The sequence below is a fragment of the Symsagittifera roscoffensis genome, chromosome 6 (genome assembly GCF_963678635.1).
Source record: "Symsagittifera roscoffensis chromosome 6, txSymRosc1.1, whole genome shotgun sequence".
Lineage (NCBI taxonomy): Eukaryota > Metazoa > Xenacoelomorpha > Acoela > Convolutidae > Symsagittifera > Symsagittifera roscoffensis.
Window position 1 is genome coordinate 51109134 of NC_087067.1, and position 72089 is coordinate 51181222.

Below are 72089 nucleotides of genomic sequence, written 5' to 3' on the forward strand. Positions count from 1 at the left end.
ATAATAAATGCACAAATCTAAAATGGCGTTTTCAATCCAAACGAATCTCAGACATTACGACCAAGTTTTAATCGAGTATGTTTGGGAGATCATATATTCCACTTAGGAATTACACGAAAGTTCCGATAATCGATCTCCGTGGTACCCTACAAGTTTCTTCTAGGTTACTCTTAAATTCACTAATTTCAGCATAATGGAGTTTTTTAAGATTATTTTTTTATCCTTGCGATGTTTTGCAATCGGGTACTAGACTTTTTCCCCCGTAAACAACTTTCTTCACACTTTTAGACGATCTCCTCTTCTAAGGGATCTTCACGTTTAGTGAATCTTCTGGTTTCAAGTTGTCATTTCAGGTTGTAGTTATCTTTTCAAGTTTCAGGCTGTAATTATCTTTTCAAGTTTCAGGTTGTAATTATCATTACAAAAAAAACTTCTCGATTTTTTCGGCTTAGTGGTTTTATTCCTGGTTTCTGTCGGTTCATTTTCCGATTTTTCAAACGCCATTTTTTTTTATCTAGTAGGGATTTCATTGGCTTAGTTTTTAAAGCATGGGTTTTATTCCAATTTAAACAATTTTTTCATAACTGAGCTTTGCAAGTTTGTAAATTTACCCTGTATTTTAACAGTTAATTTTTAAACAGTTTCAATTAATGGTATATCGACATAGTCAATTTATTTTTGCGTTATTTCGAGGACAAAAACATTCGTTTAATAGTATGTGTTTTTTTTTTCATTTTCGATGGGTCGTAGAAACTTAAATTTTAAGAAATTTTTTATGACAAAAGTTTTGTTTTCGGCTCAATAGGTTTCGACTTAAAATTAGTCGCCTTTTTTGCCGCTCGGTAATTGTTTTCTATTTTAAGGGTTGTTTATGAACTTCATCTGATACAAATATGACATTTTTTGTATCTGTAATTTTTCAACTTTTGTCAAGTTATTTTTTCAAGTAGTTTTTTAGAATTTTTTTTGGCTTCTGTTTTTTTTTCGTTCACTATTTTGTACCGCAATGTCTTTTTTGCATCGCAAGTATTTCGAAGCTCAGCTTTGCCTCTGTGTCTCACATTGTATTGTCTTGGCATGCTTTTGTTTCAAAACTAGCCTGATTGATTTTGATAAATCTAGTTTCACATTTTCAACTTTTTTTCAATTATTTTTCTGTTTTTGCGACTTTCTTGTTTTGTACTGCAAGTGGTGCGAAGCCCAGCTTCACCTCTGTGTTACCTTTTCTTTTGCGTCATTGCGTTCAACTTATTTTCCAGAATTTTAAAAATATTTGCAGTATCAAAGGCTTTCAAAAGATAAAGAAGCGTACAAGAGGCTTTTCTTTATTTGACAAATAGGCTTCAATATTTTTCCTAAATCAAAATCAAATGGACTATAATTAAAAGGGTTTCAATAAGAAGACATTTTTTTGTGTTTTGGACATGCTTGAGGTTTTTGGGACAGCAAATAATGGGATAAATCGGTTTACTTTCGACTGACGCCCATTTGTATGCTCGGCGATTGAAGCTAGTTGACAGGTCGCCATTCAAACTGCTCTGCTGTCCCCATTAAAAACACTGTTGTAGATGGAGGCAGTAGCTTTCATTTTTGCTCTTTTGTTCTCTATTCTGTGTGAATTACCCGCTTTGTTACTTTACATGCCATTTTTCCAATTTATTTACCACTCTGTCAATTTCAGGTTGAATGCGAAACTGCAGATATTTGGCGCATGTCCTTAAAGACTCTTCGCTTTTTCTACCTTCTTCATACATCAATCAATTACAATTTTTTCAACTTGTTTCCAACATACTTTGCCCTTGGTTCTTACCATTCACACTGCCCGCTAATTATGACGTGACATTTGACGTAATATCTAATCTAACTTGAACTTGACATCGTTTTTGCGTGGTGGGTTATCTTATGTGCGTACATATGCAAATTGAAAAAAAAACGTTCAAGTTATTTGAAGTTGATAAAATTGTAGAGGTATTGCGACAGTTTGATGAGATACTGTATAGTGGACACCCTCAAAAAGCAGACTAATTGAGGAAATGAAAAATATGCATAAGCGAAGTGCAATTGTTTGCCAAACTCTTCTATCCGTTTTCTAATTAGCAACAAGAGTTGCCTTAACATTTTTTCTCGCTAGCAGGAAATTGGCGCTGCATAGGTGCTAATTCTTAACAGACAGCTCTTTCAAATCTGCAGTTTGTCTGGTTGAAAGTTGTAGAATAGTAATTACCATTTGATTCTTGGCCAAGGGGTTGTTTTGTTTTCCGGTTCATTTATCAAGCTCCGCATCGCAGCTTTTCTAATGGCCCCGTATAGTGAAAATGTTTCCTGTCCTTTAAAGCCGACTCACGAGCCTAGGCTATGGATTGGTATACAAGGGGTAATAGCCTGATATTATCCTGGCAGGCAAACGAACCGTTCGTTTATTCAATTCCTTTCCTTAAAGCCAATGAAACGCTAGCATTGTTTCTTTTGCTACCAGCGCCCTTTGTAAGTCATTAATTTTACTGTGCTACTTTTTTTGCCTGCTAATCAATATTCGATTACTTGTGAGGGTATCTAGCTAAAGTCTTTCGCAAATAAAGATTGGCGTCGCTCTAAATTACCATTATTGACTTGGATTAACGAAAACATGTTACTTTCCTAGAGTGACTTGATCTGTTGCTGATTTTATATTAAGTTACTTTTCTCTTATCTTTCCTTAGTTCCTGTCTTCTATATAATTATCAAAACCTAATCTGCTGAAAATGATTTAAAAAAAGCGCAATTTAATTCATTCACTGAGAGTTTTTTGTGATTTGGAAACAGGTGAAGTTTTGGTTGCGCTTATGAAAAAAACATCTGTGAACTGTGAACATCAATATAGTCACGCGTGGTGGCTTACAAACAGTAAAAGTTTGATCAAGAAAAATGATTAAAATCATTCCAATTACTTTAAAAGCTCTAGTTTAAAATTCCTTCTCAAAAGCACTTTTTCTTTTTTACGCTTGAAATGAACTGAGCTAAATGCAATTATGGATAGTTCTTTCACCCTGTGACGACATTTGAGAAGAAAAATGGAGTGAAAATGGTAACAAAGATACTTCGTATGTCTACCCAGTCAAACAGGCTCTGCTGCTTTTTATTTTATTGTTCTGCTACCCTATTAGGACCTGAAATGAACTGCTTTTAATAGCTCGTCCTCAAAATTTCAGCGTAAAAGTTACTCATTATAACTACGCGTGCTCTAATATCTCTCAATCATTCTTACTTGTTTCATATTCCATTTTTAGTCTACTATCGGTTATTTATTTTTTTGTTTCCTCTTGTTTTTTTCCTTGCGATGACACATCTATGACTGTATAGTGTCAAAATGGGCGGGAATGTTGCCAAGTTTTATCGCGCCCTACAAAAAGGCAATGAAGTTCACGCTATGGCCATCTATGTCTCGGCGAGTAAAGAGATGAAAAACTATGACCCGAATCAGTTCTATGGAAAATGTTCACACGGCAACACTCCAATGCATTATGCGGCCAAGTACGCCATGAAAGAACTGCTGGAAAAGTTTCTGTATATCGGATCTATCAGAGGCGACCCAGAGTTTCCTAATTTGGAAGGAAAGAACTGTTTCCACCTCGTGTGTACGCGACTGCCCCGCAACGGAGGGTCTTCGGAACAGACACTGCCAGGAGGAGGAATGGGAGTTAATGCTCTGATAAACGGGACAGTATCCAGTGTGGAAGCTAAGCGAAGGGCAGATTGTCTGGAGATTTTGTTGAACTGGAAGAACCCCACAGATGGATCGCCTCCGGATCTGTTCATGCAGGACCTCCAAGGTATCACTTATTCACATACTTCCACCGTTAGCCTCATTTCGAAAATTTTGCTCCTATTGCAAACGGGGTTTATTTCAGTTTTCATCCATATGATGCATAATTCATACTTATAATAAAATAAAGTGGTTTCGTGTGTGTGTGTGTGTGACCAAACTCCTGTTAGTAATATAATCGTAGGACCGTGAAACTTTACATGCATGTGCATATGAATACGGGGAGTGCTATGGGCGGCTATTTGGTTTTTTAGATTTCGCCTAACTTCTTTTGAAAAGGGGCTGAAAATGGAGTTACGTAATGAATAGTAATGAGGGTTATCGAAGTTTTCGGAATAATTGTAATTGAGATAAACGTTGAACTTCAAATTGATAACATTTTTTGTTGAACATGGTATCATTTTTGACCCTGTGATTAAGAGTCTTTGAAAGTAGTGAATGCTCTTATTTAGGTCGTGGTGATTTTTTGCTTTTTGTATCAGGAAAAAGGTCAAAATGCTTTTATAATTACAGATGTGCATTCATACATATCAATGCATTTATGAATTCACTTAGATATAAACGCACTTTTTGAACTTCATCTGCCGAAAGTTAGATAACTTGCACTCTCCAAATACGAACGTGTAAATGGCGCAAAAAACGTGAACGACTTCTAGTTTCGAAAGTGGATTTTAATTTTGAGATTTCCCAGCGGAACCAACTTCACTTATTGATCCAGTGTTCTCAAGTAGAATTAATTTGATTTTAAAAGTGTCAAATATAATTTTGTCTTGAAGTTTGTCCTGAAGAGATTTAAGGTTTATATTTATTTCTTTAATTTTTGAAAACACTTCAATTCGAATTTCAGTCTTTTTTTCTTTCTTTGCGTTCATGGGATTTTTATCAACTGATTTTTGCCTATGTTCTTTCTTTAACTATTCTTCAAGTGCAGGGGTTGAGTTTTTACAAACTTTAAACTTAGTAATATGCAACAGTAGTTATATTACAACATTTCTCTCTTCAAGGACCAGAAAACTTGAATAGGAAAGTAAAGCTAAGTTGGGTAGTTTGATTTACGAGATTAGGTACCGAGCCACAACTGGCTTTACAGCTAATGTTTATTTAGTATAAACTCATCGTTTCTGAGACTTCTAGCGAAGGTTGAAGGGGAAATGAGTGGAGATTTACCTACATCAATCATTTAACTAATTTAATCGAAACACTATACAAAATGATTTATGATTCGCAAAATAGCTAATCACATAATTTTGTTGTTTTGAGGATGTATCTTTGAATTTAAGACATTTCAAGAAAATAACCACTTGCGAAGAAGTCATGGTGAAGTTAAAAAATGACTCTTTCCCATGATACCAACCCAGGAAATGATAACCTCTCGGATAATTAAAAAAATAATAATAATTTAGTAGAAATATATAAAATAGGAGGCAGGAGGGGGGGTGGCTATAATGGTATAATTGGGAATGCCTGCAACAGACGAATGTGTTATGTGTTGCTGTGTTGTGTGTAGGCAACACAGCATTGCACGTGGCGGTGGTGAGTGGGCTGGTGGACTGTGTGCGTCTGTTGCGCAATGCGGGCGCCCCTCTCCTCTTCGTGGAGAACAAGGACAAGAAGACTGCGTGTGACCTGTGTGAGAAGCAGTCCCATCTCACACACATCGCCAGCTTCCTCGAGTCTGCCATGGTCTTCAACTGCCAACAGGTAGCTGAGCGAAAAGAAAAGAAAATAGTAATAATAATAGTCATAATATTATAAATTTAAAAAACAGTACTAATAATCATAATAATAATAATCACGAGATTAATTTATTAGTAGATTATATTTTCCTTGTTTTTTGTCTAACTTTTTTTCTTTGTAGCTTGAAACCTTTATTCGCCCTTAATAGTTTCGATAAATGTTTTATAGACTTACTTAATTTTTTGGGGTAGTTTGAAGAGCAAAAATGGATTATTCATTTCAAAACCAATTCAGAATGGTTGTTGTATAAAAGTGGTACAAAAATTTCAAAACAAGTGCTTAAAAAATTTTCATGACAGCATTTTCTTACGATTTGTCTTTTGTTTTTGGCTAACTGGGCTTAACTTTTTTTCGACGTATTTATTTCCGATCTATTTTTTATTCCGTAGCTTGCAGTGATACGCTTGCGTTGTTTCGCAAGTGATGCGAAGCTCCGTTTCGCCTCTGTGTAAATTGATCAAATTGTGTTGGAAGGATTCGCAAGTTGTGTGTGTTGCTGAGATCAGTGCGCTCAGAACAGAAATCTCCGACTACGAGAGAAAGGGTCACGGAAGTGCAAATGAACCCGAATGCGAAGATGACAACGAAGAGGAAAACCGAACGAGAGTGAACAACCTTAGAAAAAAGCACAACTCGTCAATTTCTTCTTCTATTTGCGAGTCATCGACGTCAACAGTATCGATGAATGGCGAATCATTGGCGCCTAATAGAAAAGAACAGCAGAAACAGCTGCAGAGTTGCTGGACTAAATGCAGTTTCACACTGGAACAGATCGCGAGATTGAGACAGACTATATTGGAGGACACCGCCAACGAGTTGAGAATATCGCTAGATGTGAGTTGCTAACTTATTATGTTCTCAATGCAAACATTTTACTCGAAATACAAAAAGTTCAATTTGAAATCACTGCAAGGATAGCCGGTGGCTGTGCTAGTAGCACAAAATGTTACCACCATGGAATTTAATTAACATGGTACATAATTTTCAAAAAGTGTTATTTTTTCCTTCCGAAGTTAGTAACCGTTTTCTTGAATTTCATAATAGTGCATTGAAATTAGATAAATTAGCGAACTATGATTTTAAAAATCGTACTAAAAGAATTGAACGTCTGTGGTGTGGTTCATCGGAATAAATTTCCAAACCCTACTGATGATCACTAGAAATAAATCGGATAAAAATTAATCGCAGTTATGACTGGAATATATCACTCAAACACATCCGACGATTATTTGCGGTACCTAAAACACTAGTGTATAACAATACACTCTGTGTCAAAATTCTTTCCTATCCGTGGGGGTGGCCGGAACTATAAAAGCTATGAATCAATATTGTTAATCAAATCCATCAAGTAAATGACCAAACTAAATAAAAATTCGGTTAGAATTTAGCATGCGTTTTGTTAAGTAACGAAGTAGTAATATCCTTTAGGAACCAAGAGGTAACTTCATGTATTAGTAGTATAAGACTTAATTATCTTGAGGGGAATGTGTAAGCCTTCTTTTAGTAAAGTGTTCGTGTTTGTTGTTCAGGAGGCCGAACTGCTCTTAATGCGAAGCTGGTGGTTGAAGGACTTGGCAGTGAGCACTTACACGGACATGGCGGAGAAGCTGAGTGTGCGGGGGTCTGTTGGTCAGAGGAGCAACAGTTCCAGCCTCCCCTCCCCCCTCCCGTTCCCCTCCTCCTCCTCGTCCTCCTCTTACCCTTATCCATATCAGTACCAATACCAGGTAAACTTAATCAAAACTTAATTGGCCCATTTTTTGTTGCCAATTTTTTTGCGTATTGACGTATTTCGTTCTTTTGTGCCTAGCAATTTAAGTAATGCTGTCTGAATTTTTAAATACTTCTTGAAAATAATTCGAAATTCTAAATTCATAGAGTATAAAGAGTGAATTAGTTATTCATTCATAGCTCCTACGCCCTGCCTCTTTTCTTTCAATAGAATTTGTGAAAGGTATAAAATTAAGCGCCCTTTTTCCAATTAATTTCATTTAAAAAGGCCACTGCGTTACCTGTTGATTTTTCTGCCCTCGAAGAAAAGATGGTTGAAAGGACATAATGATGTATAAATATGCTCTTTTTTCATGACTTAAATTAAAGTAGTTGACATTCGGAAGAAATAAGTTGCAATTTTGTTACGTTTTTTGTAAATAAAAATTGGGGTTGTATATTTAAATCACCGTAAGCTATGCAAACATTAACTGTGGCAAAGATCATACATGCTTTGTGTAATTATCAATCGATTCGGCAAATACATTTGTATTGTAGCGTTTAACATTCTTTTTTTTTACCAGTGCCAGTCTTCGACGACATCTACGTGTGGGAGTGGATTGAGTGGCGTTACCTGTGGGGGCAGTGGGGTCAACCAATCACAGCAGAGTGTTTGCAGTGGAAGTAGAAGCGTCCTTGTAGCTCCTCAGCCTGTTTCTTCTTCTTCTTCAGCTGCTGCACGACACCACCACTCACACCATCAGATGACCCCCTCCTCCTCGCTCAATGAGTCATCATCCTCTTATAGGTGAGTTGGGGGTTACATGACAAAAGATCCCTTACCTTAAGATCCCAAACGAGAAGATCCCAGTCAATAAAATACCATTCCAAAAGATACCTCGTTCTAAAATTGCCCACGACATAAGATACCATAATAAAATAACAAAGAATCTGAGAATTGAAAATAACGCGGTTAATCGATCAAAGCAAAAACAAAGCGTCGGTTAAAATAAAAGAAACGGCAAAAATTTTGCTGCACAAATTTCCAACATAAATGACCTTGCTAATCATTTGGCCTTCACATTGAAACTCAAACTTCAAAAAATCTTAGACTACAAATGAACTTGAAAAGGGTTTCCAATTAATCAAAACCAACTTTGCCAAAAATGGCCTGATTTTCCAGACAACTTTAGTCGGTACGAAATTGAAATTGAGTTTATTCAAAATTCTAAAGCTTTGAAATCCTTTTCATTACATTACGGATAATTTGCCATTCTATTTGATAAAAAATATCAATGCTCAATTTTAATCAACCTTTTTGCTAGGCTTAAAACTCAAAGAGCCGTCAGGCCCCTACCCCAACCTAGCGTCCCGTAAATAAGGTCAATTGCTCTGGGATCAAATTGCTAGAGACAGCATTTTTGAATGCGATTCGTAGTATTGCGTTTCAGCGTTCTCTGGGAGGGTGCAAGGAGACGTCTATAAAGAAGTTGATCAAACAAATTTAAATTTAAGAGAAATTAGTCAAAAACTAAAACAAAATTTAATAGGTTAAATGGGCAAGTGAACGGATATAAGACAATAAATTAGAGTCTGTGTATGAACTTTTTCATTCAGATCACAGTACTTTTTCCGGGATAAGTTGATAGCACCGCTGGATGCTTTCAAAATATTGAATTTTTGATTGGAGGAATCCAGTTGAATTGTTTCAAGAAACGTGTATATATATATTGAAGGATGGCTGCCTTGAAACAAAACGGTGATACCTAGATGCCACCCTTCAACTGCATTTGTGGTTCGGGCTAGACCACACACAGAATTTTAAAAATGGTTCCATAAAGAAATAAGAGTAATTTTCGGCCAATCAAATCCCCTTAAATGTACGTTTTTTGGAAATAAGCCGTGAGCTTGTCTAATTTTTTGAGATCGTTTTGTGAAATATCTAGTTTGATTGCCACAGTGCATATTTCCTCAATTACTAGGTCGAACTCAATTTCCACTTTTGACTCCGGAACAAAACTAAGCGCAGGAATCCTATTCAACGTTAAGACTAGCTTGCTGTTTGATTCGTAAGTCTTTTTAAGGCTCAATTTGGATATTTTCCTCATAAAGCTCTGTCATAGGTGAAAATAGCGTCCTTTAATGTAAGTTTCGTAATGAGACGCAAAAGCACTCAACGCCGCAATTTGAAAATCTATTAAATTTTTTTCCGGGATTACGTCACCGATAAGCGATTTATGTGCGGCTAGGAACTTGTTATAGGTTATTAAGCGCTTGTTATAGGTTGTTGAGCAAAGCGTAGACGCAAAGCGGATAAAACCCGCCAATCTCGACGGGCACAGTGTAGAGCTGGTAAAACTGACTGGGGCAAATTTAGAAAGTACCGTCCACAAGCCAGGTTCTGTTGTAGAATTTGAGTGCAGTGAGGTTTTCAATGTCGCCAAAATTTAATATGCGTTCCGTATCTTGTATTCCGCTATCAAAAAGACAAAATTGCTTAAAACGATTGGGTGTTTCGAAATGACGGCCATATGTGGCAATAATGGGCAGAGATGTTTTTTTTTTACTTCTGTTGAAAGTTCGCGTTATCGACGACCGGCAGGGCAAACACAGTTGAGTTGCTTTGTCGTCCTGTACCCATTGCAAACTAGCTGCGATGATCTGGCTGTTTGCTGGATTAAGTTGATTCCTAACTGTCTCCTTCATTTGCTGAACTAGTTGCCGAGCGTCCTGCGTTGAGCTCGTGACTATGCTCGTTGCTGTTTGAGATAAGGTCGCTCCCAGAAGTGATTAAAGTTTTTAGACATATGATCTCCATTTGCTGCAGCGCCAGTGTGTTGTTGTCTTCGTATCATGTTTTTTTTTGAAATTCATGGCCATCAAGATAAATCAGTGTTTGGCTTTTTTGTGAGGTTCCCCAAGTAAAAGAACTCATTTTTGACTATTCAATGAGTTAAAGAGTTTTAAAGAATGCAGAGTGTATACATTTTCAGTTGATTTGTTCTAATTCAATGCAATATTAACACTAAATTAAACACATGCTGGCTCTATGTTACTCTCAAAAATGAGTCCAGTTTAAAGTTAGTTGTCTTACATTTGCGTTGTTCTTTAATAGCGCGAACCTAACTGAGATATCATTACTCCAGGTTTATTTCTGCTTACTTTTTGATCATGATTTTTATTCATAATTCATGGGATATTTTTTGATTGGCACGGGATCGTATGGTATGGGAGCTTTTAGTATGGTATTTTTTGTCCTGACACCGAGTTGGGGACTACTTAAGGACAATTATTTGAGACTATTATTTAACAATTTTCCGGTAAACATTTACCCGCTGCTCCCAAAAAAGCTAATCAAAAGTCGTCTAATTGAAGTCTCACTTATGTATTTACTATTCGGGTGGATATGTTTGTATCGAATTAATCAATTGTTTTTCTCAGGATGGCATTATTTGTATATCTATAAATAGTGATTTACTTGGCAGTGTTTTGTACTGATTGCAGTAGTCTGACGGAGGCAGATCAGAGCAGAATGAAGAGAAGAAAGGACTCCTCTATAAGCAGCAACTCCTCCTCCCTCATAGTGTCGGCTGAGGTACACACACACCAACACAGAGACAGAGACAACAGAATGAACCAGCGATCCAATTCGCCACACTTTGTTGTCGGAGACGAAAGAAAGACAAATTATCAACACAATCACAATCAGATAAAGGTAGTCGAACAACAGTGCATGTTTTTAGAGCAGAAGAGGAAAACTTTAAAACCGAGATAAAAACTCACTCTCAGAGCACTGAAAATTTCATTGTACTAAAATGTTTTGCTGCATATTTAAAAAATGTTCTTTCTTTCAAACTAGTACACCGGCAGATTTATGGGGTGGTTGGGGGGGGGGGGGGGGGGGGGGGTTGCGGCGTACGCCCTTCTTTTTAGGATTCGTTCGACCCCCTGCCGACCCCCTTTGTACTATTTTGCGATATCTATTCTTGGCAGAGTGACCTTAAAATTTTGAGGGAAGAGCATTCGCCGATAACACGCGATGTTTTGGTCAACATTTTCCAAAAGTGCCCTAAAGCGCCTTTTTGGGTCTGTTTTTGAAAAATTTGCCTGTGGTCTCTATAGTATTTTCGCATAGTAATTTGTGGACGTAAAAAAGGTCGACAAAACTTTTTTTGCCTGAAGTTTTTTGGAAAATCCGCCGACACCCACCCCCCGCTAGAGAAAATTCTAGATCCGCCCCTGAAATAGTATGCGCTCAGACCATTGTGCTGTGAATGAAAGCAAGCACTCTGCTCCTGTCACTTGTAATATAATGTCACTGATCCATTGCATACCGACAGTCGAAATCCTTGCTGTACGACGAAATGAATTGTTTTGTTTTTACAGAACGATGGATCGCAGTCAATGGGAGATGATTGTAATTGCAGCCTGCACGAAGTGTCAACGAACATGATGAGTAGCTACAAGAACACAAGTGGCGAGTTGTCTATAACCTGTTCTAAAAGAGACGACAGTGACTTGTACCCTGTGACTTGCGAGATCTGTCTGTCACCGGTGGACATCTCGGACCCCTGCAACTCAGTGGTTAATCTGTCCTGTAACCATTGTACATGCTACGCCTGTTGGCTAGACTACATGAGAGTGCACGTGACCAAAGAGAGAAAGTGCACCGTGGAATGTCCGGTGTATCAGTGTGAACAAATTCTGTCCTCATACAAGGTACAAATAAATGATCGGTTTTGGAATAAGAATATTTCGCGCTCCTATGCTATCGATTTTTGCTTGGCGAAAAGTTTGTTTACATATTTGAATTTCGAGAATCATGTCAATATGAAAAAATTCCTGATCAATAACACGTTCTCAATAACAAATCGGTCGTACTTGGAAAATTTTGTCAGATATCAATCATGAACTGATAATTCTATCTAATTTTTATTAGACATAAATTTTTTGGCAATTTTTAAGGAAGCTGTAAAATTGGTTATCCATGAGACTGGGTTTGTCAAATTTATTGCTGTTGCTTTTTTTTTGTGGTGAATAAATATCTAGAAGCTTCATGATCAATTATATTTTGTTAGGTTGAGAAGCTCATCAGATCCCAAATGGACTTCGAATCTGGTGGTGGAGACTCCTCAATGTCGACTGTATCTGTGATGCAAGATGTCCACAATTTGATCAGACTGTTAGAAGAGAACAGAATAGAGAGATTTGTGGAGCTGTATGAGGGGATGAAGTGGTGTCCAAATGCCAACTGTTCCTTAGCTGTCAAACTGCCAAAGTTCTTGTCCAGAAGGCCGGTAAGTGTTTGTTTCAATAGGAACTCTTTTTGCTAGTCTATTTACATATACAAACTGGTTCCTTTTTCAGTCTTAGCTTAAATGATACACAATCATGGGACAAAGAAGTTCCAAGTTTTAGTTTGAAACAATGAAATGAGGAAGCTCACGTTTTATTTGTCATTATTTGTGTAACTACTTGAAATTCAGTGCTGAAAGGCTGACATATGATTAATGAAACTATTTTAAAACTCTTGTCTTATCAAACATATGATTGTGTCTAATCATTTCAAATTCATTCATACTCAAATTCGTTTTTAGTTTTCTTTCGAGCTAACTTCAAATTCAATTGCTAAACGGGAAGGCAAATTTCATATTCAGATAACAAAAACGCTAATGACGGGAAGGAATGCGCTTGATCATTTGTTTCCATTTTTAAATTGCCTTTTGATCAAAGACTCATGTTTGTTGAGTTCATTGAAAAAGGTTCAATCGTAGTACGTTCTTGGTTCGGAAAGCTTCATGGTTATAACACATGCACATGCTTGTGGTATGATACGAATTCGCTTTTTTCCAATCGAAGTTCACAAATTTTTGTTCAACTTTTGTGTTTAGTTTTAGTATCGCGTACTGCTCAATTTCCATTTGGCGATTTAAAAAAATAGTCACTATTTAAACCGCATTCATTACTGCCTGGTATTTGATACTAGAGCGTGTGAACTTTTGATGACGATAAAGCGATTGGTGCAAATGTCAAAGAATATGATTTGTTTTATAGCTTCCCGTGATTTAAACTCCGTAGTTGGCTATTCTATTCTAGAGTCAATGAACCTAGTGAAGACTCTTATATAGGTATGATTTTTGTGTTTTTCAGGAAAAAGTCAAAGTTTGAAAGTTTGTTAACTGTAACATTTGATTTTTTGTTACAGTTTGAATTTTAAAGTTCAGTTAGTTTCCTTTCCTTTGATGAAGGCAAACTCCACCATCGAACAGCAAAAGTGTAAAGGTCACAAAAATGTGATTGAATTCTATTTTGGAAATTGGATATTAATTTTCAGATTTCTCAGCGGAATAAAAAGTTTATCTATTGATCCAGTATATTCAAATTGGGTTAGTTATATCAAAAACAAGGGCAATCATATTTTGTTCTTGAAATTCAAGGAACTTTAAGGCCATATATAAGTGCTTGAAGTTTCTCCGAAAATTAAGTCTGTTTTTTTTTTCTGTTTTCTTGCATTTATTGGCTCTTTTCCAGCTTTATGTTGTATACGTTCCTTTTTTTAACGAAACAAATTTGTTTTCAGTATATTTTGCAATCATTTGGTTGCGTTTTTGGTATCTATCGAAACAATGCCAATTAATTAGCATCTGTAGCTGATTTATTGGTGGTAAAGTTCAATAGCAACTGTAGCTGCTGTATTGACAGCTACTGTTCATGATTTTCAAGCAATCGTGGCGCAAATGCGAGGAATTGTGAATTCAATCTTCCGGTCGGAGCAAGATTTCGGCTCATAGCAAACAAAAATTGACTATTTTTTTGGCTCAACATTGCTGGCTTTGTTACAGCTTTGTTTTTGCTTTGTTATTGCTGGCTTTATTACAGCTTTGTAAGTTATATTTCAATGCTCAAATTAACCTTCAATTTACTTCCTTGGCATGTTTTCTTTAGAAGGAACTTGATTCAAGACAAAATCAAGACAAATCTAAAAAAATTCGTTTAATAATTTTTCATGTTTCGATTTTGCGGTTTTCGTCTCATTTTCTGTCTGCTAGTTCACCATGCTGCTTTTTTGTTTTATCCTAAATGTTGAAAAGCTTGTGTTAGCGAAGTGCTGCTTCGCCTCTCTGACAAAGCTGCTTTTGTGTCCAGACTTACTTTTTGCACTTTTTAAAATACTTTCATGCTCATTTTTGCCTGTGTTTCTTTTTTTGTTTGCTGTTTTTAAAACATACTTTAATTTTTTTTAAGATTTGTGCGCCACAAGAGATTGTTATAAATAAGTGCGCAAAATTTGAGACACTCATTTTGGTCGTTTTTTTCACAGCAGAAGATCTTTCAGGCTCAAATTTGTTTTTCGCTTTTCGTCGTAAGTGATTTGATGTCAAGATGAATTCGAATTCAAATTCACTTGACAAAAGTATGTAAAATTACGTTTTTCAATAACGGAAGCGCAGTTGATGAAAAAAACGTATGACTTAATTTCGAAAGTGTCTCCGCAAGTTACTCATTTATCTTTCGGAATGGTGTTCTCAAATTGGGTAAGTGTTATCAAAAAAGAGACTTAAAAGTTTCTTGAAAATCAAAGAGCTCCAAGGCGATATGTTTTTTCTATATATAAGGAAATGAGTCTTCACTTTTTTCTAACCCAAGTCGCATAAGCTAGTGCCTCCTTCTCATAAAAGCCAAATCTGTATTCTTGGCGGGTATTTGGATGACAGTATACTCATATAGCTCAACTGCTAAGGTAATATTCGGTAGGTGCAATTCCCTTAGTGTTTTTTCTCGTTTTTCATTTACTTTCTTTTGCTTATTATTTAATTTTATTTTGCTATTTAAAAGCTCCCATGAGCCGTTTTTCGTTGTTTTGAAGTGCAGTTTCTCCAGAAGGAAATTTTCCCAATAACTGATTCTTTCAATTTGGTTTTCTAGAGTTCGTTGACACTTTTACGACTGTCTATTGTCTTTATTAAGAGTCGATGAATGTATTTTAATAACTTATTTTTGGACCGTGATGATTTAGTCTTGTTTTTTTTTCAGGAAAAATCCTAAAATTTGTCCAGTCATAGATTTATATTTTCTTGCGGTTTGACTTTTATTTTAAAGTTTAGTTCATATGTTATACCAGGGGCGGATCTAAGATTTTCTCGAAGTGGGCGGATTTTCACAAAATTTTTCAAAATTTTGACGACTTTTTTTTAGGTCGACCAAATTGATTTTTCGAGCTCTCCCCAAGCACTGTTTTGCCCCCACTTTGGCTAAATTTTCTGCGCCGCAGGCAAGTTTTTGAAAAACAGTCAAAAAATTTTTGACAAAAAATAGCGTTTTTTTTTTGGCGCGCGCTCCCCCTCAAAGTTAGTATATATTGGCGCCTTTAGAAAAATTTTAGGGTCGGTCGGCAAAAAATGGATTTCTGAAAAAGTATCAAAATGGGGACCCTTTGGGTCGGCAGGGGGTCGAATACCTGAGGAGGGGGGGGGGGGACGCATTGATCCAATTTGCGTATTGATCCAATTTTCTCAAATTAGTTCATTTTGTCTAAAAGTTTCAGTTAAAAATTGTTCTTGAATTTCAAAGAGCTTAAAGACCAACTATTTTTCTTCGAAATTTGAAAATTCAGAGTCAGTATATGTTTTTTTGTTTATTTGCGTTCATTGAGTCTTCCAACTGTCTGTTGGCAATGTTTTGTTTAGTATCTTTGAATATACGCTTAGTTATCTATACGCTTAATTAAAGCACTGTCACTGTTGTCTGTATGTCTTAATTAGTCCCGTCTTTACGTAACATGTGTATAAATTGTGTTTTGTTTTTGCAGTTTTTTTCACTTGTTTAGGAAGTGCAGGTTCGTATCTGTTCTCGGCAGCGCAGTTCTCTCGCTAGCGTAAATTTAATTAAATTTTGAAATCCGCGAAAAGAAAGAGCATTCATTTCTGCCTGTTACTCACAGCAACCATGTTTCTTTTAACTCTGTAGTCTAGGAGTAGAATGTTTTAGATTTTGAAGCCGCAGGCTTGTTTGCATCTCGCATGGTGCAAATTCAGCTTTTGAATGTTGACTTTTGTTAGTTTTTAAAGCTTTTTGTCGCTATTTTCTGACTAATGATTGCAAACTGCAGCTAAACCTACGGTTATGACTACCTTTTCATCCAAATTAGAAGCGATCTTGAAGCGATTATTTTCAGAGTGTCTAAATAGTTTTTATGGTTCTCAAAACAAATGATTCGATAGCTGATGGCGTCAACACTGATTCACGTGTTCTAATTCTCTGGCTGAATAAAAATTGCAAGTGGTGCCGGATGAATCAATTGCGGTCGCTAGTTGTCATTGACTTGTGATTACTTTTGTCGGTCGAGCAATGACGGTCGCAGGGCAATTTATCTTTTTCCGACCTCACCTATTCAGTTTTACCATATAGCATTTTACCCTATGTACCAATTTAACCTACGCCATTTGAACCTGCGCCAAATTACCCCACAGTTAAATTTTATCCTTTATCAAATCAAGTGTTATGAAAGTGTCAATTCTTTTGAGTTCTACTAAATAGACTCATAATTTGGCTCGGTTAATCATCTCAGCACTTTGTGGACTCGATTGAAGATTTTGATCCACAAAAAAAAACATTTAACACAATTAGCAGTTATAAATCCCAAATATCAATAAGTAAAAAGAAATTGAACTAAAAAATTGAATCTTTTTATTTGTTGCAGTTCTATACCCGATGAGTCAAATACACAACAATACTATGCAAGTTGCCATCTACACAACGACCCCGGAAAAACAGTACTCGATACTGCTAACCCCTTCCACAGATATATAAAACCTTCCTTCAAAATCTCCGTCTATTGTTTTTTTTTAACAATCTCAACTTAAACTGTCCCCCTCCAAATACTCAGTAGCTCTATTCTCACTCGACTAAAAAGACTACAAAACTCACCCTGAGTCCAAATCCAGAACACTTTGCTCCCAATGGACCACAACTCCACAATCTTAGGATTCAATTTCGTCCATTCATGAAATACCCACTACACTGCAAGGCACAAGCTACTAAAAGCAAGTAGCGTACCTCGGTCCTGAAAGCGCTAGCTGGCACCCCCTGGGGAAAAAAGGAAATGCTTCTAATTACGCACAAATCTATGGTTAGACCAGTCCTAGAATACGCTTCCTCAGCGTGGTCACACGCAGCAAGCCCTACCGGCATTCAAAGACTACAGACTGTACGAAACGCCGCACTGTAACTCGATTCACCAAAATGACCAAAATCGATCACATACATAATGAATGCCTTATCTTTCCCGTACCATACCGCAAGAAACTATTTTTCTTCCAATACTATGCAAGTTGCCATCTACTCAACAACCCCGAAAAAACAGTACTCTATACTACCAACCCCTTCCACAGACATATAAAACCCTCCTTCAAAATCTACAATGCAAGATGCCTGACTTGATCTGCCCTAATGAATATATAATCATGAGAGCCAAATTCCATTTTCACAAAAATACTCCAAATACGACTGGTTTCGAACTAGATTGAAACTGTCTCCATACTTCAAACACGACAGAATACTCACCGAAAACCTGCCACTAATCTCCTCAATTGAATTACCACTGAGTCGCAAAACTTGTTCCAGATTAGCTCAACTACGCTCGGGCTGCTCCCCCCCACTTCATTCCTATCTCAACAGACTTGACCCAAATCTCCCCCCAACGAATGTCTAAAGTGCTTCAACACCGCACACGAACCACTTCTTTCAATGTCCCCAAAACCCTACTACACAATACGTTTTCACTCTGGTCTAATCCTGTCGAAGCTGCTGCCTTCTTCGGGTTGGATCAGCTTTCAAACAACTCAGTCGATCTTGGTCTTGTTGGCCAGCCCTGTCGAATCATCACTGACTCATAGCTTCGGCTATGAAGCCAAAACCGTTCCTCTCTCTGGTGTTCCGCAGATACGGTATATACGAAATCAGACACCACATCCATAGCTTTGCTATCCTCTACCCGAAACGGGCGCCGAAATCAGAATCACGAGACGCCTCAGTTAATGGAATGACATTCTTCCATTGGAAGTACTGAAAACAACCAAAACTAAGAAATCAACCTTCCCTGAAGGACTGAACTAACGAGTTAACAATTCTATACGAAAACGACAACAATTTTTAACAAAATTGGTCCGAAATGACGAAAGTTTATACTTAGTCCCTCGAAAAGGCAACAACAAGCACGAAATATAATAAACAAAATGAAAAACAAAAACACAGCGAATAAAATCAAATGCAAAATCTACTAGTGTGAGTAGGTGTAACAAATTTTAAATATTCATGAAAAATGCCGTAATCGACAGGAAGCTGGTTTGAAAGGCAATGCCTTGGTTAATTTCTGGTGAATGCGCATTGAAGAAAAATTTCCTTTGAAACATACCCGGTTTGACCAAAATTTATCATTTAATTTGCTTATATGAAAAAAGATATATACAATTCGATGTAATTCCATACGTACAGGAAAATATTTGAATTTGCGAAACTATTTTCCATACATGAAAATTTCATGAAAAGCTTTTTCATAAATCTGAAAAATATGAGCTTTGCGAAAACGTTTTTTTTTTCGAAAACAAAATAACCGAGGATTTTCTGAGATAGACAAAACATCTCCAAATACGGACTATATCTGAGATTTCTTCCCCTCGACCAATGGGTTTTTTTTATCTCAGAGATAAACCGTATTTGGAGATAGTTTGTCTGGGATAATTTTCCATAATTCACTCCGAACTATTAATATGAACTACAATTTTGTATATGGCTAGACAGTTTTTAGTCAAAAAGTTGGCTTTTCCAGAATTAAATATTTTGTCAATTGTTTTTTTTTGTATGAAATTGCGAAAAATTCAGCTTGGACTACGCTAAAGACAAAAATAACTAATTGAGCATAATATCTGCAAGTAGTTTTTTCTCGAAAATGTTTATTGAGCATAATGAGTATAAAAGTTATGTTGCGACAAAAATTAGAAAAAATTGGTCCGGATTTTATACTTGGGAATTTTGTTTGCAGCAATCTAAAAATATCTTTCACTTTTTATATATATAAGTTACATTTTAAGCGTTTTTTTCCGTACGTTGTGTATGGAATGGTATGATAAGCTTTTTTGTTCCGACCATTTGAAAAATGGGAACGAACTTTGTATTTTTCTTTTTTTTATTGCCACTCAAAATTAGCTACCACAAAAATTTATTCGAGTAAGTTAAAGATATATCATAATGCAGCCTTTTCAGTCGTGATTTGAACGACCTTAAATATTTTCCAAAAAATTTCCCAGTGTCGAGAAAAACCGGTTTGAAATTTTTAATTATTCGTCTAATTTGAGCGAGTAAAGCGAGTGAGCAGGCTTACGATAGCTTAATTTAGTACCCTAAAAGATTGCAATAGCTTAATTTAAGCCGTTAAAATGTAATTTCTCTGGAGTAAAATTAGGTTTTTCGAGTATATCAGCGCCTTTTTGCTATCAAAAATTTTGCACAAAATTTTGATTTTTTCTGTCAGTTTTTCTTCGTGGTGTGATAAAAGGATCTGAACGAAAATCTAGAGCCTAGAAGCACTCGACACGCATGGTAAAATATGCAATTTTGAAAACAATGCTTATAGAAAAATTTTATACAAGAAACAAGGATACCCGATTACTGAGCGAATGTCACAGAATGTTCCTACCATATCAAAAAAGACAACAAAAAAGTTTTTTTTCCAATTATGGTCGGAACATTCTGTACTACTCGCTCAGTAACCGGGTATCCTTATTTTTTGTACAAATTGTATTATAAGCATTTTTTTATCTACGGATTTCAACCCGGATAGTTAACAGGGAGCGGGAGAAACAGTAAAATTTTGGTGGCCAAAAAATTAAACAAAAATTAATTACAAATACTTTCCAATTTCGTTTTGCAAACGCAAAAACCCCTCCATCTTTATTTTCTGACAACTGCAGTTTTTGCTTCAATACTAAATTTTTTTTGACCTAACAGGATTTTGTCCGCGCATGAACGAATTTGGCGGGATTTTTCATCACACACTCCAGTTCATGATTCTTCTGAAAAATTTGTTAATGTTTTGTGAGACACTGTGCGCTCAAAGCAATTTCGCTTCATGGCGCTTTCTGACCGGTATAGCAAGGTTTTCTAAAGTATTTTGGTGGATTTGCTCGAGAGTTTGTTTGGGGGTCTATTTTGACTCCGTGTTATATACCGTGTATATACCGTGTTAATTGAACCTCAGTCGAGAGATTGGTATAACATAATTTGACTTTTTTCTACCGTTTTCTTCTACAATGCGTATTGTGAACACCAAATGGGATTAAATTTTAGCTGGTTAGGTGATCGCTAGCAATGAGTGATCATGGTAAGCCCTACTGTTTAATATTTGAGGTTAACAAAATGCGAGGTAAATTGCTAAAAGTGATCCCAATATGTTCAAGCGGTTGGCGAGTTAATAGCCGCAACAGCTGAAATTGTGACTGTGTTAATTTTAGTGTGTAAATTACTTCTACTCTTTGGCCTCTGACACAACATCGCCGCCCTCATCGAAATTGACCGAAAGCGTCAAAAGAAAAACACCGACTGAATCTAGTGCAGAAACAGTCACGAACAATGGGCCGAGCCTGGACTCGAACTCTATTCGTGGTAATACTGGTGTGTCAGCTTCTTCAGCGTCTAAACAGACCGACAGTGAAGCAGCAATTTGTACAGCATCGACATCATCTTCCACCAGAAGTAAGATTTTGAGGGAAAATAGTAGATAATCTTAATGGGTTTAATCTCAAAGCATCTGTGGTAAATTCAGTTGAGACCTTCGTTTCCCCTGCTTACTGTTTTTCTCCTGATCATTTTTCCTTTGACCAGATATTAGTATTAATTTCAGAGGATATAGATTATTCGGATCTTTCATCAAAGGTTTTGGCATGCCTACAGATAGCTCATCTGAATTAGTTGAGTTTAATCGATGAGTTCTTATGTGTTCGGCGGAAGTTTTTCAGTGCCTCAATGCCAAAGTTTGAGTATGAAAACGTGACATTAATAGTGAAAGCAATTTTGGTGAGGCTGTGATAGATATGAATTTTTGGCTACTGTATATGTTGCAGAGTCGTCTTCTGGGAAGGAGAAAAGGAGTGGAAGTAAGAAAAAGGGGGTCTCTAAGAAGGAGGCGGAGCTGCAGGTGATTCCCGAAGATCAGATCTCGTCAGTGTCTGTGATGTGTGGCAATGAGCACTACTTCTGCTGGAACTGTAGAAACGAGGGACACCAGCCGGCCTCTTGTGACCACTGGAACATGTGGTTCGAGAAGATCGAACAAGTCAAACCAAATCAGGTGACCGAATCAAGTCTTACGCATCATCACATGCACTCTCCCAAATCAGAATGTTTCTTCCTCCAAATTTCGTTATGGTGGTTTTGGAGAGCTCGGCACATCAATTTGTTCGACCTAAAAAGGTTGCCAAAGAATTTTTTGAAAATTACCTTTCTCCCTTGAAAAAATACTGGATCCGTCCATGTGGGCAAGTTAACAGTTTAAATGTATTGAAAAAGTGCATGATTTTTAATGGTATGTAAAAATTGCTACAAATCATTGTTAGTTTTTGACACTAGAAAGGAACTTCTTTGAAGCAACCAACTTATCTATTTATTTTTGATGGAACTTGATACACTTATGACTGAGTTTGAATGTTTGTGATTGAATTTCAATGTTTGTGCATCGAAAAAAAAAGCGTTGCGTTTGTACCGTGTTGTAGATGGGTACGAAGGATATCTGGGAGAGTGCGGAATATGCTGCCAACTACCTCTGGTTTTTCACCCAGAGCAAAAAGTGTCCTAAATGCAGTGCCCCAATTCAGAAGATAGATGGCTGCAACCACATGAAATGCGTGGCCAAAGGGTGTCGCCACGAGTTCTGCTGGATTTGTCTGACTTCGTGGTCCAAACACGGAAGTGCCACTGGCGGATTCTGGAGGTGCAATAGGTTCCAGACCAGCAAAGACACAACTGTCGCAGAAACTCAAGCCTCCGAGGCCTCTCAGAACCCGCAGACATCGGCAGATCCCGCTGCAACCGGTGAAGTTTCAGATAACTCACATCTATCGACGAACTCAATTCCAGCCATCTCTCCAGCCGCTAAAATTGTGCCACATAAATCAAATTCTAAAAGTATTAGCAGTAGTGACCAACAGAAAAAGTCAAAGTCAGTCTTGACAGTTTCGAATTCCAATCAGTCAAATAGCTCATCGCGATCTACAGCAAGTGAGAACAGATTAGATCCAAGAGAAAGAGCATCGTCATTTTTATCATCACCTTCCAAAGCATCAACCGGTTCTTCGGGAAAGAAGAAAAAAGTAGTTAATGCACTTGCAGCAACTAGACCTACTAGTAGTAGTAGTTCAAGTAGTGTTGCCACGCCTCATGTCAATAGCAGTTCAAATGGTGCCGCTACTTCCTCAAGTGGAAGTAGAACAACAACAGCGACTTCAAATGCGGCTCAGAATCAGAATATTAGCAATAAAGATGCTACAGCTCGACTAAATGACCTGAACAAATTTCTCCATTACTACTCGAGGTTCTTCAACCACAGACTATCAATGAAATTGGAGTTGCCACTGTTAGACCAGGTGAATATCAAATACTCGATCAGAGAGCACACTAGTTTAGTTGAGTACACTTCAAATTTCGATTTTTATGACACATCACGTGAGGTTAGTTGGTGGTCTGAGTTGCTATCAAGCACGTATTATGCGTACCGCTCTAATGTTTAACGTTTATCTTGGATCTTTTTCGTTTAGGCGCGCCAGAAGATCTCGTCTCTTCTGAAGTGCTATGAGAGTGGTCCTGGCGATGACGCGGGGGCGAAGATGGCGGTGTCGAAGTGTGACAGCTTCACTGGGGATGACGAGGAGTCGATTGAGCGACAGAAAAGACTGACGTTCTTGGAGACCGCAATCAAGGAACTCATTCTTACTAGAAAGGTAGTCAACAGAAATTAACTTTTCCTGAGTTAGCTCTTTTTATCGCTGTTTTTGTCGCTCTTTAAGAGTCGTTGAACGTAGTTCAGACTCTTATATAGGCCGTGTTGATATTTCGTGTTTTTTCTTCCATGAATAGTCTTAAAATTTGTCCAGGCTCGAATTTACTTTTTCGAGGTTTGACTTTTGATTTCTTTTCAAGTTTCTAAGCAAACTCCATTTTCCAAGAGCGAATGTGTACAGGTCACGAAAAATTTGATAAACTTTTAGTTTCGAAAGTTTATTTTTATGTTGAGATTTGCCAGCGGAATTGAAAATTGTCCAGATTTCTCAAATTGGGTTAATTTTATCAAAAAGGTGGCAATCATAATTTGTTCTAGAACTTCGAAGAAATTTAAGGGCATCAAATTTTTTCTTTGAAATGCGAAAGTTGAGATTTTTTTTTCAAAAAAAAAACAAGTCAGTTTTTTTTCTGTTTTGCTATCATTACTCTTTCCCATTCGTCATATCTCTTTTATAGGTCGTGTTGATGTTTTGCGTTTTTCTGCCAGAAAATTTTTTTCAAATACGTTCTGGCTCAAATTTACCTTTGTTAAACGGGGTAAAAGTTGATCGGCTTCTAGTTTCGAATTTATTTTTTAGATTTCCCAGCGAAATATACACTTTACTTATTGACCCAGCTTTCTCAAATGTGGTTAGTTTTGTCAAAAAAGCGTTAACCATGAATTGTTTTTGAAATTCAATCAAAGAGCTTTAACGCATTATTTTTTAAATTTGTTTTTGAAATGTGAAGTTTTTTCAAAAAACAAGTCAGTTTTTTCTGTTTACTTGCATTCATCGTTTTTTTTTACCAACTGAATGTTGGCTATGTTTTATGATTTATCGGGTGAGCGGTTTTATCTATCGAACAAATAGCAATAAAATGAATAATTGGGTACTATCTTTGCAAATTTATTTTGCGTTGACCTGAATCATGTTATGAGTAGTCGAAAACAATTAGTTGAATTGGATTTGGAATCTATAACAAAACAGCAGTTTCGTGTTTTGTAGGTGCTGAGCGCTTCGTATGTGTTTGCCTACTATCTGAGCGACTGTCACCACCAGAATGTGAGATCACTCTTCGAGTTCATCCAGAATGACCTTGAAGAAACAGTGGAGAATCTAGCACAGATTGTGAACCGGTACACATCATACAATTGCTCGAAATCGTTTTTAAATCATACCTCAGCTGTTTTTACTATCTAAAACTAGTCAGGGATTTTTTCTACTATTTATCAAAACTAGAAGAAGCGGTTGTTCTTAAACCACCATTTTATTTTCCTTGTCATTTTTATACCCTGAAAATAATGGTTTCTGCTTTGAATAAGAGTAATGAACGTAGTGAAGACTCTTATATAGGTCTTGCTGATTTGTTTTTTTTCAGGAAAAAGTCTTAAAATTTTTTCACGCTCAATTTTGATTTTTCGCGGTTTGACTTGTGATTTCTTTTTAAGTTCAGTGCATTTCTATTGTTAAAAGGAAGGCAAACTCCACTATCGAACAGCAAAATTGTAAAGGTCACGAAAAACGTGATCGCTTTCTAATTTTGAAAATTGAAATAATTATCAGATTTCCCAGCGAAATAAAAGATTTACCTATTGATCAAGTTTTCTCAAATTGGGTTAATTATCACAAAAAAGTGTCCATCATAAATTGTTCCAGAAATTCAAAAAGCTTCAAGGCCATCTCTTTTTTTTTCTTCAAAATTCAAAATTTGAAGGCTCTTGAAAAAAACAAGTTACTCTTTTCCTACTGGCAGTTGGCTATGTTAAGATGGTTCGGTTGGGCCAAGATAAAGTAAGCGAATGCTTTACATTTTGGATTAAAGTTTTTATTAATTCTTCAGTGTTATCGTGGTATTTATTGGGTGACCGGAACCCGTATTGGAATTTTGATAGTTTACATATCTTAATAAGTTCTTGTGTTTTTAATGAACAGGTTCATGTTGTTTGGCAATGCGTGTTCATTTGTTTAATTTTGCAGACAACATCTGAGTGCACCTTGGTTCCTGGTTGAGAAAGCACAGCTGATTGTGAAGAAGAAGAGGTACGAGTTGTTGGATGCCACCACCAGAGGCATCCTCCCCTCAGACACCTCCCCCATATTCAAGCGCAAGAGGAAGACATTCCAGGGGGTGCAGGTAGGACTCTGCTGCTGTTCATGCACCTCTTTTGTTTCGAGGATTTGTAATACGAGGCTTTGAAAAAAGAGCGGATTGAATGAAATCACGGAAGATGCATCCGCTATTTTGAAAGAATGAGCAGGGTAAAAAAACGTCTGTTGAAATGAAACTCAATTCACGGCTGGCATTGAGTTTCATTTGAACAAGCGCTTTGACTCCGCTTTTTTAAATTTGTATCCACTATTTTCGAAGAAAAAAATGGGGGCAAAACGTCTGTTGAAATGAAACAAAATGCCACACGCGCATTGAGTTTCATTCGAACACGTTTTGATAAGATTCGGGTAAATTCAACGTGTTTTCATTCGACGCACTCTTTTTTAAAAGTATCGCATTGAAATATAAATAGTTATTTTTTTTGGTATCTTGTGTCACATATTTTTTAATTGAGATCTCTAGAAAATAGCTTCAAATTTCAAATGCTTTTCATTGTACCGGAGCTCTAGTTACTAATTTGTTTTGTACTTAGGGTAGAAAGTCTCTTTTCTCTGTAACTAATTGGTACTAGGGCTACTTCTTACTCTAAATAATTTTGCAAGATACCATAAATATGAAAAATGAGCTGTAATTTGGCCTCGAAATGCTTTCTTTAACAATCATTAAAAATGATCTTGGCGGTTTCTTTTCCCCAGGTGTGTCTGGACCCCCTGAAGATGAACATGTCTGAGAGACAGGCAGTGATGACGTCACTGTATGAGATGGTGGTGGATGGGGACGGGTGGCTGGTCGACTCCACCGGGTGCCACAACAACATCCCAATGCTCTATGGCCACGAGGACTTCTATGACCTCGGAATGCCTCAAAAAGGAAGCCATACAATGGTGAATGGGTCCAAGAGTGAAGCACCAGGAAAGGTTAAAAAGAAAGACCAGATAGTGAATAATGCGCCGACGGAGTTCAAGCCTTGTGCGCGAGAAGCGTGTAATAGGCGGGTGTCTGTCCCGGGAAAGTTGATGAATAAAAAGAGGAGTGGAGTGTTGGGGATGTTGGCCAAGCAGAAACTCTCGGATCCGATGATGCATATGAAGGGCCAGTACAAAAATCTGTTCGAAAGCAAACAGAATGGTGCTCAGATTTTCTGCAGGTAAACTGCGAAGTTATATATAAGTATTTTTTGTTATTTACACTGGCCAGCTTGTGAGAGTAGTGTATAAGTACGACCCTTCTTTTTTTCCAACCTAACTCGCAAATAAAAGTTCATTCACAAATAAAAGTTCATTGAAAATGTTCATTTGTTTCAATAAAAGTTCATTAAAAATGTTCTATAATCACGATCTGTAGCATTAGAATTTTCATAGCATTTACTTTTTCGCGGTTTGGTTTTTGATTTTTTTTCAAATTTTTTTTCTTTTTTTTAAAATAAAAACGAATACAAACTCCACTACCGAACAGCAAAAAAAGTAAAGGCCACGAAAAACGTGATCGACTTCTAGTTTCGAAAGTGGAATTTAATTTTCAGATTTTCCAGCGAAATAAAATTTTTAATTTTTGATCCAGTTTTCTCGAATTGGGCTGATTTAATTAAAAAGGTGTCAATCATAAATCCTTCTAGATATTGAACGAGCTTTAAAGCAACTAATTTTGTCTTTGAAATTTTGAGTTTTTTTACAAAAACAAGTCAGTGTTTTTCTTTGTTTACTTAAGCTCATTGCCTTTTTTTCCAACTATCAGTTGGCTATGTTCGAAGGTTTTTTAAATTTTCCCAAATTTAGTCAAATAGTTCAAAAGATTAGTAGCCATCGCAATATATGACCCAATTATTTCAGTTTTTATGCAATTGATAGTGTGGAGACAAATTAGAGCAATTCAAATGAATGAGTTAGGTTCCATAAAGTCAATCTTCATTTTATAATGTAACTTTCCAAGAAATAAGAAAGATAATAATTACTATTAAAAATTCAATTGAAGTCTGAATCGGTTGTTTTCAAAAAAATTATTAACTCTTACGTACCCAATGTTTCTTTATCCAACCTTTTTTGAACTCAGAGGTGTGGACGTTGTCATTTTCATTATTTCTTTGTTTCACCTGTTATTCATCATCCTATTGAAAACGTTTCAGCTATGGTAGAGATCATAACCGCTTTTATGTGATGTTGACTTTAGTCTGGCTTGCATGAGGCGCGAGAAGCTGGACTCCCTGGAGAACTCCGGCTTCACAGTCACTGGCCAAAAGAGTTCAACTGTCAGTCTGTCCCAGTCTGTGAACATCAAGCCATGTCTGGACAACGAATTCCCGCCAGTGTTTCTGGACAACGAGAAACTGGACAGAAAGAGACGCGAAATTGTGCGTAAGAACTTTGCAAAACAAGACGAAGAAATGATACACGGAACCTCTTCGGAGCAAAATTTGAAACGAGCAGGGTTACAGAAGGAAAACGAGCCAATGTCTTTGCCTGCTTCGCCGCATGTTGGAGACAAAACTTTCAGAGAACAATACAAGATAGATGACTCACATCTTATTCAGTGCTGTTCGTCCACTGCGGCTTAGAAGAGGAAATCGCAGAAGGAATCCATAACTAACTTAAAAGCTAATCGTAAACTGACAGATAATTTTTATTTTCCGTTTAAACGACTCCAATTGTTAGAATCTACTGTTAAATAAGTAGAAAAGTAGTATCATGTGGATAGACAAAATGTTTTGTTGAATAATTTACCAATGATTTTACCAATTTTAATTGAATGGTTAATTTATCCATTTGTGCTATATTTACTTTGAAAAGCAATTATATCCCTAGCTGTGCAATAACTAAATAAATATTTAATTTTGTCTCGTTTTCACAGCAAACATTTCAGAAGCCTGCTCGTAATTTGGTGAAACACTACATGGCCCAACGTTACATGCCTGGTGAAGTTAAGCGTTTTTTTATTTTGTACGGGAAATTAGCTCTAGGTTGTTGCTTTCGAATTTTTTTTCCATCAAATAGCCAGACTAAACAGTAAAAAAGACATCAAAAAAGGAAGCACGCGACTTGGGTTGCAAAAATGAACTAGTAATATAACACAAGTGTTTGCTTGTACAATATTACGAGTTCATGTTTGCAACCCATCTTGATGCCTTTTTTACTGTACAAACGGGCTATTTACTAGCATCTTTTATCGGCGTCATTGTTGACTAGTGATAGAGATTATCTGGGCACAGTTGTATAACAAGAAAATATAAATCTGAAGGTCGAATTCCGCAGATGGTCGAAAGTTTTTTATCTTTCAAACGTATTACCTATGCAAGCTTCCGAGCATTGTGTTTTAATACGAGTCAGCTTTTTTTACAATTCAACTCGCAAATAAAAAAAGCATAGTTCAGACTCTTTATATAGTCCGTAATGATTTTTTTCTTTCCTTTTTTGAAAGTGTTAAAGTTTGTTCAGGCCCAAATTTATACTTTTTTTGCAGTTTGACTTTTTTTATTAAGTTCAGCTCAGTTCCTCTGTTAAAAGGAAGCAAACTCTACTATCGAACAGAAAAATGTAAAGGTAACGAAGAACGTGATTGAATTATAGTTTCCAAAAGGAATTTAACTATCAGATTTCCCAGCCTACAACAAATTTTATCTATTCAACCCAGTGTTTTCAAAATGGGTTAATGTAATCAAAAATGTGTCAATTATAAATTTAATGCGCATATACAGGTCTTGGACTGTTTTATATGTTTGTTTTTATAGCAAAAAGTTTTTAAAATTGGTCAGTCAAATTTATTTTTTCGCTTTTTGACTTTTTATTTTTTAAGTTATGTTCATTTTTTTGTTAAAAGGAAAGCAAACTTCCTTATCGAACAGCAAAAGTTTAAAGATCACAAAATTGTGATTGACTTTTAGTTTCAAACTTGGATTTTAATTTTTAGATTTCCCAGAGGAATAAAGTTTACGTATTCATCCAGTTTTCTGTAATCAAGTTAATTCTATCAGCAGTGTGTCAATAATAAATTGTGCTAGAAATTCAAAGAGCTTCAAGATCATTTTTTTCTTGGAAGCTCAAAAATGGAGATTTTTTTTTCAAAAAAACAATCAGTACTTGTTCTGTTTTCTTGCGTTCATTGGCTCTTTTCCAACTGTCTGTTGCTTTTTTGTTTTTTAAAAGATTTTTAAATTTGATGACTCTGAAAAATTCTGGAGAAATTTGTGAATACATGAGCTGATTCAGTCTTTGGAAAATGTTTGTTGCATGTACTTTTAACTTTTGGAGATAGAGGTTATTCTAATTCGTGGACAGCAATTGAGACTATCAGCTGACCATTTTTCGAGAAAATGGAATTTTTTATTCCTAAGTTGCTTTTGATTTAGAACCTAATTTATTCTTCGTTGATCGCTCTGTATTGTTGATTATCGGACCCACTGGAGTAGCATAATGTTCCTCGTCTGAAAAAAAATTGTAATTCATAAAAAACCAGTTTCTTGCTCCGTTGTCTTTACTTTTGATTTGTTGATTTTTTAAATTGTTTCTAAATGCCACGTAATTTCAAACATTAAAACTAATAATAAAATTTTGCTTCAATTTGAATCTGAAAACAATTTTTATAATCCATTTTATATATTTTAATTTTGTCCATATTTGTATAATTTTCAATCATCAATTGGTTTTCCGTATATATTTTTGTTTGTTTGGTTTCTGGTATTTGGTTGATGTCACATATAAACACATTTTTATAGGTAGGTTTTATTGAAGTTTGAATGAGATATTAGTAAAAACTTCAGTTTAAATCAAAAGTATTCTTTTCGGTATAAGTCTCGAATATATACTGTGTTTTCCCGTCTCAAACTTTTGAGCTGTTTAAATTGGAAAACTTTATACGTTGGTAAGAATTGCAGTTAAATTGTGAGTAAAATCGTGCGGAAACGTCTTGATGAGGCGCTTGACTTGAATAAAAATATAAGTTTTTGATAAAGGTTTCTCTTAAACCTCATCAAATTTTCAAGCTGTTTGTTGTTATCCATGGTTAAAATTGAGAGTTTAATTTTTGTGTACCTAATTTTATAAACTCAGCTTTTTGAAACAATTAATTATTTGTTTTACAAAAATTGTTAGAAGCGACTGCATACTCTCAGCCTAGTGTTGATTTACTGAATTTTAAAGTTATGGTCGAAAATTGATGTTTTGTCATTTCGTAAAATTTGGCCTAATTTTAACGTTATGGTCGAAAATTGATGTTTTGTTAGTGAAAGTGGTTTTTCGCTCATCCTGAGCCCTCAAAAGTTTCAGCTTGTTTCTCTGTAAAAATTGAATGCTTTTAAATTTGGTTTGTTGTTATCCGTAGTGCATACTCACCGCTGGTGTTCGATATATTGGAAGTTACTGAAATCAGCGTTTTCGCTGCGAAAATAATTAGATGTTTCAACCTAGCTCTATAGTGAGCAAGCCTCTTCTTTGTTTGATTTTGGATAAAGAGGCAACTGGAGCTTTTCACGGCTTGGTCGATCTGTACCAGAACATTCTGCAAATGGGAAAATTTGGGAGCGCGTTCTAAGTCTGAGAGATTGTGACGTTTCCTTCTCTTACAGTGATACACCAGCAGTTATCACTGATACCCTAAAAGCCTGCCACAAATCGACAATGCCAGCCCGTTTTAGCAACCTTTCCACTAACAGTTTGCACTGTCTTACGCTCTTTCTCCAGTATGAAAGTACTTGAAAACTACCTTCAATCTGATATGGAAGAAGAGAGCCAATCTAGTTTTTTTTCTAGGTCATGAAGGCACATTCCGGCTTAATAGTGAAGGCGCTTGACTCGTAATCGCTCGGTTTCTGGATCGAATTTGAACTTGTTCTTTTTTTCTCTAATAGTTTGTTCCCTAATTTTGTATTGTTTTTGCATTTTAAAATTTCTTTTTGACAGTTCAGCTTTGATTTTGGAAATATGTTTCTTCTATTGAGCCTCAAGTCGATTTACGATGGAAATAGTTGTCTACAGCACTTTTTCTCATCGCATTCAAACTGAAATTTGGTCCGATCACCATATTTTGTGTGGTTCAATTTTTTGTTGTTAAAAAATTTAGAACTTTTCGTTTCGTTTTCCGTGCAAGGTGAGCTTTTTTGGTTTTTTGAGGAGAACTAAAATGATCAATTTATCCTCGAGCTATAAAAATATCATGAAGTAAAATAGTACGTGTGTGCCACCAGATGTTTGTTGCCGATATCTTATAAACTGTTATCAAAAAAGGGTAAAATCCAAACTTGTGTCTTATCCGCTTGCAGAACGATCGGTCCTTGCTGCTAAATAATCACCAATCAAAAGTGAGTAAAAAATACGTTCATAAAGTGTTTAGTGACCGAGTCTTCTAATACACTCACTGCCTTAGAGCTTGCATATAAAGCATCCGACTACTGAAAAGGGGAAAAAATCTTTCGTTTTGTATTTTTTCCCACGCTAAATCAGATACCACAACTAATAATCAAATTTAATTCAATAATATATAATTTTGAAGCCCTTTCATTCCTGGCTCGGATGATATTAAAATTTTATCGACAAATTTCTTTGTGACGAGAAAAGCGGTTTTATTATTTCACGTTTCAGCATGATTTTGAGCGATTAGAGCGAGCGAGTAGGCCGCATAGTGGGAAAAAAGTAATTTTTTGATTAAATTATTTTTATTCCGGAAAAAATTACCTCATTACCTCGAGAACACTTTTTAATGAAATTTTTCCGTCTTTTATCTTTGGTTTTTCTATTTTGAGGACAACTGCAGTCGATTATGATCTTTTTATTCACATCCTAAACTTTTGTTTTTTCACTGATTCTATGCACAAAAAACAGCGCAGAAAAAAACGATAAAAACAGTTTTTTATAGTGCCTGCATTTTGTTGCTTGTGGATTTTAAAAGTAGTTTTGACTCTGTTAAAAATTTAGTCGAATGACTTTTCGCTTATTTTAGCCGTGTTTTTTTTTCAAGAAAAGTTGAAAATTATTTCAGCAATTCGACTTTTTTCTAAACATTAATTTTAGATGAGTTTGAGCGGGTTTTATTCCAAATGCCTTTCAAATTTGGTTTAGAAGTACAATTAATTCCAAAAACAAAGCACCAAAAAAATTTGTCGTATTAATCAAAAAGAACATAATTGAAAGACGCACCGTTATGATTCACCAAACCGCCACCTAGTAACTTCTTCAGGCTTGTTTCTTTCGCGTGTCTTACTGACAAGGATTAAGTGATGAGCCATGAATTCAGTTCAGCTTAATTTACTGAATTGCACACAAACTTTCCATAGTGGGTGCAGTAACATCCAGCAGAATTGACTGCGCCTGGTTGAATCAGAGTTCGTTGATTTTCCCAGCAACCTGAAAAATAATTCACTATTTTTAGTAACATGTGAGGAACTGAAAAATTGAAAAGGGCAGGAAGTTTTTTAATTAGTTTTCTAATTTTTGGCCATTCTCTCTACTTTTTTTTGGCTTTTTCGTTGCATTTTTATCGGCGGCCTAAGATAGTATTTGGGTTATAAACCTAATCAACGCAATGAACTGAAGACTCAAATTTGGTTCAAATAGCTGTGACGCAGTTTCTGCGAAGGTGATACCCATCACAAATGCTAAAAAAACCGTGGCCCATCCACGCACACTCACCGGTACAAGCTAAGCCCCCCATACACTTAAAAAAGCTAAATAACCTCACCCTGAGAAAAGCTAATCCCGCTTTACCCTTAAAAAATCTTTCGTTTTTCTATCTGCCCTTACCATTTATCCACTGGCAGTCAATGTAGCATGGCTGTCTTATTGATATGGGCACAGCTGCTGTCTGACACATGCAGAGACATCTGAATCTGTAGTTGATAGAGGGCACCTCCTTCTGGTTAGTGTAGATGGCAGTGTGGTTGTGATGTTCGTTAAACACTTGACAAGTGCCCAAGTAGAAGTGGATCAGACCTAAATGGACCCCAGTCGAAGAACTAATTGTAGTGTGTGTTATTTTTTCTATATAAAACTTAGCGACCGGGGATATTCTCATGCGCGAAGGGCCGAATGCGCGAAAGCTCTCAACCAATCAACGCTCTTAAAACTGTCCGAAAGATAATAGTTTATCCCGCATAATTCTTTCGCATATTTCTGATTGGTTAAAAAAATTTCGCAAATGAGGGATTTCCACATCAGAAACAAACCTATAAAATAATCAATCTTTGAAATTTTGAATTAAATTTCAAAAACTGGGCGAATATTTCAATTTCCTTATACTCCCCACAAACTTTACTCTTGTAGTTTGTTTTACAACATGAATACGTGTGATATACTGACCTTTGATGTGTGTGTTTTGGATTGCAGTGGAGTTTGGGGATTTGCTCACACACTGGCAGAAGTTGTTCCGATGTTGCCATCTGTCCCCTGCCTTCGCCCCCATATCCTCACACGTGTAGTTCTCTCTATGATACACATGCACATTCTCCTCAACTGCAACAAACACACCCTATCTTTACATTGTAAAGTTTGTTTTCGGCACTGTTGTACTTCGGCACTGTTGTACTTCGGCACTGTTGTACTGCCCCGGAAGTAGTATCTACCTGTTTTTGGCCGGAACAAATAAAATTAATATTGTATTCATCTCCATTGTTTCGATCATGTTTTGAGCTATGGATACATCTTTGAGAAAGCTAATAGCAATTGATATCATCTTCAAGCTTTGCAAAATTCAAAACTTTCCATATTTGTTCCAGTTATTTTAGGGTGTGAGAACAATAGTTTTTCCTTCATCAGTACATTTGCAAAAACTAATGAAAATTTTCACGAATTATAAAGTTTTGCACTCATTTCGGTTCTTGTTTCATAAATTAAAAAAAATGATTTTGCTTTTTAGCCTATCCAGGCGTTATTTAAAAATTTCACATCAGAAATTTTTTTGAGTAATTTTTGAGTAAAATTTTGAAAAAAAAATGTACAGATTATAGTCTACCATAATCCATTATAATGGATTTTAAATCGATTTTAAATGAATTACAGTCGGTTACGTGGTTCCAAAGTGTAGTCATAATCAATTATATTGACAATCATTTGAATATGAGAATCAATTATAATATATTATTGTTCCGACTTTCGATACGAAAGTAACGGTATATTTGTGCTCGGGGTGGGTTTTTTTCAGACAAATTTTGACTTTTTAACTAGCCATTTCTGACGGATTTTGTTTTTAAAATCATTCAAAAGGTATTGTTGTCTTGAGCTTAAATTTGAAAAGATATTACGCCTGTGATCATTTTTCGTACAAATATGGGGGTTTAAAGATTGCCATTTTGGCAATTTTTGGGCAATTAACGCACGATATATTTCACGCTATTAATGCGTAAGCGGAGATTTAATCCGTCTTAGAAATTGTTCCAAATTGGTTGAAAGAAGCTTATTTGCCATAATTGATTTGTTACAAAGAGCGAAATCTATCCTTTTGTGCTTATTATGGCGTGTGGGGGAATGATTTTCATAGTTTTTTTTTATGTTATTACTGCTCCATAAACCTGAAAAGGCAGTCTTGTTGTTCATTGAAGTTCGTTGCGAGTTGAGATATTTAGAACATGCTATTTAGTAATTACATTTGTATGAAATACAAGTTTTTACTCCCTAAATCTCTCAAAATGGACCGATTTAGTCAGTTCTAGATGAAAATCAAATAAAAATGTTTCTTTTAAACAAAAAAATTGCTAAAGTTCAACAACCTCAATGATTTTTGGAAGCATAAAAAATTAATTTCATAAGCCGCTATAATGTTTCACACTGAATAAATCAATTATTTGCTGAGATTATTTCTTATCGCATGCGCAACTAATTTTTCACGCATCTAGAAAACCTTATTCCAGAATGGAGAACCTGAAGTTTTCTGAACCCAACTGAACTATTGCAATCTTTAAACGGAGTGCTGTTTAAATGTTTTTGAAATGTTTAAATGTGAACTAATGAATTTACAAAAGCTTACACCTAAAACAAAAAAAATATATATATTTTCAAGGAAGAGATAATTTTTTTAAATAAAATTAGCCAAACAGAGGAAAAATAACTGGCAGACTGGCAGATGTAGCCGTACATTTTGTTTTTTCTTTCAAAATTCGAGTGCTCTCCATTTTTGCACTACTTATGACTAGCAATGTCATCCAATCACGCTTTTCTTGCCAACTAGTTAAAAACGTCTAAAACAAAATATGTTATTGCAAATAGCAAAACAAAATTTTACACTCTGTAGATTACTAGCGTGCTGATTTTTGGTCACATAATGATAGCTACTTAAATGAAAAAGAAAATAAAGAGAAAACTTGATTAATAAGACGATTCAAAAGTATAAATTGAAGGCCAACTAAAGTCAGACCAACAAAATTGAATGTTAGGCTGAGTTTGTGTTTTTTATCAATCCTCAAAAAATTAAGCAACTTTGAAAAAAAATGAATTCTTCCTTTAGAAAAAAAACATAGAATTTGAATTATGATTTTATTTATATATAGTTCAGTCCAAAAGACAGCTGGAAAAATAACGAAGCAAAACTATCCATCTGCTAGTTAAGCAGAATCCAATTTTCTGAACCACAATTTAAGGTGACATCATCAGTAAGGAATTCTAATGTAGATTGAAAAAAGCTTACGTGAAAGATACTGTTTTATTCAAATTAAAATTGAAAATCAAATTTATTATACCATACCAATAATATGTGCTTTTCACATCTCACGACGTTTTCTTTTACAATTTTATCAAAAAGGACAATTAGCTTTTATCAAAATAATAAACTTATGTGCAGAATTGGAAAAAAAAGGATAAACTAAAGAGTTATATGGCAACTTTCATGTGAGCGAATTTGCAAACAAATTTTCCAGCTGAAAAAGAAAAGCTTTTTAGATAAATTTGAAACAATTTTTTTGCAAAACGGTGTTATGAACTTTTGAAAAAGAAACAAGTACACATTATAGAAAAACAGTATAGAAAATTACTTTTTTCGCACTTGGATACTACCAGGAAACTCTTGTACACTGATCGTTCTTGTGCAAACGTACGCTAATCACTAATCGCACTCATACAATTAGTGAGATAAAAAGATAACTTGTTTTCTACATGGTATAATTTTTTGATCTGCAAGTAGTATTCTTGATTTGTGTTTGATGGTCTTGGCAAAATTTTTTTTCTGAATTTAAAATCGAATGTACATCATCTTTCAGATAGATTTTTTCAAATCAGTTCGAATTCTTTTTTTAGCTGATGAGCTGAGGTACTAAAACGTTGATGCTGTGTAGCTAGCAGATCCATATTTTTGTTTTGATAATTTTTTCCTGCAGTCACATCAATTGAGGTATGTATGAAAAACGCAGGGATGGCGAAAACTCGTCGCAAGCGTCAATTCGTTTCCAGCGACCATTCGTAGCATTTGTAAAAAGCTACTACTCGTAGCATTTGAAAAAAGTGATTAGATGAAAGGGTTAAATTGAAATACAAAGAAACTATGCATCAAAATTGAGCGAGAGGCCCTCGAGTTGCTTTAGAGTCTTATTGTTTTTTTAATGTTACGGGAGTTCAATTCTTCCGACTTGGCTTTTTGTTGTTTTTTGTCACCTTGGCGGCACTTTATCCGGCAATTATTTTAATCAATTTGTTCTCGACAGACTTTGTAGTTTTGTAGAAAACTTCTCATTAAAGAAGAAGAAAGAAAACTAATTAAACTGTTTGATTGCTAACCCCATCTTGAATTGTATCAAATTGATAAAATAACGCTGCACATGCTTTAAATGTCCAATCTGCATGCCAGACTGTGTTGCTTTCCAAAGAAGTTTTTAAGTTCTCGTCGCTTGCAAAATTTAAACCTGGTTTTTGTCATCTGACCCCGAGTCAAAAAGGAAGATATTATCTCCCCTCACGGACTTGCTTAGCTCCAAAGGCACGACAATGTCCTGAATTGATTCTGGGCGGAATCAGAATTGCTCGTTGTCGCTGAACAATTCTCGCGAGTGACTTGTACTTAGGCGAGCTAGCAACTGTTTCGAGGCTAACATCCCCATCGGTTTCAATGTAAATTATCCTGCGAGGCTTCATTTTTTTCTGTTTAATGGCACGTTTATTTCTAGTTTTACTATTATAGTTTTGTATTAGGCCAAAAAACTGTTTGATTCCTCGTAAATTCTTCCAGTCTTTATAAAATTAGCCTGTTCGAGGGTTATGTTTTTTCCCTTGTGAGTTGCCAGTTTCTCCCACAGAAACGCACGCCTTGCAGTCATGTTAGTTAACAGTTCTAAAACAATTTATAAAATGATTTTTTTTTCATTTTGAAAGTTTAATTTCGCGCTCATGTCAAAGTTTTGTTCAAGTCAATTTTTGACTTCCTCCTTGCATGTAATATTTTAGTGGTCATGTTCTCCAGATATGCTGACATTTTATCTGCGATGGTGGCTCAAGCTTTACGCAGTCTCTTCATGCATCACCAACTGGGTTTATCAGCTGCATTGTTGTGGCGATTTTGGTTGAAAGTTTCTCCATTGTGGACAAGTTGCTGTTTTGCTAGCTGACACATAGTAAAAATTAAAGGCATAATGGTATCAGTAAGTATAATGATTTGCAAGATACAATTGAAACAAATAAATCGAAACGAGGGTGTTTCAGATGCTACTAACGTGCAATTACTCTTATCTTTGCTGTTAATTCATTTCAATTTGGTGTTTACTTCAAAACTGATGCTAAATTGAAAATTTAAATCGCTCGCTAAAATTTAATCCCCTCACAACCATCACAAAACCCTTTGCTCAATTCGAATCTTTTTTTAAAACCCCCAATTAGCAAGTAACCGTGCTGCTAACTGTCGCTTGCTACGAATTGACGCTTGGTGAGAATTGGCGCTTTTTAAAATAGCTGCAATTCGTCGCTTGAGACGAATTGTCGCCTCCCGACAAACGCATAGTAGTTAAAAATTATTTTTGATCCTTGATTGTTTATAGATGTTTTTTGTTCTGCACTCTTCTGAATTTTGTTAATTAACTTCTTTCTGAATAGTCAGGTTTTCTTTTCATTTGTTTTGGCTGAGTAGACCTTTTTATATGGTCAAAGATTATATGAATTATAACTCTTTTTGTTCATTGAGAGCAGACGGAAGGTCACGTGAAATTGCATTAGTGCATAGTGCTTCAGGCGTGAACAAACTAACTGGTAGAAGCTGCGAGAAAGGATAACGTCTTTAGGTATAAAAACAATAGAGAATCATGGTAGCACTTATGCTTTGAAGGAAAAAAATAGATCAGGTTGAGGTGTAATAAACATCATTTTTAGCAGAAACTATTTTCCCTTCTAATCAGAGTTGACTTTAGAGTATAGCGACAACTTTTCTGCCGTGCCAATTTAGGCATGGAGTTCATTTTAGGAATTTTTAAGAAAAAATTTTTGAGCGTGTTTCTGTATTCTAAGCATATCACATTTTATTCGTACCAAAGTTCATTCCGAACTGTCATTATTCATTTTCAGCAGCCAATTGGTTATAACTTATAATATAATGAGTTTTGAGACAACCAAATGATTAATTTTTTCTTGAAGTGCTTCCATTAAACTGTATATAACCGTTCAAATCTTTGGCGAGAAAATCAATTGTCTAAGTTTTTCTATTTTTAAACAGAGAGAAAGATCTAAAAACAAAAGCTCCCATTTAGAAAGTTGCATCAATCCTTGCTTTGGCCTAATTCCAGCAACTTTTCCTTATTTAACAGGTAAAAAATTGGTGTTCTGATTTTTCCTACAACTATTCCCCGTACAATTGGAACAGCTAGTCAGAACACAATTGGGATAAAGTAGCGGCTCTTTTCCAATTCCCGCCTTTGATTTGTTCTGAAATTCAAAATTTAAAGGCTTTTCAAAATTACTTTCCATGTTATAAACTGCATCAAAACGTGTCAGCGTGAACAGGTGGAAAACTTCTACAACATTCAAAATGCCGTGTGAACAATTTGTGAACAGATTAATTTTGTAATTTTACGAGGGTGGGAAACTGTAAAAGATCAAACATAGCTTATCAGAACACCAATTCCATTTCTCGTACACTCAGAGGGCACGTGCAAATCTATTAGCGCACGGGCTCTTACAAGCATCGCCGGAAATGGAGCCACTTAAATTTAAGCTTCTGAATTCCAGTTGGTTACATGGGCTCTTTTCAAGTCCCCCTCCGTTTTTTGTCGTGTTATTGATGAGTAAATGATTTTGATTTTCTAAACTACAGTAAAACGTGTCAGCGTGAACAAGTGAACTAGTTTTTAAATTTTCTAAGAAAATGAGCCATTTTTTTTTCAATTTTAAACATACTGGTGAAGGAAACTGGAAAAGAGCCCTTGCTTGTTATCAGATAAGCTATTATAAACTTGTTATCGACTGTTCCACAATTTGCAATTCAGAACCTTCGCGAAAACGAAAAGTTGTCTGGAATGTGAAATTATTTTCTCGTGTTTAGAGGTGAGTGGAACGAATCGAAAAATAAAACAGCAATTAAAAGGTTGGCAATGTTGCTGATTTTTAAATAAATTGAATTTTTGCACCTTCAATGGTGTATAATCTGGCTCTTTTCCACTCTTTCCTCCACGCCTTTTTTCTAATTTTATAGTTGTTATACGTGTTTTTACGGCTAAATGCGTGATGTGTGGGTGTAAAATATGAAGAACAAAACTGATCACAACTGTTAGTTTGTTCAGTATCCCAAGTTTCATTGCATTATGACAATGTTAAATTAAAAAGGCTGAGGGGATTGGAAAAAAAGGCCTATATCCTGTACAATAAAAAATATAAGGAATGAATATCAACCAATTTGGATAGACTACAAAACTTTTAATGCTAACCAATATATTCCAGACTTGGAACGTTTGAAGTTTTAATAGACCCACCGACTATATTTAAAAGTCGCATGAATTTACTATAATGTTTTCAATCAGAATTAATGTCCTGCTGTAAATCTGGCATGTATCAAAAGAATTAAGAAAAAAGGTAACACTAAAACCTGTATCTGCTTCCTTGAAAATCAAAGAATTTGTTTGTAATACCAAGACATTAGGGTGAGCGTCGCGAGGACGAATACCTTCGGCTGAAGCAGCTAGCTGGCACAGTTGCTAGCTGCTTTTGAACCTATTTTTTACTCGAACTCATTTGATGTCAAGTTTGTCATAACGCTTGTGATTCTCCTGGAATTCAATTTATTTGCTTAAAAGCTGAATAATTAATTCGCTTTCTTCCAGGGCTGTTTTTTATCCATTTTCCCAATGTGAGATATATTAATTTCTTTCTGTTTTCCTTATTGATTGAATGCTGATTGATCTTAACAACCGTCTTATAACTTTCCTGCTAGCCCCAAGTTTTAATAGGTTTTTGAGTTTTCTTGTGTACGTGTTTTCAAAGCAGGCTGTTTTTTCTTCTCACTCTCCGCGCACCATTCATAAACATCAATTGTATGTTGTAACGAGGGGTTTTACACGTCAAAATATTACGTACAAACATTTTTGTCGCAACCTTTTTAGTCCGCATGCCAATTTTGGTATCACTCAGAGTGTAAGAACAGAAGAATTACTTTTAAAAAAGCATGTGAGGGGAGTAAGGAAGAAACAGAGCCGAAAAGAACATAAACTTGAAAAAAAGCTTTCATGCCGGGTTTTACATGTAGAAAAAACGACAAACCTGGCTTTTTTCCTTTCCTTTTTTCAGCTGCAAATACTTCATTGTTATATTTTATTCACATGGATGTGTTGAACTAAAAATTGATGCGTGAAGTAGTAAAGCTATGGCCATCATTCAGTTTTTAAACCTAGCATTGTAAAATTACTTGTTTTACTCTAATTTTGATGCCTGTGTAATGTAGAGGAAAATACCTTAAAAATTTTCCATTTGCTTACATGGAAACGTTTAGGTGCAATTTATATCAGGAAAAATTTTCAAAAAAAACCTTATTTGAAACACGTTTTTTTTTTTGCTCTTTTCCAGTCCCCCTCTCTGTGATTTTTTGAGAAATTCAATATTAAAAGTCTTTCGAAATGATTTCCCATGTTAAAAACGGCATCAAAACGTGTCAGCGTGAACAGGTGCACAAATTTTAAAATACATCTAACATGCAAACTGCCGTGTGAACAATTTTTGAAAAGCTTTGTTTTGCATTTTTACGAGGGGGTGGGAAACTGGAAAAGAGCCTTTTTTGCAAAAATTAAAATGGTCGACTGAAAATGGGCGGATCTTTTCCAGACCCCGTTTCGAATTATGAAAGAGATATGAAAGCCTATTCAAAATGACTTTCAACATTCTAACTGCAGCAGTAAGACATGTGACCGTGAACAAGTGTGCAGACCTTTGGAAAAACTTTCGCAATCAAATTGCCACGAACAGTTTTTCAACAACGTTATTTTGTAATTTTACAGAGGGCGGGAAACTGAAACAAAATGCAAAGAATGTATATTTTGCCAGAATTAGTAGCAAGCAGTAAGGGTAAACAGATTTTCAGTTCTCGGGCTGGTTATCGGACCGGTTGTAACGCTGTGTCATAGACTACAAAGACTACAAAAAATCTTCAAAGAAATGACTTTGTTGTCAAAAAATTATCGATACAGAGGCTAGTGTAGAAAAACTTCCATTACTTTGTGAAAATAGGCATCCAGAAATTCCGAATAGAATATAGAAATGGTTTTTTTGAAAACAAAAGAACCAATTAGAAAGAAAAACATTAAAACCTGCATAAACAAAAGCTCCTTCCTTTTTTCAAATCTCTCGTTTTCCTCAAGTAAAATCAGGTAATATAAGAAATCAAAAAATTGTCACAATAATTTGAATAATATATGATAAAAAAGTCCTCTCAAGTTTTTTTTGGAACTATTTTTGAAATTTTTAAAAATTGTCGCAGTCTCGAGGAGAAAAATAGGAGTTTCGTGCCAGCTTTTGAAGTTTTTGCTGTGCTCGTTCGAAAAAATTTGATTATAGTTTTCTTTTACAAAAAAAGCTCAATTTTTTCCTGTGAACTGCCGTTGGAAGCTTGGGTATTTATTCAATAAAAAGTGTTTATTCAAAAATTATTGTGTAAATTTATAAATTTATTGTTGTTTTTTTTTGTTGAAGTTTAGAAAACAACTGTTATCTATCATGCCTAATTTTTTTAATTGCTTGATTTTTTCATTTGTGTTATAACACCACAGATAAACAAAACGACAACAATTTGAGAAAAAAAAACCATCAAAACACCTTATTTTTTTAAAAATTTTTAATGGATGTAGTCGGAACATTGTGTGCTACTAGAATCAATAACAGCTAAGCAAAATATTAGTGAGCTGAACAGGTACGAAAAATTGGGCAAAAAATTTTCATTTTGTAACTGGCAAATAATCTGTAACGTTGATTTAAAGCCTATTCAAGCTTCTCTAAATTCGACCCAATGTTACCCCAAGCCCGGTACATTTTTAGAAAAAAAAACAATAAGTACCAAAAAACAGATATGTGTTCCTCAAAAAAGCTTAAAAATGAAATGTTGCGGCACAATTTGAGCTCAGTTTTTTCAAATTTGGAAAGAAAGCTGAAAAATTGCCAATTCAAATCTTTTGATTTCTAAAAAACATAATAATTTCATAGCAAAAGCTTAAAAAATGAAAACAAAAAAGGCAGGAAACAGGACAAAACCTTAAATCACACAAATTGTCTAAGATTTTGTTTTGCCTGAATGGTGGAATGAACCATGCTCAAAAAAATATGCTCTTCAGGAAGAACAAATCAATTGTTGTTTATAATCAGAAATATATATATTTTTTAAATTTTGAATTAAATTACTGTACAATACAAATTTTCAAAATTTTAAAAATTTTGAAGAGAAATCCAACAACATGCACCGCACAAGATTTTTTTTACCCATTGTAGTCTCCCGTATCAAGTTATACGCGTTTCCATTAAGCAAAAAATGCAGATCCTCATAATACAAAAACCCACAATGCTATTTTTCCAGGTTAGCAGATATTCGAAACATATTTATGATTCATACTTAACCTCGCAAAACCGCTCGTTACACCAAAACATTGATTCATATCTGAGAAGGGGTAAAAGAGCTATGAGTATGCTGAGGTTGGTGGGATGGGGTTTGCAACGATAATAAAGAGTCCAAAACTAGTCTGAATGATTTTAGTTTTTCAGATTCAAATTTGAGGCTTCCTTGAGAGGATCGGCTCTTTTTCACTTTCCCTACATTTGAATTTGAGCATTGAAGAGCTTTTTTGACGTTGCCATAGTGTAAAGAATTTTCGCACGACCAAGAAATTATTTATAGTAAAAAGAATCTCTCTTCATACTTTACATCGTAACGTCACGCAGTCAGCCATAATAACACGTAAGTTAATTTTAAAAAAGGTAAATTTGAAATGCTGGGGAAAAAAGGAAAAAGCTAGATGACCACCTGTCTCTTTTCCTTGTTGTACATACATTTTTTCTTAAAGTACAAACAGAAATTTCGCTACAAAAAAGGTCAAGTTTACCTAGGCTGAAGCAGAATTTCGTCTTCTCTTCCGATTTGGTAACATTGTATCTCTTATTCAAGATTTGTTCGTCTGAGGTCAGATTGCCCAGTTCAACTGCCTCGTAGTCGCCTAGAGTGTCATTGGCCAGGAGAGGAGTAGAATCAACCCCGCTGAGAAAGAGAGACAATGGCGTCCTCGTGCACCAAAAGTAAGGCAAGTTCACTCCTCCGACTAAATTAATAGATTGAATGAGTGAAAAAAAAACATTACTTTTAACATTTTTATCAAAAATACAAAACACTTGTGTGAGGGGCGGAAGGCCAGTTTTTAAGTACCTGGAGACGTCAAAGAATTCCGTAGAAGATCATGAGAACTCTTTTTTTTTGCGGTGAAGCGCGTATAAAATTAACCCGAGCCAAAAGACTAAAATTTATAAGTGATAGTTATTAGTTGATTGATGAGGGTATTGTATAAAGATTATTGGCTTTTCAACTGTTTACACGCCATCAACGTCAAAAATGGTTTTGCGTGAACCATTGATTTACAAGGATGTCAATTTATACGAAATGTTTAAAATTCAAAAAAAAACCACGCACGCCTAGTTTCAAAACCATCTGACAATGTTAATTAACCCAAGCGTCATTTGGTGAAGATCACAGATAGGGGGTAAACGCTCAAACGAGTTTAAATGTAAAATCTTACCTATTAGTATAAGTAAGGCCAATTCTAAATGCTCAAGCCATAATTTAGACATTGTATATGCGCTTCAGGCTTGACTCTAGCGCTCTATAAGTTTTTTCTGAAGTGTTCACCAGATTGTCTATTTTTTTATAACTCTCTCTCTCTCTCTCAAATTATAGATTCGCTTGAAATGAACTCGAAAAGTGTAACACTTAATGTAAGAAACACTTTCAAAGAACGGCGTTGTTTACTTTAATGGTCGCAAAAGTATCCACTCCTCTGACAGCTAGTAGTGAAGTGTCAGACAGAGGGACGGGGATTGTAGGAACAGGCAGACCACTCTAGCCTTCTAAAAGTTGCCCCTTTTAATGTTAATTTTCGATGTCCTTTTCCGACCGTCTAAATTTTCCTAAAGCGCTTTCAGGGAAGGCAATCATCAAAAAGAGGAGGCCAGTTCTTGGTCAAAACTTTACAGAAAGTGTCAAAAATTTGAACCATTTTTTCTCAAAAACTTCCCGCCAGATCAGAGTTTTTAGGGTTTTTGAAGGGTGTTTACAAATTTTTAAAAAACCCTCATTTTGATATGGGCTGGGAAAATCAATGGTTGACTCTTTTTTGAATTCCCTTCTTCTCTTGGTACTCGTTAAGAAGTATGGCCTAGTGAGTTAGGACCGAAGTGTAACTCATAGAGTAATTTCGGATAGGGTACACCGTCTGCTCGTCACGCTATCTTATTTTCGGCCGGATAGATTCGTGCAACTTCTTAGTCTAATACCGATCCTAATCTTACTCTTATACTATCTAGTCTCAGGTTGTTTAACTAGTCTCTGCTAGGCTCAATAGATCTAGGGTATACTGGTTTATTGCGGCTGCTGAAGTGCTCGGGAGAGTCCAACTAATTTCTAAGTTAAATTCAAATCTCTCTGGTGCTGAAATTACAAGTAACTTCAGCACTTACAAATAAGTGGGTTGTTAGTTAGATGGATCATGATTGGTTAATATTAAATACTTTACATTGGTAAAACATTTAATTTATCCAATCATAAAATGTAGTTTAGATCAGGTTCCACCCATCCGGGTTTTACAGAGTTTTTTAGAATAGTTCTTCTGCAATTCGAAGGATGGATGATGGACGTTTGTTTTTGGCGAACATCATAATTTTCTTCCGTTTCCTCTTTTGTTAGGGAAGTTCCAGGAAGCTGGAGTTAGAGACATAAGACGTTGTGTCTTCTAGTGACAACGACTACGTCTTTGCAACAAACTCAAATCTGATTTCAGAATGGTTTGCTATGTCAGGTTTTTCTGTTCTGCGTGGAGAACTTCTTTTGTGTATGATCTAGTTTGGGAATGGCGTGGAGATTGTGCGTGGAGGGGATGCCTGGTTACTCGGATCTGTACGTATACTTGAACATCGAGGTGGTCATTGGTCTAGTTCAATGAAGTCCTTTTCTGCGAGGTCAAGTCGTACTCTAAATCCTTTGAGTTGTGATTGTGAGCGGCATATCGATTGTAGTTGGTCATTCTCTCTCGAGTGTAGTGGGGTCGTCTTGTCTTTTGATGTTCGTCCTTGGTGTTGTATTCTGATCTATGTATTGCATCATGTGATTTTACATTTTATAAAACTTTTATTAGTTTAATATTTTTTAATAATGATTTTAGTTAGTTGTTTTCACAAAAGCTTTTTGTTTTAGTTCGGTTATTTTGAAGAGTTACTCACACTTGAGTAGCTCTTATTAAAAATAGTGGTGTGGTCACAAAGCGTGGATGTAGCGCGGTGGGTTAGGCCGGCTATAGAGCATGCTCAGGACGTCCTTCCTGGTGGGATAGGCCAGGAGTGGGAGTATGATTTCATGCGGTTTTTGTGAGGGGTCCTGTTATGTGACAACGTTTTATGTTGAGTTTGTTGTGGTCTTACTTATGTTTTGTTGGTTGTGTCCTTTTTTCAAAAATCAAATTGTTTGTGGTATGGGTTTGTCTTTCGACTTTTTTGTGTTTTATTATTTCTTTCTTAGACTTTATAATAGTCTTCAAAAGAATAAATTATCCAGTTTTAAACTGGGTTAATCCGGTTTGGGTACCGTTGGTTTCTTTTTCTAAGTCATGCTGTTATTCTATGATTTGTGGTATTTAGTAAGCTGCGTTGGTTAGTTTTGTTTAGTATATGATTCCTTTCCAACCGGGTTAAAGGAAAGTTTGAAACATGTTATTATATGTTAGAGTTGTTGAGTGTGAAAACTTGAAACTGAAATTCATTATTTTAAACAATTCTTCGTGGGCGAGCTGTGCGAGTGTGGATAGAATTTCTGTGCGAATGAATGAAAATATCAAAAGGTTAGTACTGCATTTGCATTTATTTAATGTACTACATAGAATTTAGAAATTTACTGCTAGTCATGGGGGAATATTAAGATACAAATTTTCATCATAATTAGATTTACTGCTTGTGGGGGAAAATTTTAGAAATGAATTTACTGCATTGGTATTAAATTTATAAATTTATAAGTGTAAGAGATTAATAGAATTTTTGAAATCTGTTTGATGAAATTTGCGATTTTTATTTGTCTTTTGTGGTTTTTGTAGGTGATCGTCGGATGAAGGCTAAAAATCTAAAGAAAACATGAATAAAGTATGGTGAGTTTTTTAATATTTTAATTAGTTAGTAATATTCATTTAATTCATACTTACCTGTTAGTCGTCGGGGAAAAAACCGTGGGGGAAGATGTCGTGAATTAGTTCTGAAGTTGTTAGTAGTTTAGCTAAGATGCGGATGATATTTTTAGTTTGAAGCAGTGGCCAAAGCAATTGAAGTGCCTTGATAGTGGTTAGTTCTTCAGTGCCAACTGCAAACTCATAAGGTGTGTTTTGGATTAAGTTATATAATTTGTGATTGAATTTAGTGTTGTGGATGAATTCTAAAATTGGGATTTCTATGGGTTGTACAAACTCGTGCGGGATAAGGAAGGGTCGGGATTCTTCGGCGTTGAAGGTCTTGGTGATGGGACAGAAGATGTACATTTGGGTTATGGGGTCATAATTACGAAGAATACCATGGAGGTTAGTGTCTTTAATACAATATGTGAAATTTAGGAAAAATGGTGAAGTGTATTTGGAATTAATGAATTGAAAACGATGGTGTGGTTGTCTAGAGGGTGTGTGTAGGTCAAAGTGATTTTGGATGAAGCGATAATAACTATATGTGTGGGTTTGTTTAGTGCGCAACATAATATCGTGTGAGCAGTGTAAATCTCTTTCGTGTGGTGCAAGGAAATGAAAGGTTAGTGAAAATATTTGGAAGCGTTCTTTAAAACTTTCGTATGCTTGTGTGTCTGTTAGTGCTTCTGAAATAATGTGATCAAACTTTCGGTCGAAGATGTTTAGTGTGAATGTATATGGTGTCTTGATGAAAAATTTCTCGGTAATTTGTGGATTAGCGAAGCGATCGTCGTCTAAGAATTGATCTTGGTTAGCTCTGATGATGTTGTGATCATAGTATTCGAGTGTATATTCGTTAGCTCTAGGTGCAGTGTGTGTTTTTAGTGATTTTTTATATCCAACGTAAGTAAATTGTCTAGGTGTTAGTGGTGTAGTGAGTCGATATAGCATGTCCGTATTTCGCTCTATATCGATGTGAGTGTTAGATAAAGGTAAGCAAAGAGGGTTCGTGAAATGATAATATGAGGTCCAAGAGAGAGTAGGCATTAAAACGTATTCATCTACGAAGTTGCGTGTTTCGTTAGTGTCGTGGGGGGTGTTTAAGGTGTATTGTGGGAATGAGGGTAAGGTGATGGCTAAAAATTCTTTTGTGTTAGTATGCTTGGGGTGGTTGATGTATTCACGGGCTGTTCCTGGTTTTGCTGGGAAAGGATGGTTGGGGAACTTTCTTTTAAAAGTGCGGTAAGCTCTATTAGTGTTGAGTGAAGATTCAGTTGATGTGGATGATGGTGCTAATAATTCAGTATAAGTTGAAGAGGGTGTAGAGGTAGGGGGTTGGATGAATTTATTGTGGAGGAGATTTGGTTTATGGTTGGGGTATTAAGGTGGTAGGGTTGTTGTTGAAGGGTAATAAAATTATCTAGCTCTGGGGAGATTCGGGGGGTGTCTGGAGAATGAGATGATTGGTCAGAATGGTATGAGGAATAGGTTGGGGTAACTTGGGAAGCATAAGAGGGTGTGGGAGTAATTGGGTCAGGGTTATTGGATAATATGGGTTGAAAAGGGGGTTGAGAAAAATTAGAAGAGTTATGAAAATTATTGGATGGGGATGGTTCTGAGTCGGCGAATTCATCGGGGGTTTCAATATTCGGGTTATTTAGCTGTGAGATGGAGTATAATACTGAGATGTGTGAATTAGTGTCGGAATTCATGCCTGATGTTACATTACTAGATGGAAAATCGGGTGGCGGAAAAGCAAAAAGTGGTATTATTGGGATTGGAGAGGTAAGATTGGTTGGGTGGGAATTTGATCGGTGTAGTGATCCAAGTTGGCGGCTCATCGTGGGCTAAAAAAATGATTATTTTGAGACTGAAAAGCGGTGGTATGGGGTTGTTCAATAATTTGTTCATAAGTATTATCATCTTGTGACTGGTGTGTCATTATATGTTGAATGGGACTTTGTGATGTGGTGAGTCGAAAATTTGGATTATGTGTGATGGCTAAGTTTCGAAAATTTCGTGGGACTAGGGATAGTGGATGGTTATTTGGTAGGGCTGGTAATTGTGGTGCCGTTGGCGTTATGTCTACATTGTTATGTTCTTCGTCGTATGTATTTTGTCGTGTTGTTATTTTTGTGTTATATTCTTTTATTTGTGCGTCTAAAAGAATTTTGTTTATAGATGTAGAAAAGATTCCAAAAAATCCTGCAAATAGTATGCGTGCTACACTTGCTTGTCTGTTTACTTGTGTGTGTATAGCACATGTGTTGTAGATTCCTTTTAAAAGTGAGAAAAGAAATCCAATAAAGTTAAACATTGCGTATAAAATAGTCAATTTTTCTAAGATGTAGTAGGGCCATCCTAGAAAATCGAGGATCTTATTTTTGAGTGTAACAAAGCTAAAAATGTTAATTGGTGATATATCTTGGGGACGGTATTTTTCACCGTTTAGATATATGTAATCTTTAATGTCCTTAAAATATCCGCTATAGTCTTGCGTGTAGATATCGGCAAATCCTGCGGTTTCTGCAAGTTTGCGTAAATTTTGGTCTATTGATTGTCTTTGTATAGTGTCCATTTGTGTTAATAATTCTTGGAATTGTTGTGTTCTAATGTGATGTTGAATATCTGATTTTGAATAGATTCCTAATGATTGTAAGTCTATATTTGGGTTTCGAGCAATAGCGCGAATGCTTTCTGGTGAAAATTTTTTGAGTGATTGCATTAATGTGGGATATGGTGTGAGAAGATAATATTTATTTTCATCAGGGTTTAGTTGTACTACATTGTGGCTGTTTTCTGATCCACATGGGACTGCGGTATCCCAGAAATAGGTTCTTCGTGAAAGTGTATCCACGAAATGTACTTTATTCTTATAAAAGATAGGGATTCTTTTATAACATCGTTTATCTTCAAAAACGTATAGTGGTGATACTTTTTTAGTACAAGTATAAAACCATAAGATGTTTCCTTCATAGTCTAAAAAATTTGATCTATTTCCAGATAATAAGTATCCTGCATAGGGTATTTTTAATACTGCTAGTGCAAGTGATTGTAATATTTGTGTTCGTTCTAATTCGCATAATTGGTGTAGTGTTTCTAATTCGGAGAGTGACATTTCTTGAAAAATTCGGCTAATTGTATAATCTAGTTTCATATCTAAATGAATATCATAGTGGATATTACCGAAATATGTAGTATTCATTAGTGATAATTCTTGTAAGCGTGTGCTTCTGGTGTCATGGGGTTTTAGATGTCCACCAGGTTGTCCGTTGCTTTTTTCAAAATTAACTGGTATATAGGATGTTCCTTCGTTTAAAGGATGACCTGTGGCATATGGGTCGATTTTTATTTTTCCAGTGGTCATGTCGAATCCTTTTTCGTATTCAACTAATATTTCAGAGTATTGTGTTCTGTGAAGTGGATTCCTGTATTTACATGCAAGTTCTGTTTCTTGATATATTTGAAAACGTGTCAATTTGTTTTCTATATTGTCTATGTTTCTAAAATTAGAACTTAGTTTTCGTGATGGATGGACTTGTTCATATGGAATTGATTGTATAAAATATTTTTCGTGAAACTTTATCATACGAGCGTGTATTTTTGCTACTTGAAATGTTGTACATGTATCTTCGGGGAACCAAACAATTGTTGCTTGTGTTCTCGTTGTAGGGTCGCAATAACCTTGATCATTTTTACAAGGTAATCGGATTCCTTGATAGATCATTGTATTATCTGATAAATCTCGTGTTAGTTGTATTTTTTCGAGTTGTATTTTCCAATCGAAAAACATTATTTCTTGGTATCCTTTATTTTTTGTGTCTGCTTTGCAGTTTGATGGGTCATTTATACCAATGTGTGGTATCCAATGTTTATCGTGTAGGTCATAGGTTAATCGTCCGTGTGCGCCGTTATACGGGTATTTTTCGTCTAGTTTTATATGTCCTTGGTGTCTTTCAAGTTGTGATTGATGTACAGAGTCTGAAAAAACTTGAAAATTAACTAATTTTCTTTGGGAGTTTTTATTTTGTGTGATGTTTAGTCTTAGTAATTCATTTTTACAATCGTCGGGATTGAGATGTAAAAGACGTTCTATATTACTTTGATAGAATGATTCATGGTCAAGTCGGTTTTTGTTTTCGTTCGAGACTTGTGAACAATGTACTTTCTTTTCGGAAAATGTTGCTGTGAATTTATAACCTGTAACTGTTGTTGCTCGGGCTTTTGAATAGAGTGTTGCTATTACATCTGTGGTTTCTATAGCTTGTGGTTCTGTTTCACATTGTGATACTTGATTTATTGCATATTTATGTAGTGTTTTTTGTTCATTTTCTTCACAATCGTAATGTGTTACTAGTAAATCTTGTGGTCCTGTACGAGGAGAAGGGTTTATGTTTTGATTTGAGATTACTAGAAAAGGGAGTTGGAGAAAAATTAATAATTTTAGAATATACATGTGTATGATAATCCTGAGTATGGATTATAAAATGTAATGTAGCCAATTGTGTTTTTGGTATATCTGTCGTATTTGTATATTACTTCAGTAGTTATAAACGGTGGTGGTAGTGATTGAGCTGTTATGTTAGGTGGATTTAATGGGTAGGGATGTTGGGTAATATTATTTAACTTAACTGTGATTTCAAACTTTAATTGTAAACTGTTTTGTTGGAGTATTTGAATATTGTGATCACGGATATCGTTGTGAATATCTTGGCGATATTGTAATCTATTAAGTGCCCAGTTATGAAGGCGGTTACTTTCTTGATGTTGTCCAAATAGTGGTGGAGGTGCTGTGAATGTATTCCAATCTAGTCTTAAAGGAATATTTATTGATGATTGTTCTCGATATCTGGCTTCGAGATTATTTGGAAAGTTTAAGTTAAAGGGTGGTGGTGAAAACTGGCTTATTGATGGTGTTGATGGTAGTGATAATGTTTCTGGTAGTGATGAGGATGTTGTTGTATCCGTAGAAATATCTATGGGGTCATTGACTAAATTTGGTTCACCTTGTGTAAATGAATGTGTAGTCCAATATGGTAGTCGCGATGCCTGGTTTGGGGGGTTAAAGGGATTTTCACGTATTTGCTCAGATGTTGGTGTTGAACCTAAGTAATCTGATGGTAGGCTTGAGGTGCTACGTTGTGAAAGAAGCGTAGGGGTTTCTGGTAATATACCAATGGGGTTTTCTGGAGTGTTTTGTGATGGGGATTGAGGTATATCAAAATGAACTCGGGGAGTTTGAAAATTTCTGTTTCGTCGAGGATGTATAATTTGTCTATTTATTTCGACTGTATTTTGGTTTTGACTAGAATTTCTTATTCTACTTAGTTCTTGTGGTAGTGTTGGGTATAGGTTATATGTTGGTTCGCTTAAAGGTGCTTGTCGTTGAACTGGTTCTAGTGGTTCTGATAAACGAGTATGTCGTTCTTCAAAAGTGTATGGATTGTCTTGAAAAGAAATTCGTGTAGACGTTTGAGGATTTTGAGTAGTTGAAGGTGGTGTTTGGTTATCTTGGGATGATGTCGGTGAAGACTGATTCTGTGACTGTTGGGTAGCAATTTTTGATGGTTTTTTGAATTATTACTTTAGTGAGAAATTTTGTGTTTATTATAATATTCTTCCAAAAAAAGAATTAGAAGGACTGTTGCTAGGGCAAATGTGAGGATTGCTTTCTTTATACATTTACAGATGGTCAAAATGAGGGATGAAAAAAATGTTATGAAAATTACAAACAATAAAAAAATATCGGTTCTACTGAAAATTGTTCGTATCATTTAGACAAGTTGTTAAAATCGTACCTGTGGATATATTCAAGGGTTTTGGAAAGTTGGAGGAATAGTTCGAGTAGAGTGTAGAAAATTAAAAAAATGTTACAAAAAATGATTAGGATTATTAGAAAAGATTCAAGTATATCAAAAAGAAATATTATAAAGGCTTCAAGTATTGAAAAAAAATGTTTAAAATTTATAAGTATTTGAGCAACTGTTTGAGAGAAGAGCATTTAAGAAATGATCTCTTGGTCGAATATTTTTTGCTGTTTGAGGCGATTTTCTAGTGTGGTCGAATTATTTGTTGGTTTTTTGACAAGTGGGTTGAGTTTTGTAAAAAATTGTTGGGGGCAATTTTCATGGTGACTGGGAGGTCGTCTTTTTCTTTATTTTTGTTTGTCAAATGATCCGGGGTATGGTGAGATTTTTATACTTTAGGCTAATTAAAATCTTCATTTTGTTACTTTAGGCTAAGTTATCAAATTTGTTTTGGGGGTATTCGTGGTCTGAGTTGGGGAAATATTGTTGATCTTTGGGTTATTAGATAAGGGAGGGGTACGGTATTATGGTGATATTTATTTTATTTGTCAAGTTGGAGTGATTTGCTTATTTTTGACCTGGAGGTTGTAAAGTTATAGTTAGAGATGTGCCTGGAGTTCTAGATTATTCGTCTAATTGATCTTAGTTTGAGTTAGAGAAAGTGGCGGATTGGATGAATCCTATTGGTCTATTTTGAACTAGAATTATTGCGTACTTGTGAGCATGTTATTTTGAAAAATTGAAATGAAAAATGTTACGGAGGTTTCAAGATTGTGAAGTATGAAATCTTAAAATTACTTTTTAAATTCTACTTTCTTTAATATTTTAGATTGGGGGATGAACATTTTGTAGTTTTTACGTGGTTGATTTCGGAGTCTTGTTGTTTTTCTATGTTCAGATTTGTCTATTTCTTCTTGGGGTATTATTTGTTCTGTCATTTTTCTATTTTTTCTTTGTTTTGGAGATTCTTTATGGTTTTGTGTATTGTTTTTGGTGGCGGTTGGTTTTGTGTTTTGATTTTCGGTGGGGTTATCATTTTGTTCTGTGTTTTTCAGATGTGGTTCATTTTAAATGATTTTTAATCCTGTGAAAGAATATAATTGAGTTAATTCGCGGAGTGCGTATTCTTTTGGGTAATAAGGTAATAGGTTGTTTCGATGTTGAACGATTTCTTTTGTGTTTGAGTCGGTAATTTTATATGTGACATCAGTGGGTTTTGCAATTATTTGGTATGGTCCTTTTCGAAGGGGTTGTAATTTTTTAGAAATTCCTTTTTGTGTATTAAAATTAGGTATTAAAACAAATGTTCCAATTTTTAATTCGGAGGCTGGTGTAAAACGTGAATTGATTTGTTCATTAATGTTTTGTCTTTGTAATAACTTTTTTGTTATTTTTTGATAAATTTCATTGTGTTTTTTATCTCTATTTAGAATCCATTCGGTGTGTGTACCGGAGGCTAGTTTAAGAATTTGTGGGTGATGAAAATGATCTTCATCGTGTGTATGTAAAGGTAGGTTATAACAAATTGAGTCTTTATTTGGTTGACAATAACCTTGTGCGTTTTTATGAGAATTTGCTGTAAACATTATTGGTTTGCGTGGCTTTTGGTTAAAAACCATTTCGTATGGTGACATTCCTAAAGTTGTCGTAATTTGTGAATTATATGCTAAGGGAAATAATTTTACATCTGCTGACCATTCGGTATATTTTGTATCATTTCCGTTGATGATACATCTAAGATATTCTTGTAATGAACGGTTCATACCTTCGACTAAGCCGTTTGTCCAAGGTGCATGAGATGTACGTGGTTTGTGTTTAATGTTATATAAATGACATAGTGTGATAATTTCATTATTTATGAATTCTGTACCGTTGTCTGTAACTAAAATTTCTGGTAGTCCGAATTTTGCTATCCAGTGTTCATAGAGTGTTGTGTAAGCGTAATAAGCGTTACAATGTGGTACTGGGTTAAGTGCTACATAATGTGTAAATGCGTCAACAATTACCATAATGTAGGAGTTTCCTTCTGATGAGGGTGAAATTGGTCCTTTAGTATCAAATGAGATACGATGATTAAAGTACAAACTTTGTCCTTTAAAATCTTGTTTTTGTGCTATTTGTTTTTGATTTGGGTAAGGTTTATTTAGTTGACATACTATACAGTCATTGCATAGTACTTTTATCCAAATTGGTGCATTTGGGAAGTAAAAATTTTGTATAAAGTTTGAATATGTTTTTTCTGATCCAGAGTGTCCTTTAATATTTTGTGTATGTGAAATATTAAAAGCTATAAGAATCATACTTATAGGGAGACATGGAACTGTAGATTCATTCAGGTTATACTCTAAAAGGTCTGTATTTTCGTTAATTGTTGTATTATTGAATTTTCGAAAATATCGGAGGAGTGTTTTGTTTCCTAGAATGGTTGAATCTGCTTTGATAGGTTTAGTTTTATATTTGTGCCATGATTTCAGTTGTCGAATTACTGGGTCAAGGTTTTGATATTGTTTCAGTGTTGAAATTGTAATTGTTTCTGTTGGGGGGAGAAAAATGTTTTCGATTTCTAATTTAGATAAGGGTATTGTGTCAAGTGGGTCGTGAAGGTCAAAAACTTGATTTATTGTGTACTTTGAATCATTTGTTTGTGGTCCTGATAAATTTATTTTATCAGTTAAATCTTCTTTTTCAATTAGTGGAAAATGGTCTTTCTTAGGCGGGTGTTGTTTTGTTCGTTTTTGTTGAGTGTTATTTTTTATCCATTGAGAATATGGGATTGGTTTAAAAGTTGATGTTCCAAGTAAATCAACTTCATAATGATTATTTTGACAATCTAAATAAAGTGGGAAATGTTGTAAACTATTTATTTGTGATTGTTCAATATCAGTTTTTACTGCATATTTGCATTCCAATCGGGGTGATGTTTCGTTTTCTGCAAGGTAGAATTTTATGTTTTTGGGTATTTCAACTGTTGTTTTTCGTGTAAGTAATTCAGGTGGTGTATTTCGACTTAAGGTGTCTGGTAATGCAAGATTTTTTCCTGCAGTCCAAACTATATGTAAGTTTGGAAATTTCATTAGAATTAGTTGAAATCTATAAACTCGGTGGTTTGGGTTAGATTTTTGTGTAAAGAGAAAGATGATTGGTTTATGGTCTGTGAATAGAACTGTTGGATGTTTTGATCCAAGTATCAGAAATTCATATTCTGTCAGTGTATATATTATGGCTGTACATTCTCGCATTAGAGTTGAGAGTCGTAGCTCTGCTTGAGTGAATAATCGAGAATTTGCTGATATGAGGTTCATTTTATTTGTACCATTATGTGATTGTAATAGTGCTGCACCGATGCCAAAGTTCGAAGCATCGCACATTGCATAAAATGGTTGATTTGAATCTGGAATTGTGTTTGAAATTTGTTCAGTTAAAAGTTTCTTTATTTCTTCAAATCGTGTTTGATGTTCTGTGTTCCATTCAAAATTATTTTGTTGTCTAAGGATGTTATAAAATGGTCGTAGATATAATTGCATTTTATAAACATATTTACTTAAAAAGTTTAACATTCCAAGAAATTCTTGGATTTTCTTTTTATTTGTTGGTGGTTGAAGTTTTTGAATAGCGTCAATGCGTGATTTCAATGGAGTGATTGTTTTTCTTTCTATATTATGTCCTAAGAATTTAACTCTTGTCAAAAAGAAGTGTGATTTATCGGGGGCGGCCTTCAGATTTTCGTTCTGAAGTATTTGGTGATATTTTTCTAAAACATTGAACATCTCGTCTTTTGTTTGTGATTGCATAAAAACATCGTCTAAATAGGTGATTGCGTTTTTCTTGAGTATTAGTGGTCTAAAAATTTTGCTCATAAAAGCTGAAAATGCTGCTGGTCCTATGGATATTCCATAGAATAAGCGGTTGAATTCATATTGTTGATTTCCTATAACAAATTGTGTTAAACGTCGTGATTGTTCATCTAGTGGCATTTGATTGTATGCACTATTCATATCGGCGGTTGTAAAGTATTTGCCGTTTATTTTTGTTAAAATAACTTGTATTGGTTCAATGGGCCAATTACATTTTGATTCATCTATGAGTGAATTGAGGTATCTAGCGTCGAGAACGATTTTTAATGATTCTCCTTTAGCTAGAATGATAACAGGGTTGATGAATGTGTTGCCTTTTGGTTGTTCTTCTTTGTTAACTGGTGATATAATGTTGTATTGTTCTAAAATATCGAGTAATCTGTTCACTTTATCATGTAAGTGAATTGGTACTTTACTTGCTCTCTGTTTTTTGAAAACTGCGTCTGGTTTTAACGGGAGATGTAGTGATGAACTGATTTTGCCAACATCGAATTTTGATGTTGCATAGACTGATGAATATTTAATTAGCTGTTTGGCTAATTTTTCGAATTCGTCTTGTGTTATTTGTGAATGTTGGAAATTAAACATTGTTAAAAATTTCTGTTGGTCCTCTGTGTAGTTACCTATGTTGAATGTAGGTTTGAAATATGGAGTTTTTGTGAAATAATCCGTATTTCTGTTTTCGTTACTTATTATATTATTTATAGATAATTCTTCATTAAGAATTGTAGATTGGCAAATATCTAGTAATTGGAGTATATTATTTACGCGATAGGCTTTTTCGTGTATTGGTGATATTGTAGCGTTGGTTTCGCAGTATCCTAAAAGTCCTAAAGGTAATGTTACTTGGTAAGGTGTGTTGTTATAGACATGTAAAGAAATGATATCGGAATTCGAATTTTTCAAATATTTTATGGATGAGATTGTGATTTTGAAAAATTTATGAATAGGTTTGAATTCAAATTCTGACATATAAAATTTTTGTTTGTTTTGTTCTTTATCATATTGGTGAACTTGTTTGATTGAAAAATTATAGATATTTCCTGATAGTGGTTTTAGGTGTTTTCTTTGTTTGTTAAATATCGGGTAGAATTTTGAAAAGAATGGTGGTTGTTTATTTAATCTTTGAAAAAATGTTAAGGATGTTTCTTTTGTTTTTTTATATTTATCTTTGATTAATATTTTACTATTTAGTATGTTAATTGTTGGTATATACTTCGAAATAAATGGTATTCCAATGATATTATATTTAATGTCAGTGATATGGAATATTTGTTTAAATGGCTTATTTAAAATTTTGCTTTGTTCCATTGTTCTGGTGGGGAGGAGAAATAATTGGATTTTTCCGTAGTTTATCAATGTTGATCCTTGTGCTGTTGCTAACTTACTGGAGGTTTCAAGAGGTATTAACTTTGGGTGTAAAGTTTTTATTTCATTCCATGTGGGGATGTTTATTATGTTTGATTCTGCTCCTGAATCAATTAAAAAATCTATTTCAAGGTCTGGTGGTTGAAATTCTTTATTTCTTGGGCTTTCTAAGAGAAATGGTATTGTCCAAATTTTTTCTTTGGGTTGTTCTTTTTGTATATTTTGATAAATGTGGTTTGTATTCAAGCATTTTGTTTTGGTATTTTTATTGGTTTGATCTGTAGTGTTAATCTCGTTTGTTTCTTGCGTCGTTGGTGTGGAATTTATGGGTGTAGTGTAATAATTTTGAAGAAATTCTGATTGATTTTCATATATGTGTGATGAAAAGGGTTGTTCATATATGACAGATTCATAGTCATTTTCGACTTTTATCATATTGATAGAAAGAGTGTTTTCAGTATCACTTTCTGAATCTGATGATGTACAGTTTATTTGATTGAGTTGTAACTTATCAGTTACTGTGTCATCAATACCTGGAGGGTCTGATGTTGTTTCTGGGTTAGATTGTACTTGATTGATTTGTCTTTGATGTTTAGGTGTACTACTTCTGTGGCGATTATTAGAATTATTATAGTTATTATTATTCCGGTGTGGTGATTGGGAATAATTTCTATAACAATTATTATAACTTGGGTGTCGATTTTGTGAATTATTTCGCGATCTGTTTTGGTAATTATTGTTTGGTCTGTTATAGTTCGATCTATTATATGAGTTATTCCTTGATCGATTGTTCGGGTAATTCTGGTTTCGGTTGTTTGAATAACTTCTATTTCGATTATAGGAGTAGTTTCTATTCCTATTGTATGATGAATTTCGTGATTGGTTGTTTGGATAGTAGTTATTTCTTGATTGGGAATTAGATCTAGAAACAAATCGTTGTGTGTTTGAATTTGATCTGGAGTAGTTATTTCGACTATTTGGTCTATTGTAGTGATTTTGTGATGAATTATACGTATTTCTTCGTTCTGGTGATCTTCCTCTATAACTTGAGTTATATGGTGATTGATTTCTTGTATAATTTGTATTGTTCGGGAGTGGTTTTCCTGAACTGTTGTTGCTGTGGACTGTTTTGTTCGGTAGATTTTGATCTTTTTTCATGTATTGATAGAATGATTTATTTGGTTCTTTATATTTTTGAGGTTTATTTTGATTATCTTGCTGTTTTTGTCTACATTCGGAAATACTATGTCCGTATCGTCGGCAATAATTACACCATTTTTTGAAAGATGGTTTGCCTTTAAAGTTTGGGTTCTTTTCGTAGATATTGAGTATTTCAGTGATTTTTTCAACGAGGTCTGTCTCTGATTCCTGTATATTATTAATATTAGTGGGAGTCGTTTCAATTCTGTTAACGTATTGTAATTTCAGATTTTCCGTTTCTTCTAGTTTCATCGTGATTTCTGCTTGTTCTAATTTGTCTACTAGTTTTCGAAAATCTAAATCGGGTTCTCGAATTGAAGAAGGATGTGATGCTCTCTTTTTTATTGCTATTTTCCTTAATTGTGGTGTTAAGGTCATCATTAAGATTTCTGTCATCTTTGTGTTTTTATAGTCATGTGTATTTAATGAATATGCTTTTCGAACTAGTGTTTCGATTCGTACTGCTATTTGCTTGATGGTTTCCTTTGGTAATCTGCGAATTTCATTAGATAAAACTCTTTGTTGTTGTTTGTTTCTTTCGGAGTCAAACATTTTTGAAAATTCTTGTGTAAATCTTTTCCAGTTTGATTTTATTTCTAGAGGTAGTACTGAAAACCATTTTTGGGCTGCGCCATCTAAGGTTGTTTGTATTAACGCTGTGCGTCGATGTATCCAATTTTGATGTAGTGGCGTATTTATTGGTTCAGGTCCAATATTTAAAATCAGGTTTGCTGTTACTGCATTTAAATAATCTTCTACAGAATATTCAGGGTCTGTTCCTGTGAAAACCATTAAAGGTTTGTTTGATGTTATTGATGATCCACCCATAAGGTATGGATTCATTGTCATTTGTAATGATTCTGCTGCATTTGGCATTTGAGAAAAATTTGAAAGTTGGTTTCTTGTTATCTCATGTTGTTGGAGATAATATGGGAGTGGTATTTCATTTTGCATTTGTGATGGTTGATACGAGTGTGCAGTCATTGGATTTTGTTGTTGAATTGGTTGAAAAGATTGTGTATTAATTTGATTTTGTTGTTGAATTGGTTGTTGATTTTGTGCATCTATTGGTTGTGGAGAAAAATTTCTATGATTTGTACGTGTTCTCTGTATTCCTTGTCTACGATATTCTTGAGTATTTTGTGCAAATATATCTGGTTGTAAGAAATCATCATCTGAGGATAAATAATCCATTTGATAAGATGTCTGTTTTTTATTTTTATTTTGTTGAAAAAATGGGTAATTTTCACTGTGATCCCGTGGAGGATTTGTTTGGAAATTTGTTGAATTAGGTTGGGCCATTGGGTTATCCCAATTTCGAGATCTTGTATATTGGTTAAAATTTCTTTGTGGTTGATTATATGTTTTTGATGGATGTGTATAATTATAATTATGGTCTGCAAAGTTGTTTCTAGTGAATGTTTTGCGTGTTTTTGGTGGTATTGTCATGGGTCTGTATGTTTGGTAATCCATATGTGAATATTTAGGGGCAACCGAAGGTTTAACGGTTGATTGTAAGGTTACCTGTGTTTGTGAAGGATTTGTATTTCTTGGTGTTGTTAAATTTGGGCGTATTGGTGAAATACTTTGTTGTGTAGTTGTTGTGTGTACAATTTCTTCATTTATGAAGTGTGATGGTGTCTGGATATCTTGTTGAGTAAGATTCCTAGTTCCATTGAGGTTTTCATTGTGTATAACTGTAGAGTTTAAACTATTATTTTGTGTATCGGGTAAAAATGTATTATAGTTTAATGGTGTTGCATCAATTGTTAATGGTATTACTCTTACATAATCTCTTATGTAAGATATTGTACCTATTGCTTGACTTGAGATTGATTGTGGAAAGCTTATAAATGCGGGATGAGACCATTCGGGGTCCCAAACATAATCTGATTGTTCTGTGATAGCGGTATCATCGTTCGAATTTTGGGGTCTAAAATTTTTTCTTGCTTGTGCAATTAAATCAATATTGTGTGTGAAATAATCTATTATGAACCATGCCAAAATTTTTTGTAGATCGTGTTTTGTATGTTGTGAAACGTCGTCTTTCGTGAAATTTTCTTTAATGATGTTTAAATAACTAGAGAGTAGTGTGATTTCATGTCGTACTCTTAAATGTTTAGATGTTTCTGTCGGTGAGACATTTGTTATTGGGATTTCGTTTTCTAATATCGAAATATAACTATATATTATTGCGAAAACTTCATTGGTGAATATGGAGTTTGCTCTTTGTGAGTTATGGTATTGGATGCTTTTTATATATTCTGAAAAAACTTTTGAAAATTCTAAATCAAGATCGTCTGTTTGAATTGTATATTTTCTATTATTATGGTTTGGTGAGGTGAATTCTATGGAGTAGATTCCATACTGTTGTGTTATGTTGCATATATCTTTTAGATAGTGATCTATGATTTGTCTTTTGATTTTTACATCGGGGAACTCTGTTTTACATGGACTGATTCCGGGTTCAAATAAATTTACGAGTAAATTTTGACAAAATATGTGTTGTCCTCTATCAGTATCTGCGTCTACTATAAAAGGAAAGATTTCATCATCATCTGGAGTTTCTTCACCTGGGGTGTGCGTTGAACTCATTTTTTCGTTCGATTACTGTTAATATGTAATTATTAATGTGTCGAATTGGTTGATTCCAATTGTATAAATGTACTGGTTTGTGTTTGTACTGCTTTTTTATTCTTCTTTTTCCTCTTTGTGATGAATTTGAAGTTGTTTCTGAGTCAGAGAAATATAATTGATCGTGAATTGGGCAATTTTTATCTATTGATTCTTTTAGTTTGTAAAGTTCGTCTAAACTGTTGGTTTCTGATTCTGAAAATGCGTTTCGATTTTTTGAAAATCTTTTTCGTGTTATTTGTCTTTGTTTCGTTATTATTTTTCTTTTTAGTGTTTGTCGTTTTGTTCGAATGTATCCAACTGTTTGTGTATGAGGTGTGATTACAAGTTCGTATTTTTTGTTATCTATTTCACAATTGTGTAAAACGATTGTTTGTTTATTTCCTAGGTTTTTAAATGACATAAGGTTTAGAATGACGGATGCAAAGGGTTGTTAAATGATTTCTATTTTCCTAAACTGTTAGTTCTTACGATTTTTTGGTTAGCTTAACCTGGGTCTGTTTGTTCAGGGTTGGAGAGAAAAGTATATCGATTCCGAAGAATGATTTTTTACTTTCTCGTGGCTAGTATAAGTTAAGGTGTTAACTTACTTAATCTTACTTAGGGGTAGTGATTGTGTTCAAGGTTTGGAGAATAGTAAATCGATCCACAAGGTTCAGGTATAATTAGAACGCGACTAGTTCGTTAGATACTATTTTAAACTTACTAAGTCTAAGATTTATCCTGGGTCTGGTAAGAGGGGGGGTCAAGTGAAGGATGAATAACCGAAGTTCTTCACTGTTTATCCTAATTTGAATGATTAGTTTTGTTTAAAAATTTCTATTAGTCTTAGGTCTTTAGAAAGGGTTGGGTAGTGAATCGACGTTTGAGGTCGTTAGACACTAATTAAGTGGGTGGGGGAGAACAAAGTTGTTCTGTTTGATCCAAGGATAAGCCTTGATGATCAAATTTGAAATTTAATTAAGTAGAAAATGATTTAAGATCCAAGGATAAGCCTTGATGATCTGGTTTTAAAATTAAGTGAATTTAAGTTTTAATAAAATTTTAAATGTGTGTAAAGGAAAGATTTAGTGTTTTGATGATATTAGTGGGTTTATGATTGCTGTTATGTTTTAGATGATGAAGCTGGAACAACAGGATGATTTATGATTACTAACCATTTATTGTCATGCTACTAATTTTTATTTTTATTTTCCAATAAATATTTTTCAAACATTTTTTGTATAATACTGCAGAGTTTTAGGAAAACGATCTTAGATCTTTTTATCAATCGTTATTGTATATTAATAAATTTGTTTAGCGCCTGAAATGATTTTGAAGAGTAACTTCAAGGTTTTATGTTTGCAAATGGAAATCTAAATTCATTGCAAGTAGTATTCGAAATATAAAAGTTTGTTCTGGCTTTTGCCGAACTATCATATAACTATACGGCAAGTTTCTACTTTGTCGTATGTCGTCTTTGGTTCGAGGTCTTCTTCCAATTCCGGGTAGTTCTGTTATGGTTCGGAATATTGGCTCTGATCTATTGAGTCGTAGAGACATTTCGATTAAATTATTGTCGTATAACATTTTTGTAAATGTTTTTGTCTAATTTCTAATCTATTTTGGTTAATTCTAATCTATTAAGGTCTTGTTCGAGACTTATGGTCGCACCAGATGAGTTAGGACCGAAGTGTAACTCATAGAGTAATTTCGGATAGGGTACACCGTCTGCTCGTCACGCTATCTTATTTTCGGCCGGATAGATTCGTGCAACTTCTTAGTCTAATACCGATCCTAATCTTACTCTTATACTATCTAGTCTCAGGTTGTTTAACTAGTCTCTGCTAGGCTCAATAGATCTAGGGTATACTGGTTTATTGCGGCTGCTGAAGTGCTCGGGAGAGTCCAACTAATTTCTAAGTTAAATTCAAATCTCTCTGGTGCTGAAATTACAAGTAACTTCAGCACTTACAAATAAGTGGGTTGTTAGTTAGATGGATCATGATTGGTTAATATTAAATACTTTACATTGGTAAAACATTTAATTTATCCAATCATAAAATGTAGTTTAGATCAGGTTCCACTAGGTAAGTCTCTTTTTTGAATTTTTGCTCATTTCTTGGCAAATTTATTCATTGCGAAATTGAAATGAAGAGGTTTTCTTGATGCTTTTTCTAAAAAAAGTTTTGTTTTTGGGACGTTAAAAGTGACGGCTTATTGCAACAATCCTCCTCTTTCAGCAGAACGTTTTATCTTCTCATTCATTTCCCGGAAAAGGTCAAAATATTCAGGAGGGTTGCAGATCAAAATTATTTAAGCAGGAAGGTAATTATTTAAAATTTTCAATGGCAAAAAATGACCGTTACTCGTCTGGAGGTATATAATTCTATAACGAACCTCCTTTAGAAGTTGTTTTCCCCATGTCTTAGTAAGTTGAACCAGTTCAAGACAAGTATTTATTTTACAGTCGTGGACAAAAGTCTTTGCACTCCTTTTCGACATTGAAAAAACAAGAAACAAAAATGTTGATTTCTCAATAACAACAAAATATAGAACAAATATTTTTTGCACACTGTTCAAGCATCTACCGAGCGTCCTTTCGCCAGCCAACACAAGTTTAATTCGTTTTTGCAAGGATCTGTAAATTCATTTGATTGTAAATTCATCAATTCGGTTCCATTCTTCCTTCGCGACCTCCCACAGCTCATCGAGATTTTGTGGGTTCCTGACGTTTATGCGGTCTTTCAAAATCTTCTATGGGTTTTCAATGATGCTCAAATCAGGGCTTTGTGGCGGATAATTGTGGAGCAGTGACACGTTCTTGGAATAGAGAAATTGGAGGGTCGACATGGAGGTATGAATTGTTGCCCCATTTTGTTGAAAAAACATGGATGGGTCGCAGCACAAGTCGGGAAATTCTTGCTGGAGTATCCTTTGATACTGATCTGAATTCACTGTACCCTGACACTTCACTAGTGTGCGGCACCCATCACTCCTGATAGCTCCCCAGACCATCAGAGACTTGGAGAACTTTGTTGTTTCTCTACAGTATTTTGACACGTGCCTGGCGTTAACTGGGCGCTGAACAAACTGTTTTCGCCATGGGTTAATTTCCAACTTAGATTCATCCGTGAAAACGACTCTATTCCAGTCACGAAGCGCCCTGTCTTTTTTTGATCGACAGAAGTCTATTCTGTTCCGGATATGAGTTGGCGTTAATTTGGTTTTGGGTGCAGCAATCCGCCCATATAGGCCATTTCTGCATAGATACCGACGTATTGTTCTATCTGACACTGCCTCAACTTCAGGCTTTTCTGTCTTCAGCTGTTTTGCGGTGCAGAAGGGGTCAATCTTGCTTTGACGAACTAAGCGCTTTTCTGTGCGCTTTCCAAGCGCTCTCGGTCGTCCAGATCTTGGTTTGTCGCACTGACTGAAGCCATCTCTGTCTCTTCTCAATATTCTAAAAAGCGATCTCCGGGAAATATTCAACGTTGTAACAAAATCAGCAGTTTTGTATTTCTGCTTAAGGAGCTCAAGAGCGCGTTTTTTCAAGTTGATGTCTATCTTTGGCTTTTTAATCAGAAGATTGATTGTTGAATGGTATTTAATTAACATCGCTATGTTTGCAATTGTTTTACTAATTACGTGTCAGAAGTTCACATTCACAGGCATGATAGTTAATGAGAAAAACTACCTCAAAAATTGGGAAGTTTTCGTCTTTTTTGCTCAGTTAAATAAAGAGTGCATAAACTTTTGTCTATGACTGTATCGTTTCATATTCTTGATAAAATATCTCTGTAAAATACTTAGAACTAACCAAAAGTGATCCATAGCTAACCTACAATAGTATGTAAAACTGAAACTATTTATAGTTTAAGCCAAAACAGAATAATTTTAATTTAGCAAACAGTTGCTCTTTAGTAGAGTTTCTGATATCTAACCTCGCAAATACCAGTATACACTAGATCTGTTGAGACTAGGAGATGTAAGAGAAAAATTAAGATCGGTTTCAGACTAAGAAGTTGCGCGAACCTATCCGGCTGAAAATAGGATAGCGTGACGAACAGACTGTGTACCTTACCTGATTTTTCTCTATGAGTGAGCCATTCCGGACTTAAACTCATAAACGTAAAAATCAAATAGTGGCAACTTCTTTTTTTTACACATGTTTTCTTTAAAACTTTTTGCTGTTCCAAATTTTTTTTCCAAAGAGCTGATAGTTTCGGTAGTTTTACTTCTTGAAAACCTAGTAGTACCAAAGAAAAATTTACAAAATTTCTTTCAGTTATAATCCACCATAAAGGATTTCAAGAAGAATTCAAATTAATAGATGAGACCATGCTTCAAAACGAGGTTTTTGAGACCATGCTTCAAAACGAGGTTTTTTGCAAGTGGCTCATTAAATTGGCGGGAACACATTTTCTAATGGGTGTCGTGATTTCTGAAACTTCATAGATTCGACAATTTTTATTGAAATCGACCACATAAATATCGCGAAGTCTTTCGGAATATCAAAAAAACTTATTGCAAACATTTTTTTGCGCCCAAATGAGAATTTTACCAAAAAGTTTCTTCAAACTTCAGGCCCGCGTAGAAAAAATATACAGATGGTTGACCAAAGATGACTGTCCTAAATTAGCTTCCAAGAGAGTATTCGAAGCAGCTCCTGGGTGCAAAAGAGAAAAACAGTCTGAATTTTTTTCCCACGAGCAATCCTTTTAAGAAAACTACATAAGTTTAAAAAAACTTAACTTTAAGTGTTTGTCGAATGAGTTACAAATTTGATGAACTTGTGGCAAACAAGAATTTAAAAGTAAAAAATATTCCTTCACTTTTTACGATAAAATATCAGAGTAATTCGTTTCAATTTCGAAAAAATTTTAGAATTTGTTTTATTTTGGAATCTGAATCTCGGGCAATATGGTTAAATCTTTTGAACCCTACGAGCTTGTTCGAAAACTTTATTGGAAAAGAAACAGAACAACTTTCCTTGGGCTTGTTGCATCAGTCTGAATTTGTATGAGTTACAAATTTGATGAACTTGTGGCAAACAAGAATTTAAAAGTAAAAAATATTCCTTCACTTTTTACGATAAAATATCAGAGTAATTCGTTTCAATTTCGAAAAAATTTTAGAATTTGTTTTATTTTGGAATCTGAATCTCGGGCAATATGGTTAAATCTTTTGAACCCTACGAGCTTGTTCGAAAACTTTATTGGAAAAGAAACAGAACAACTTTCCTTGGGCTTGTTGCATCAGTCTGAATTTGTATAAAGAGTTTGGCTTTCTCTTTAGTTATTAAGGATCGATTGGTGCAGTGTCATTCTTTAATGCATTTTCGTCACGTTAGTAGGCTCGTTGATTCGCTCCATTTAACAAAAGATTTGAACAAATCTCCAGTAAAAATATCTGTTTCTATTTTAAATCTGACAAATCGATGATCAAATCATTAAAATGTTTTACAGTTTTTGTTTTTCACCTTTAATAGTCTATTCTAGTAAAAACAAATTGTTGAAACAACAAAGAAGACTCATCGGACATCTTGTTTTAAATAGTCATTGGAAATGAATGAAATTTGAAAACTAAAAGAAAGTTTTTCAAAAAGTCTTAGTTTCTTTGATCCCATACAATGCCAGGTTTGAATTGAGTTAATTTTCAGAAATTATTTCTTCTAAGAAATTTGATCTGAGATGTTTTGTAATTCAATAGTTTCCAGGCTTTTACGGAAAGGTACCTATTATACCCAGGACTTGTTTTCAAAGATTTTTTTATATCATAGTAAATCAGTCCGAGCCTTCAGTCTTTTCATCTTTTAGATAATGTAGCAACTGTTGGTTAAAATGGTGTAAATTGTCCAAACGTAAAATTTAGACCTCCTGGAAGGGTTTTTGGATGGCTTCTGTCAGAAATCGCAGGATTGTCTTGGTCTCAGTAAGTTCCAACGTCTAGCATTGGATGTGAAACTTGGTCCAGTTTGATAACAAATAACGCCAGTTTCGATTGAATACATACCTTGATCAGATAAGCCGAATGCCTACCGGTTCACATACTAAAAATGTGTACTTTTTACAAACTGTAGAACAATTAAAGAGACATAGCAGGCAGGAAACAATTATTTTGGTTAAAAAAAAACGCCGGAGGCAAATTAAAAAAAAAAGAAAATGTCGTTTTTGGGCATTTTTGAAAATTTCGACCAAAAAGTTTGCGTCTGTCATAGTCCTAAATTAGTTATCTAAGTCTATTTAGTTCATGTTAGTTCCTTTTGTCAATCATTTCATTTCATTTCAATAGCAGGTGTTTGGCCTTCGGATTGTGTGTCACCTTCGGTTTTCACCTAAAACATTGTCTCGTTTGATCTTACTTAAATCAGTTGCCTGTTTATCTATTCTCTTAATTCAATTATCGAATTAGCTTTTTCAACATGGCGCAGACAGCAGGCGTAAGTGGGGGAAAAACCCACTTGAAATCGTTTCATTTTGGCCGGTGAAACATACGGAGCGCCCCATGTTGTGGGAATTTTGGCTTAATCGCTTCCAATGGGGAATGGTTGCGAAACACTCTATAAACCCGAAAAACTATTACTTCGCGGACTCGTTGACGGCTGCGCAGATAGCGGCTTTTACCGGAAGAAGTGGACGGGAAAACAGATTAGCGATGGAACAAAACCTAATTTCGAACCTATACCTTTGCTTGGGGGAAAGGGGCCAGGAGGAGTTACACAAACGAAGACCACACATGGAATTGGAAGAGGCACGCTATACGCGGGTGCTCGATGCTATGGAGGGGGAATTCAAAAAGGAGCGGAACGAAACCTACGAGGTGTTCCAGTTATTATCTAGAAAGCAGAGAATCGGGGAATCTTTGGAGCAGTTCCACGCTGTCCTTAGTGGATTAGCAGCGCGATGTGCATTTGGGGCAATGGAGTCGAGAGTGTGAAGGCTTATGTTACAATCGGAGGCACAGCGTCGAGCAGTACGGGAGGCGGTGGAATTAGCATCAAGTCGGAGCCGATGGGAGCGATTCGGGGTGGTTATAGAAATAATCGAGGCAGAGGACGTGGCCAAGCGCAAGGCCGTGGATCGTACCGAGGAGGCATCACCACCAAAGACCAAGGTGTTTCAACTGCGACAAACCCGGATTCACCAGAGACCACATGAATGAATGTGCTGCTCGAAATGTAACCTGTAATTTTTGCCAGAAAATTCGGCATTTCGAACGAACGTGTCGCGCTAAGAAAAATAAGAGGGAAAGTTCGTCGGTCGGCGTTTTCCAGGAGCAAGCAAACTTCGGGTCGGAAGAGATGGGGGACGAAGAATCACAGCTCGAAAATTCAGTAGGATGGGTGAATCCGACGGCAGAAAAGCGGAACCGATCTTGGGATTCCGATAGTTCGGGGGGAGGAGACTATATGGTGATGGCGGTGCGGACGAAAAATCAAACTGAACTGCCAATCACGATGAATGGACGAAAAACCAGTGTGTGGGTCGACAGCGGCTCGCCGATTTCCATATTCACGAGTAACGATTTTCGAAGAACGTTGGGCGCCGCAGGCATACCATTGCAGGACGTCGATCCGCAGGATCAAGAATTTCGGGATTATGGGAATAATCCAATCAACTTACTGGGTACGATGAAGGTGGAGCTAGCGTCGAATGGTTGGAGTACCTCAGCTGTGATAAAGTTATTTGGGGAGCACGCCCCTCGATCATCGGGAGAGACTTGATGCCACACTTCGGGTTGCAGATAGTACAGAGGAAGCCGGACCAGGGAGGGATGTCAATACAGGAGACAGTCGGGAATGATGGAGAAAATCAATTGGAGAAGTGGCAGGACTAACTCAGTAAGCTATTTTCTCATCTATTTAACCGGGTGGGGAAGATATGCAACTTTAGAATGCAGGCAAAAATTTTTTAATAATTTGATCCCGGTTCAACAAAAAAGACGAAGAGTGCCAATAACGCTGCAAGATAAGGTCGACGGTAAAATCGATAAAATAATCAAGCAGGGACATATAGAACGTCTCGAAGATTGTTCAGATAAATAATTTGTAACGCCTACCGTAATCACCGTGAAAAAACACGGGTCGGTAAAATTGGCACTGGAGGTACGTGGATTAAACAAGCAGGTACATAAAAACAAATACCAAATGCCGAATATTGAAGAAATAATGGACGCCGTCGGTCAAACACTAAGCGAAAAGAAGTAGGGCAAAATATATTTTTCTACAATGGATCTCACATACGCATACGGAAAATTGCCTCTAAGTCAAGATACTAGCGTACATTGTTTTTTTTCTCTGGTTGGCGGATGCTTAAACCGAACGTATAGAATCAAAACCGGTTTCTACGGCCTAACTACGATGCGGGCGGAATTTCAACGAGTAATGGATTCCATCCTTTCGGAATATCCGCAGGCACATTCTTTTATTGACGACATTTTAGTCATTACAAAAGGATCGGAAATCGAACATATAGCAATCGTGAAGAAAATTTTAAGGAAATTGGATAAAAAAATATGTCGTTGAAATTAACAAAGTGTAACATCGCCCAACAAGAATGCGATTGGCTTGGACATAAGATCACGCGCACGGGGGTAAAACCACTGATTCGGAAAACTGAACCGATTGAAGCACTAAAACCGCCTCGCACACTAACTCAACTAAAATCATTTATGGGATCTATACATAGCTTCCATAAATATTTGCCAGCAGTTGCGGAATCCTCAGCTCCGCTGAGGCCACTGTTAAGCCGGAAAAACAAGTATAACTGAAGTACAGAGTGCCAAGAAGCATTTGAGAATCTGAAACGGCAGGTGCCAATATTGTTGAACTTAGACACTTTGACGTGCATAAGGAAATTAGGATAGTGTGCGACGCAAATCATAATGAATTGGGGGCAGTACTAGAGCAACTAAGTACCGAAGGCTGGAGGCCGATTTCGTTTGCATCACGTTATCTAAACGACGCCGAAAAACGCTATTTGAATAACGAATTAGAAATGCGCGCAGTTGTGTGGGGAGCGGAATATTTTTGGAATTCTGTGCTGGTGCAAAAATTTCAAGTAGTAACGGATCATAAGGCGCTAGTCTCACTCTTGAACGGGAATAACAAGAAGAATAAAACAATGTTTAGCAGGCTAACTCGATGGCTAGACCGACTAATAACATTCGATTTCGAGGTTGAACATATGCCGGGGGCGAAAATTGGTTTGGCGGATTATCTTTCAAGACACCCGAACAGCGACGCTAAGCCAGTGTCAACATATGACAGCATGTTTACTGTCGTCAAAATTAGGTCTATTAAAAATGCCCTCGGATGTAAGACTTAAACGGGAAAACCGCTCAACAAGTGTAAATAAGGAAGTTTTAAATCAAAAATTAGCCAATGGCGATAGAATATGTAAATTTCGAAAAGAAACGCGGACGGTAGAGGGCAAAAAATCATGATCATGCTACAACAAGCCAGCCAATAGGAATGCAGAAATTTGCATACGCCACCAGTCACGTGACAAGTTATGCCGACGGTAACTCGGGTCGAAAATTAGAATAGTTGGAGCTATTACTATTGTTGAAAAGAGACAGGCTGAATCTATTAATAGAGCAGAGCAAAATTGTAAAAATCTGACATAAAAACAAGGGACAAATTGTTGAAGAAAAATCAAAAACTCTTAAAAAGACATCCTAGTATTACCAGCAGCGAAGACAAGGTGGAAAAATTGACAGGAGAAGGGACCCTTAATGCGAGTACAACGGAAACCATCAGTACTAAATCTAATACAGTTTTATCAATACCATCCATTTTTGCCGGTGAAACATTTCCTTCGGTAAACCCAGCAAACACTATTATGTCAGCCATTCCTAGAAATTGCAAAGTTGTCTCAAAAGCTACAGCATTACCAGAGTTGTTTAATCTACGGTTCGTTGAATCGCAATACCCATCAGACCCACAAATCGGGGCTATTTATCAACTTGTTAAATCTAAAGACCCGCAACTGCGTTGAAAATTTATGCCATGAACCGCTATCACTCCCAATTTGTAAATGAAATTAACATTAGGGATAATTGCCTTTGGATGGACGATAAATTAG

General features: G+C 35.4%; 2 protein-coding genes across 2 annotated transcripts; one reads left to right on the plus strand and one right to left on the minus strand.

Moving 5' to 3' along the window:
- Window positions 1–1685: 1685 nt before the first annotated feature.
- Window positions 1686–28187, plus strand: LOC134847538 (serine-rich adhesin for platelets-like). The gene is made up of 16 exons (XM_063864596.1): window positions 1686–3809; window positions 5310–5503; window positions 6014–6373; window positions 7069–7266; window positions 7834–8057; window positions 10754–10964; window positions 11636–11968; window positions 12328–12546; window positions 20758–20998; window positions 21367–21593; window positions 22015–22884; window positions 23056–23238; window positions 24286–24416; window positions 25258–25414; window positions 26086–26537; window positions 27557–28187. Exons 1-16 carry the CDS (start codon window positions 3347–3349, stop codon window positions 27939–27941), a joined length of 4848 nt encoding a protein of 1615 aa, XP_063720666.1. The 5' UTR covers window positions 1686–3346; the 3' UTR covers window positions 27942–28187.
- A 4266-nt stretch (window positions 28188–32453) lies between these two features.
- LOC134848238 (uncharacterized) lies at window positions 32454–44675 on the minus strand. The gene is made up of 5 exons (XM_063865622.1): window positions 44529–44675; window positions 43845–44057; window positions 33670–33822; window positions 33115–33303; window positions 32454–32718 (listed from the first exon to the last, which is right to left on the minus strand). The coding sequence occupies exons 1-5, from the start codon at window positions 44578–44580 to the stop codon at window positions 32615–32617; spliced, it is 711 nt and encodes a 236-aa protein (XP_063721692.1). The 5' UTR covers window positions 44581–44675; the 3' UTR covers window positions 32454–32614.
- Window positions 44676–72089: the final 27414 nt, after the last annotated feature.

Excerpts from the sequence above, each read along its gene's own strand:
- LOC134847538 (XM_063864596.1), top strand. The coding sequence starts at position 3,347 with ATGGGCGGGAATGTTGCCAAGTTTTATCGCGCCCTACAAAAAGGCAAT. Across the intron at positions 7,267-7,833 it reads CATATCAGTACCAATACCAG|TGCCAGTCTTCGACGACATC; the intron begins GTAAACTTAATC and ends TTTTTTTACCAG. Across the intron at positions 23,239-24,285 it reads AACTCATTCTTACTAGAAAG|GTGCTGAGCGCTTCGTATGT; the intron begins GTAGTCAACAGA and ends CGTGTTTTGTAG.
- LOC134848238 (XM_063865622.1), bottom strand. The coding sequence starts at position 44,580 with ATGTCTAAATTATGGCTTGAGCATTTAGAATTGGCCTTACTTATACTA. Across the intron at positions 44,058-44,528 it reads GGCCTTACTTATACTAATAG|TCGGAGGAGTGAACTTGCCT; the intron begins GTAAGATTTTAC and ends CTATTAATTTAG. Across the intron at positions 33,304-33,669 it reads CCAAAACACACACATCAAAG|GTCTGATCCACTTCTACTTG; the intron begins GTCAGTATATCA and ends GGGTCCATTTAG.